Source organism: Rutidosis leptorrhynchoides, chromosome 8, assembly GCF_046630445.1.
Source record: "Rutidosis leptorrhynchoides isolate AG116_Rl617_1_P2 chromosome 8, CSIRO_AGI_Rlap_v1, whole genome shotgun sequence".
Lineage (NCBI taxonomy): Eukaryota > Viridiplantae > Streptophyta > Magnoliopsida > Asterales > Asteraceae > Rutidosis > Rutidosis leptorrhynchoides.
In genome coordinates this window covers 79595755-79667843 of record NC_092340.1, presented here as the reverse complement: position 1 = coordinate 79667843, position 72089 = coordinate 79595755, and the positions used below count along the sequence as shown (strand labels likewise).

The 72089-nt window shown below is 33.6% G+C and overlaps 7 protein-coding genes across 8 annotated transcripts; 5 read left to right on the top strand and 2 right to left on the bottom strand.

Moving 5' to 3' along the window:
• The first annotated feature begins 16872 nt into the window (after window positions 1–16872).
• LOC139862334 (glycerophosphodiester phosphodiesterase GDPD1, chloroplastic-like) lies at window positions 16873–19457 on the top strand. Its single transcript, XM_071850928.1, has 7 exons — window positions 16873–17058; window positions 17411–17592; window positions 18077–18136; window positions 18281–18559; window positions 18700–18795; window positions 18874–19070; window positions 19148–19457. Exons 1-7 carry the CDS (start codon window positions 16959–16961, stop codon window positions 19311–19313), a joined length of 1080 nt encoding a protein of 359 aa, XP_071707029.1. The 5' UTR covers window positions 16873–16958; the 3' UTR covers window positions 19314–19457.
• Window positions 19458–24007: 4550 nt separating this feature from the next.
• LOC139861644 (uncharacterized protein At2g33490-like) lies at window positions 24008–30201 on the top strand. The gene is made up of 11 exons (XM_071850103.1): window positions 24008–24347; window positions 24517–24589; window positions 25270–25344; window positions 25524–25585; window positions 25696–25764; window positions 25868–25896; window positions 25974–26172; window positions 26572–26805; window positions 28383–28436; window positions 28512–29307; window positions 30042–30201. The coding sequence occupies exons 1-10, from the start codon at window positions 24234–24236 to the stop codon at window positions 29304–29306; spliced, it is 1704 nt and encodes a 567-aa protein (XP_071706204.1). The 5' UTR covers window positions 24008–24233; the 3' UTR covers window position 29307; window positions 30042–30201.
• A 5926-nt stretch (window positions 30202–36127) lies between these two features.
• LOC139862329 (probable inactive shikimate kinase like 1, chloroplastic) lies at window positions 36128–40359 on the top strand. Of its 2 annotated transcripts, XM_071850922.1 has the most exons (10): window positions 36128–36370; window positions 36725–36771; window positions 36955–37009; window positions 37093–37165; window positions 37238–37325; window positions 37801–37883; window positions 37978–38104; window positions 39215–39293; window positions 39886–39950; window positions 40049–40353. In XM_071850922.1, exons 1-10 carry the CDS (start codon window positions 36184–36186, stop codon window positions 40115–40117), a joined length of 873 nt encoding a protein of 290 aa, XP_071707023.1. In that variant the 5' UTR covers window positions 36128–36183; the 3' UTR covers window positions 40118–40353. The 2 variants fall into 2 exon arrangements, with proteins under 2 accessions (XP_071707023.1, XP_071707022.1); XM_071850921.1 differs by having other exon boundaries at window positions 37093–37325; window positions 40049–40359.
• A 2174-nt stretch (window positions 40360–42533) lies between these two features.
• On the top strand, window positions 42534–45036 carry LOC139863549 (uncharacterized). The gene is made up of 5 exons (XM_071852171.1): window positions 42534–43601; window positions 43681–43911; window positions 44027–44107; window positions 44257–44643; window positions 44751–45036. The coding sequence occupies exons 1-5, from the start codon at window positions 42534–42536 to the stop codon at window positions 44805–44807; spliced, it is 1824 nt and encodes a 607-aa protein (XP_071708272.1). The 3' UTR covers window positions 44808–45036.
• A 125-nt stretch (window positions 45037–45161) lies between these two features.
• On the bottom strand, window positions 45162–46277 carry LOC139863548 (uncharacterized). Its single transcript, XM_071852170.1, has 3 exons — window positions 46058–46277; window positions 45698–45913; window positions 45162–45541 (listed from the first exon to the last, which is right to left on the bottom strand). The coding sequence occupies exons 1-3, from the start codon at window positions 46275–46277 to the stop codon at window positions 45162–45164; spliced, it is 816 nt and encodes a 271-aa protein (XP_071708271.1).
• A 967-nt stretch (window positions 46278–47244) lies between these two features.
• Window positions 47245–47968, bottom strand: LOC139862822 (uncharacterized). The gene has a single exon (XM_071851456.1). The coding sequence runs from the start codon at window positions 47918–47920 to the stop codon at window positions 47354–47356; it is 567 nt and encodes a 188-aa protein (XP_071707557.1). The 5' UTR covers window positions 47921–47968; the 3' UTR covers window positions 47245–47353.
• Window positions 47969–50114: 2146 nt separating this feature from the next.
• On the top strand, window positions 50115–50507 carry LOC139863547 (uncharacterized). The gene has a single exon (XM_071852168.1). The coding sequence runs from the start codon at window positions 50115–50117 to the stop codon at window positions 50505–50507; it is 393 nt and encodes a 130-aa protein (XP_071708269.1).
• The last annotated feature ends 21582 nt before the right edge of the window (window positions 50508–72089 follow it).

Below are 72089 nucleotides of genomic sequence, written 5' to 3'. Positions count from 1 at the left end.
AGCTTCAAATGGATGAAACCTCAAGAGATTATACCCCAAACTTGTAACCAACACCTTGTACTTTGGTTAGAATTTAATTAACACTTGAATTAAACTTACAAAACCAAATTATGAACCCCTTCTTGCTCCCTAAACCCCACGGCCTGCAGCAGCAGAATGGGAGTCTTTTGTGCAGTTTTTTTGATGTATTTTGCAAGTATGTTCATCCACCAAGGAGTCAAAGTGCATGTATATGGAAGTGGGAAAGTATGGACAAGTGTTGGAGTCATTAGCATGCTTACTTGCAACTCCAAGGCCACTCCATCTTTTGTTTAAATTAATTAGTTTTAAACAAGTTATATGTTTATATAAAACTTCCATATATTTATAATGCACATTTTATAAACTTGCAATTTAATTTATGTACATTTTATTTATATAAAACCAATTTATATAAATGTAACATAAATTAATTAATTATTTAACCCATAAATAATTAATTCCATATTACATAAATTATTCCATAATTTATATATATATATATATATATACACCAAGTAATATTTAAGAAAACCATTTTTCTCAAAGTTCAAGTGTCGCGTATTTAATCAACGATTCAATCGTTAAGATCAAAGACGAATAAGGTGTCGGTAAGTTTGTTATTGGGTATGACCCGACTTGGATCATAACACGTCAGCCACGTTAATTTAATATGTCTCTCGGGCATACGAAATACCATCAGTCATATGTATTTTTACTACGAAACACAGTATTGTGAGTTTCATTACTCCCTTTTTAAATGCTTTTGCAATATATATTTTTGAAACTGAGAATACATGCGCTTTTATAAATGTTTTACGAAATAGACACAAGTAATCGAAACTACATTATATGGTTGAATGATCGAAGCCGAATATGCCCCTTTTGCTTGGTAGCCTAAGAATTAGTAAACCAGTCTACTAATTAACGCGAATCCTAAAGATAGATCTATTGGGCCTAACAAACCCCATCCGTTGTAGCAGATGCTTTAGTACTTCGATGTTGTTTTATCATGTCCGATGGATGTCCCAGAATGATAGGGGATATTCTTATATGTATCTTGTTAATGTCGGTTACCAGGTGTTCAATCCATATGAATGATATTTTTGTCTCTATGCATGGGACGTATATTTATGAGAAATGGAAATGAAAATCTTGTGGTCTATTAAAATGATGAAAATGATCGATTATGATAAACTAATGAACTCACCAACCTTTTGATTGACACTTTAAAGCATGTTTATTCTCGGGTATGAAAGAAATCTTCCGCTGTGCATTTGCTCATTTTAAAGATATTACTTGGAGTCATTCATGGCATATTTCAAAAAACGTTGCATTCGAGTCATTGAGTTCATCAAGATTATTATTAAGTTAATTATAGTTGGATATATTATGAAATGGTATGCATGCTGTCAACTTTCGTTGTAAAGAAATATTGTCTTTTAAAAACGAATGCAATGTTTGTAAAATGTTTCATTTAGAGGTCAAGTACCTCGCGATGTAATCAACTATTGTGAATCGTTTATAATGTATATGAACGGGTCCTTTCAAAAGGCCCAACATATGATTGTCCATTTACTTAGCCTATTTACGATTGTGAATCCTTATAATCGAGTTCCACCAAAAAAAAAAAAACCTTTTCATTATACTATTATTGCAGCTACGTTTCCAATTCCTATTTCTGATAGATCACCGAAACCCAACCCTACTCTTTTTAATCATCTACTCGATTCACGATTGCTGCGTTTGCTTTTTCTTCGTGCTTGTGATGCTATGAGCTCGTGCTTCTTTTACAGCGATATATGGTGATGAGCATATTGACGACTGTGATGCTGTGATAAATAGGATGGTTATGATAATAATTAAATTGATAATGATTATGATTATGATAAATGATTAATGGTGATCGAAATGGAAAGGTTAATGATACATAAAAATCACGTTTAGACGGTAACGATGATGAAGATGATTGTTATAATAATGATGATGGTGATGATAATGATAAAAAGATTTATACATAATAAATAAATAATTTATAAAATTAAGAACCAAACGCTCTAACAGTTCAGTGGTTAGGGGAGTAGTTGTGGAACAAGAGGTCGCGAGTTCGAGCCTGAGTTGTAGCATTTTTTATGGAAAAAGAAGAAGAAGAAGAAGAAGGAACAATTAATAGGTTAAACAAAATCAAATATGGTCATTATCAGAAAATAAGGAATAGAGGAGTTGTTTGTAGTGTTATCGGGTTAGCGGAATGTCGCGGGTTCAAACCCGGACTTGGGCATTTTTTTAAGGACTACTTCTAAGAGGTAGTATTACTATTACCATTATTATTATATATTTTTTTTAACATTAATATTATTAACATTATTATCATTACTATCATTTTTACTATTACTAGTAACATTATTATTATTATAAGAACTATATTATTATTTTTACAATATTACCATTATTATTATTATTATTATTATTATTATTATTTAAACAAACAAATGATATTTATATATTACAAGTATACTAATATTACATAATAATATGTTTTAATATATTAACTAATATATTATTATTTATATTAATATAAAATTAATTAAATTATATATATTGATGCACATTATATGTATTAATATATTAACGAGATGTTCTGTTTTGGGGATATTATTGATGCGCATTATATGTTAAGGTCGGTTACCAAGCCAAGCAATGAATGCAAAGTGAATGTTATGTATCGAGAGAATGATTTTATACACAGGTTATGTGTATGTTATTTTTGTGCACGAGATATGTGTACGGTTACTAAAAAATCGCGAGGCAACCTACGGGGGAGAAAAGGATACAAACCTACTCTGCTAAGCATTATGAAAAATGGTTTCGTACACGAGATAGGTGTACTGTATTTAAATCTTGTGGTCTATCAAAATGATGAATTTTATTGTTTATGATAAACCTATGAACTCACCAACCTTTTGGTTGACACTTTAAAGCATGTTTATTCTCAGGTATGAAAGAAATCTTCCGCTGTGCATTTGCTCATTTTAAAAGATATTACATGGAGTCGTTCATGGCATATAGAGGTATGTACCTCGCAATGAGACCAGCTGTTGAAGACTTCGTCCATGTGGATTAGGACGGGTTAGTACACAAGGCGGCAAGGGGGTACGAGCCCCATGAACCCCGCAAGGGGGCGTGAGCCCCTTGACCCCGCAATTTCAAAACAGTGTCTAGCCAGCTCTTATAAGTGTGCACTCTACACTTTTCGAACCCGTTGTGAAATATAACTAGCTACCTCTTGATTGCAAGTAAATCATAATTAAATAAATGATTTTTTTATTTTTCTAGAACAACAATCAATTAAAATTAAAATAATTGTTAAAGATAATAAACTCACCAACAAAATATTTATTTTAAGTTATGTTAGGATTGCTTTGAATTACAATATTGTCTTCAAAATCATGTATTTTAGTACAATTTGAAAATAGACCTGATTGGTTCATCGTGAATCACTTAGAGAGGTCCCAACAGTGTATACTTGACCTCCACCCAGCACTTAGTCCTCGAGGACACTGATGGCAGCACCTAGTCCACACTATAGTCCAGGTTTAGCCCAGCTTGTACGTCCAGCTCTCAGCCCTTTTAAATCATAATTGAGGATGAAAATGAGGTGTATATATGTAGTACTTTGTGCTTTCAAACTTGTACATTTAATTAATTAATGGAAAGAAAAAGTGTCATTGTTGAGAGTGTTTAGTCCTGAGGTTAGTCCTGAGAAGGAAGTGCTGATATGGCACTGATGTGGCACCCCAGGACATGGATGGAGTAGTAACAGTAGTTACTCCATTGGGACCTCTCTTATAGTTGTGTTCAAAATACCAAAAAGGAATAAATTATCCTTTGAAATGAAAGGAACCTGACTAAATGCTTTGTACAAAGTGATTTGTAACACATTACTTAACCTGTATATACGCATCGATACTTATATTTGCCGTTTCTTAAATAGGCCAACACTGGGGCCCAAAATTTTCACAATCATCACAATCTCATGAAGCCTGATGGGCTCTAATTTCCCTTCACTTTAGTTGGACTGCGTGATTCATGAACGATCGTTTATAAATATTTGAAATAATTAAGCAGATAGTTTAATTAGCGCATATTGTCTTCATGCATAGTTTTTTCATTGGTAGTCCTTCTATTCTACAAATTTTAGCATCATTAGACCCTCTTTATGATGTTTGTTAAAAAATTCCGTTAAATCAATGGAAGGGTAAACCGATCTTTTACATTTTCTTTCTATTTATCATTTTTCTTTGATCTTTATTCCTCCTACAAACCTCTTACTCAAAATTTATAACATCTTAAAACTTTCAATCACTACGACACAACCCCACCTACCCACAACATGAAATTCACAATTAAATATATATTTAACAAACAATAATATCACTAACAAAAAATCAAAAACACCGTGAAAACAAACAGTTTCACGAGAATGAAAAAGGTCAAGATACTTGTTTATTACACAGGCGAAATCAAGTGAAACACGGGAATTTAGAGTCTCTCGGTTTAATTTGATTTGTGTTGGATTGTCTGTAAAATTATTAAAGGAAGTAAGAATATTAGAGAATGAGAAAGAGTCAAGGGAAACAGACAAATATACTCTCATTTGCCTGACATATGACTAAATATAACGGAAAAATTATGACAAGTTTCCAATAAAGGGACTATCCACGCAAAAAATTGTAAATAAAAAGACTACTAGTGAAAAAAAATAGGTACTATGTCCAGAAACTTAAGGTAAACCTTATAGACAATTCACGTAATTGTGTCTAACTATTTTGCATGATAGTTAAATTAATATATTTACCTTTTTTATTAAAAAAAGATGTAAATTAACAAAAATACATATAATGTGACATAATTAAAATCTATTCACAAGAACGTGTAATCTTTGCCAAAGATGTAACACAATTTGTTAAATTCGCGATTAAACATAAAGTATACCAAATTAAATGTGTATTTTGTATGTCTATTTGATTAAATATATGTATTTTATTGTAATTTATCAAAGGTAATTCATTATATGGTGAAAGCAAAATGTATGTGTAACGGTTGATGCATTTGTATATTCATAGATGAAACTTTTTGTGACGATCGCTCCAAATCCATATGGACGAACACGTCATTCATCGATTTCATTGCGAGGTATTTGACCTCTATATGATACGTTTTGTAAACATTGCATTCTTTTGAAAAGGCACACCATAAATGAATATTTAAATCAAAGGTTTTCGACATCTGATGATTTCTACATATAGACAATCACCGTAAATAATAGTTTACAATAGTAATTCCGTTGACAATGCAGTCAAAATAAGATACATGGTGATGATTTGGTGAATGCAACGTTTCCTTGAAAAATATGCCATGTATGACTCCATGCACATAGCTTGTCTAACATATAAGCAAACAGCGGAAGACTTCTAGGGAACCTGAGAATAAACATGCTAACAAGTGTCAACACAAAGGTTGGTGAGTTCATAGTTTGTATGTTTCGCATAATCTGTATATAAAGATGGATCACAAGATTTCAGTTGTTCAATCCAGAAACGTTTATCAAAATATTCTACGAAATTGAGCACCCTGGTAACTAAACTTAACGTATATATAATTTGTACCCTTTGTATAATCATCTTACTGATACACGCAAACCAACGTGTACGCTTCTCAAATAGCATACGTCCGTTAAAAGGCTAGTGCTCTAGCTCGGACGGGGATATCAAGCCCTATGGATCCACATACTACTACTCGCGCCCACCAGTTCTTATAACTGGCAGTTACTAGTTGCCAAAGCTAAGGGATTTTCGGTTCAAACTCAGTGTAGAATTAAGTATGTACTTGTGTCCATTGTTTTTAAAATAAAGTGCATGTATTCTCAGCCCAAAAATATATATTGTAAAAGCATTTAAAAAGGGAGCAATGAAACTCACCTTAGCCGAATATAAAGTCGTTCACCAAAATGTGATCGAAACTCGGATTACCAAATAACCGTAGATCTCAACCTAGAGAACATATGTTGGTCAATAATTGTTTATCAAGCTAGGTCAGGTCATAGTGTATCACAATCCTAATGCTCGAAATTGACATACAAAAGTTATTCAAAGTTGTTTCAAAAAGTCAATTTTGACAATAGTTCAACAAACGAGACGTACCTTATATAAGGATTCATTTACTCGGTTGGTAATATTCAAAAATCCATTTTATCAATCTCGTAAACAAGTTGTTTAAGTATTAATTCCAGATTCAAAAAGCAATTCCAATTAATGTCAATTATAATTCAGTTGACCATATCTTTTGATCCGTTCATCAAAACTATTCGATATCTAAATGAAAAGTTATTGATTTTTCGCCAGCTTTCCAAAAACATGTATATCATATACCTTTTACCAGTAATATATGTATTTAATTCGTGATCTATTATAAACTGTTTAACGACGAAAATTAGCATACACGTATATATAAATATATATACTCGAGCACTAGACATGGATACACAATTAATATATAAAAGATAAAATATGAGTGCTTACGTATCAATATTGAGATTAAATATTGTAGGAAAGTACGTAGATGCAACAGAGATGATAAACACTAGATTTGATTCACAAATATACCCTCGAACATTACCCATAACCTCCTTGGCAATAACCCATAATTTTCTTAGCTCTATCCCGCTCAAAAACCCATTTTGAAGGTGACACGCTCATAACCTCGTCGTAGTATTTTATGTATATATACTACTAATAATAATATTATAATAAGATTAATAATAATAATATTAATAATAATAATAATAATAATAATAATAATAATAATAATAATAATAATATAATAATAAATAATAATAATATGTGGAGAGTGGAGACCAGATCGAGCTTTTATAGTATGTGGCCTGCTACAATACCTCATGCGATCACATGAGTTTTCAGTGTTTTTGCCATGCGATCGCATGGCCGCCTTATCCTATTTTTGTTTGCTTGTTCGTCGACATCAAATAGTGTTTTACTGTAGCAAATAGTGTTTACTGTAGCAAAGTCATTTTACTGTAGCAAATAGTGTTTTACGGTAGGAAAGTCGTTTTTACTTGTACATATATATATACATACATATAATTGTTCATGAATCGTCGAGAGCAGTCAAATGTAATTTAATACATGAAACAGTTCTAAAATTTTGAAATTCAACTTCATAGACTTTGCTTATCGTGTTAGAAACATTAAATCATTTAAAGATAAAGTTTAAATTTGGTCAGGAATTTTCGGGTCATCACACTTTTAATCTTCATATCCATTTAGGTTCATCCATATCTATACATATTTAGATTATCCATATTCATTATGAATCTGGTAGATCTGGTGAATATTCACCAGATCGGGAGGCCTTTGCGATCCCTAGTATCAGCTAGTTGACAAGGATGAATTTTGGATGTTATTAACACGTTAATAAAAAAAAACGTTACCTTCATTTGATTTTTTTCTCATTCTTGAACTACAACCGTGAATCATCTTCAACCACTCCCCAACCAACATCACTCACTTTTTCTGATAGGTTCTTTAACTTTTAATTCTTCATCAAATTTGCCTTCAACTACCCTTTTCCTTTCCTTAAATGTTCCCTTCATATGATAATCATAACCCTCACATTTCTCTCCCTAGCACCAACCCTTCCCTCTTTTTCGGAAACGATGTCGGAACCTCAGCGCAACTGGATTCAGACCCAAGCAACCCTCATTTATTCTCTGAGCTTCTTCGATATGTTGAAGATGCTAACCTTTCCCACTCTCGTCCAACGTATAGTCCTGCTCCGGTCGTTATTCGGCTGTCAAAAATTCCATTTTGCTCCAGTCAGAACAATGAGGGTGATAATATCTTCATAGATAGCTTAGATATGACGATTATAAGATAGATGATAGAATCAGAGTGTGGAAAACGTGGCTCGTTATCGAATATTAAATTTTGGCTGACGAGAAGGTATTTTTTTCGTGACTCGTTATGGAAAAACGTGGCTCGTTATTGAATATTAAATTATAAGATAGCTTAGGTATTTTTTTCGAATCAGACACGTAATTCATGAGTCCATAAACAAGTCATGCATTCTAGTTTCACTAAGACAACTTCTCATCCTTGGTCTTGTGGAAAGTAACCGTTATGACCATTGGCTAGGCAGCATGTTGTAATGTCGTCAAAAGGACGAGGGTTTTGTAATGTCCAACAGCCCCGTAATAATCTAAAAATCTTGTTTCTCACCCCAACTACCGAATCCGTCACTTGTGGGAAAGTTTTATTTAAAAGTTGTAATCCGATGTTCTTTTTCTCATTTTGGTAAGAAGCGAACATCACTAACCCGTAAGTATAACATGCTTCTTTATGTTGCATGTTAGAAGCTCTTTCTAACTCACGAAATCCTATGTTGGGATATGTTGAGTCAAAATAGGTTCTTAACCCATAGCAAAAATTGCATTTGGGTTCCCCGCATTTAACGCTTTAAAGAAAACACGGCGTAACTTACGGTCTCCCCAATGTGATATACCCCACCTATCAAAAGAAAGCCTTTTATAAACTAAGACATTTCTGGAAAGTCTTTCAAATGTTTGACAAGTTAATTTCGCCATAACTAAATGTGCGGATGAATTCTGACCGACTCTAGACAAGGTTTCCTCAATCATATCCTCTGGTAGGTCTTCTAAATATTCGGTGTCTACCCTTAACGTCCATTTTATTTTTATACTGTAAAATAAACAAGGATTAGATTCGTAAAAGATAATTAACAAACAATACAAGCAATTTTTACATAGAACATAAAAGTACAAGCACACTACAATACGTATAATATACAACATGATTACAACCCTCTAATCTGAATCACTGGTTTCTTCTTCTTCGGACTTTGTTCGTTTTCCTAATTTTCTAGGGACATATGGTGTTCCTCTAATATGAGCCGTCATTTTCCACAATGGTTTAGAAAAACCTGGTGGTTTAGAGGTTCCCGGGTTATTGTTACAATTTAGGAAATACGGACGTTGCCGATACATATAAAGTTCATCGGGGTTGGAATCAGGTTTCTCTATTTTTATACCTTTTCCCTTATTATTTTCCTCTGCTTTATTAAATTGGGTCGAGGTAATTTCTATAACATCATCGGAATCCTCATCGAGATCCAATTCATCGAAAAATTGGTAATCTTCCCAATATTTTGCTTCCTCTGCGGAAACACCATTGACCATTTTTAACTTTAGTCCTTTGGTTGAGGATTTTCTTTTATTTAATCGATTTACTGTAGGTATCAATATTTCTTCCTTCGGAACCTCTTCTTCTTCCGGTTCCTCCTCTTCCGGTTCCTCCTCTTCTGGTTCCTCTTCTTCCGGTTCCTCCTCTTCTGGTTCCTCTTCTTCCGGTTTCTCCTCTTCCGGTTTCTCTTCGGGAATTTGTGAATCTTCCCAAAGTATATTCGACTCTTCATTATTATTAGGTGAGTAGATGGGATTTGTACTAGTGGTAGACATCTATCACACAATATCAAACACATTAAGAGGTTAATATATCACATAATAATTACATGTTAATAATATATGGTTTCCAACAAAAGTGTTAAGCAATCGTTTTTAAAGAAAACACGGTCGAAGTCCAGACTCACTAATGTATCCTAACAAACTCGATAAGACACACTAATGCAAATTTCTGGTTCTCTAAGACCAACGCTCGGATACCAACTGAAATGTCCCGTTCATATTGATTATAAACGTTCCATATTAATTGATTTCGTTGCGAGGTTTTGACCTCTATATGAGACGTTTTTCAAAGACTGCATTCGTTTTTAAAAACAAACCGTAACCTTTATTTTATCGACAAGGTTAAAAGGACACCACCTAGATTATCCAGAAATGATAATCTAAAAATATCACACATACACACTACCAATACATATTGGTTTACAATATTAATATGTTACAACAAAGTAAATCTCGAATGCAGTTTTAAATAATATTATACAAACATGCTGACACCAAATCTTGTCCATATTTTAGCATGCAACAGCGGAAGCTCTTAATTATCACCTGAGAATAAACATGCTTTAAACGTCAACAAAAATGTTGGTGAGTTATAGGTTTAACCTATATATTTATCAAATCGTAATAATAGACCACAAGATTTCATATTTCAATATACATCCCATACATAGAGATAAAAATCATTCATATGGTAAACACTTGGTAACCGACATTAACAAGATGCATATAGAATATCCCCATCATTCCGGGACACCCATCGGACATGATAACTTCGAAGTACTAAAGCATTTCAAATTCCATAATGGGGCTTGTTGGGCCCGATAGATCTATCTTTAGGATTCGCGTCAATTAGTAGATCGGTTTACTAATTCTTATGCTACTAAGCTAAAAGGAGCATATTCAGCTTCGATCATTCACCCATATAATGTAGTTTCATTTACTTGTGTCTATTTCGTAAAACATTTATAAAATTGCATGTATTCTCATCCCAAAATATTAGATTTTAAAAGTGGGACTATAACCCACTTTCACAGATTTTTACTTCGTCGGGAAGTAAAACTTGGCCACTGGTTGATTCACGAACCTATAACAAATATGTACATACATATCAAAGTATGTTCAAAATATATTTACAACATTTTTAATACGTTTTAATGTTTTTAAGTTTATTAAGTCAGCTGTCCTCGTTAGTAACCTACAACTAGTTGTCCACAGTTAGATGTACAGAAATAAATCGATATATATTATCTTGAATCAATCCACGACCCAGTGTATACACGTCTCAGGCTAGATCACAACTCAAAGTATATATATTTTTGGAATCAACCTCAACCCTGTATAGCTGACTCCAACATTACTGCATATAGAGTGTCTATGGTTGTTCCAAATAATATATATACATGGGTCGATATGATATGTCAAAACATTTGCATACGTGTCTATGGTATCTCAAGATTACATAATATATTAGAATACATGTATAATACAATATGAGTTAGCTAGAATATGATTAATATAGATTTGTTACCAATTTTCACGTAGTTACAACAAGCAAAAATATCCAATTTTGTTTTACCCATAACTTATTCGTTTTAAATCCGTTTTGAGTGATTCAAGTTGCTATGGTTTCATATTGAACTTAAGTTTATGAATCTAAACAGAAAAATTATAACTTTATAGTCGAAAATACAGGTTACAAGTCATTTTTGTAAAGGTAGTCATTTCAGTCGAAAGAACGACGTCTAGATGACCATTTTGGAAAACATACTTCCACTTTGAGTTTAACCATTATTTTTGGATATAGTTTCATGTTCATAAGAAAAATAATTTTCCCAGAAAAACAACTTTTAAATTAAAGTTTATCATAGTTTTTAATTAACTAACCCAAAACAGCCCGCGGTGTTACTACGACGGCGTATATTCAGTTTTACGGTGTTTTTCGTGTTTTCAGGTTTTAAATCATTAAGTTAGAATATCATATAGATATAGAACATGTGTTTAGTTGATTTTAAAAGTCATGTTAGAAGGATTAACTTTTGTTTGTGAACAAGTTTAGAATTAACTAAACTATGTTCTAGTGATTACAAGTTTAAACCTTCGAATAAGGTAGTTTTATATATATGAATCGAATGATGTTATGAATATCATTACTACCTCAAGTTTTGTGGATAAACCTACTGGAAATGAGAAAAATAGATCTAGCTTCAAAGGATCCTTGGATGGCTTGAAAGTTCTTGAAGTAAAATCATGACACGAAAACAAGTTCAAGTAAGATTTCTACTCGAAATAAGATTGTTAAAGTTATAGAAATTGAATCAAAGTTTGAATATGAGTATTACCTTATATTAAAAAGATATCTTACTGTAAATAAGAAATATTTCTTGAGGTTGGATGATCACTCAAAGTGGATTTGCAAGATTGGAAGTAAGCTAGCAAACTTGGAAGTGTTGTTGGTGTGTTCTTGAGTAGTTGTTTTATAACTTGGTTTATGTATGGATTTATGAACTAGATTGAGCTAGATTTTGATGAAGATGATGAAGAACACTTAGAACAATGGAATAACACTTGAGAGAGAGTAGTTTGATGCATGTAAGTTGCAAAATGAAAGTGTATATGTGTGTGTTCTTTCACGTGAATTATGGTGTCACCATATAGGCTCCATTAGTTTGTTATTTTGTGAGATATTTCATGCAAGTTGTTAAATGATGGTTCCCATATGGTTAGGTAACTCACATGGGCTGCTAAGAGTTGATCATTGGAGTGTATATACCAATAGTAAATACATTTAGAAGCTGTGTATTGTACGAGTACAAATACGAGTGCATACGAGTAGAATTGTTGATGAAAATGAATGAGGATGTAATTGTAAGCATTTTTATTAAGTAGAAGTACTTTGATAAGTGTCTTGAAGTCTTTCAAAAGTGTATGAATACATATTAAAACACTACATGTATATACATTTTAACTGAGTCGTTAAGTCATCGTTAGTCGTTACATGTAAATGTTGTTTTGAAACCTTTAAGTTAACGATCTTGTTAAATGTTGTTAACCCATTGTTTATTATATCTAAAGAGATGTTAAATTATTACATTATCATGATATTATGATGTATTAATATATCTTAATATGATATATGTACATTTAAATGTCGTTACAACGATAATCGTTACATATATGCCTCGTTTCGAAATCCTTAAGTTAGTAGTCTTGTTTTTACATATGTAGTTCATTGTTAATATACTTAATGATATCTTTACTTATCATAATATCATGTTAACTATATATATATATATATATATATATATATATATATATATATATCCATATATATGACATCATATAGTTTTTACAAGTTTTAACGTTCGTGAATCACCGGTCAACTTTGGTGGTTAATTGTCTATATGAAACCTATTTCAATTAATCAAGTCTTAACAAGTTTGATTACTTAACATGTTGGAAACACTTAATCATGTAAATATCAATTTCATTTAATATATATAAACATGGAAAAGTTCGGGTCACTACAGTACCTACCCGTTAAATAAATTTCGTCCCGAAATTTTAAGCAGTTGGAGGTATTGACGTATCTTCTGGAAATAAGTGCGGGTACTTCTTCTTCATCTGATCTTCTCGTTCCCAGGTGAACTCGGGTCCTCTACGAGCATTCCATCGAACCTTAACAATTGGTATCTTGTTTTTCTTAAGTCTTTTAACCTCACGATCCATTATTTCGACGGGTTCTTCGATGAATTGAAGTTTTTCGTTGATTTGGATTTCGTCTAACGGAATAGTGAGATCTTCTTTAGTAAAATATTTCTTCAAATTCGAGACGTGGAAAGTGTTATGTACAGCCGCGAGTTGTTGAGGTAATTCAAGTCGGTAAGCTACTGGTCCGACACGATCAATAATCTTGAATGGTCCAATATACCTTGGATTTAATTTCCCTCGTTTACCAAATCGAACAACGCCTTTCCAAGGTGCAACTTTAAGCATGACCATCTCTCCAATTTCAAATTCTATATCTGTTCTTTTAATGTCAGCGTAGCTCTTTTGTCGACTTTGGGCGGTTTTCAACCGTTGTTGAATTTGAATGATCTTCTCGGTAGTTTCTTGTATTATCTCCGGGCCCGTAATCTGTCTATCCCCCACTTCACTCCAACAAATTGGATACCTACACTTTCTACCATAAAGTACTTCAAACGGCGCCATCTCAATGCTTGAATGGTAGCTGTTGTTGTAGAAAAATTCTGCTAATGGAAGGTGTCGATCCCAACTGTTTCCAAAATCAATAACACATGCTCGTAGCATGTCTTCAAGCGTTTGTATTGTCCTTTCGCTCTGACCATCAGTTTGTGGATGATAAGCAGTACTCATGTCTAGACGAGTTCCTAATGCCTGCTGTAATGTCTACCAAAATCTTGAAATAAATCTGCCATCCCTATCAGAGATAATAGAGATTGGTATTCCATGTCTGGAGACGACTTCCTTCAAATACAGTCGTGCTAACTTCTCTATCTTGTCATCTTCTCTTATTGGCAGGAAGTGTGCTGATTTGGTGAGACGATCAACTATTACCCAAATAGTATCAAAACCACTTGCAGTCCTTGGCAATTTAGTGATGAAATCCATGGTAATGTTTTTCCATTTCCATTCCAGGATTTCGGGTTGTTGAAGTAGACCTGATGGTTTCTGATGCTCAGCTTTGACCTTAGAACACGTCAAACATTCTCCTACGTATTTAGCAACATCGGCTTTCATACCCGGCCACCAAAAATGTTTCTTGAGATCCTTGTACATCTTTTCCGTTCCAGGATGTATTGAGTATCTGGTTTTATGAGCTTCTCTAAGTACCATTTCTCTCATATCTCCAAATTTTGGTACCCAAATTCTTTCAGCCCTATACCGGGTTTCGTTCCTGAATATTAAGATGCTTCTCCGATCCTTTGGATATTTCATCCTTTAAGTTTCCCTCTTTTAAAACTCCTTGTTGCGCCTCCTTTATTTGAGTAGTAAGGTTACTGTGAATCATTATATTCATAGCTTTTACTCGAATGGGTTCTCTGTCCTTTCTGCTCAAAGCGTCGGCTACCATATTTGCCTTCCCCGGGTGGTAACGAATCTCAAAGTCGTAATCATTCAACAATTCAATCCACCTGCGCTGCCTCATGTTCAGTTGTTTCTGATTAAATATGTGTTGAAGACTTTTGTGGTCGGTATATATAATACTTTTGACCCCATATAAGTAGTGCCTCAAAGTCTTTAATGCAAAAACAACCGCGCCTAATTCCAAATCATGCGTCGTATAATTCTGTTCGTGAATCTTCAATTGTCTAGACACATAAGCAATTACTTTCATTCGTTGCATTAATACACAACCGAGACCTTGCTTTGAGGCGTCACAATATATCACAAAATCATCATTCCCTTCAGGTAATGACAATATTGGTGCCGTAGTTAACTTTTTCTTCAACAATTGAAACTCTTTCTCTTGTTCATCCTTCCATTCAAATTTCTTCCCTTTATGCGTTAATGCAGTCAAGGGTTTTGCTATTTTGGAAAAATCTTGGATGAATCTTCTGTAGTAACCAGCTAGTCCTAAAAATTAGCGTATATGTTTTGGAGTTTTCGGGGTTTCCCACTTTTCAACGGTTTCAATTTTTGCTGGATCCACTTGAATACCTCCTAAAACACGTGTATATATTTGCAATATTACGAAGGTGGCCATTCTTTTTGGTAATGTAGTGTCTTTGGCTAAGTTTACATCGGGTTTTGGTAATGTCAGTTCATCATTTGCATTTATTTAGACCCGTTGTGCTAAACATGTACGCGACTCCGTTGAAGTTCATTTTGAAGATGGGTGGTATTTGAATGTCAATATATGGGTAAATGAGGTGAATCCATCACTTTGCGAATGATAATTGATGTAATGATGTTTTCCCTATCGATCTTATAGCTATCTCGAATCTGATAGTTATGGCGGGACATCCTTTTTATGAAAAAATGAGTTGACTATGTGCAAGATGCATTAGAAGAACAAGTTGACAATGTGCAAGATGCTTTATAGGTTGGGGGTTCAGTTGTTGATCATGAAATTGCTTAAGAAAATGGTATTGTAGTCGACGAGTTATATGTCGTAGATGTTGCTGTGGGAGGACAACAGACAAGAGATTTTGACGGGGCGGGCTTGAAGTTTGGAAGTTTTGATAAAGATGCTTTTGCTAATTCGACGGTTCGAGTTCAAGATGATCGGGGCTTGTTTAATAACTGTGTGAATGTCCTAATCGTCGAAGCTCCTGTTTCAGTTTTCCAACTTAATGTTGTTGCCCTTACTGCTGCTATAACTACGATTCTTTCTTATCTTAAAGAGCATACCGAGACCAATCGACCATTGGATCCCTGTGTAACGAAAATCAAGAAAAAGACGAAGACGAATAAGAAGAATAAGGATAAGGATTCTTACGTGCGTGAGGATGAAGAGGAAGTGGACAAGTTGAGTGATGATGGTAAAGGTTTCTTTGAAGGTTTCGCGCAATCTTGGATTAATTCCTCCGTTTGTATGAGTTCCGTCATTGTCGGTGGTTCGTTTGACATTAGTTCGTTTAACTTTAAATCGAGAAAAGGTGAAGGTGTTCATATTAAGAAGGTTTGACAGAGTGACTTCGAGGACGGACGAAAGAAACAACAAAAAACGTAGTCCAAACCCGCTTTATTTTGTTTGTATTGTTGTTAATTTGCTTTTAGTTCGTTAGGTTGTGTTTTGTTTTAATGTTCTTTTTTTGGTGCGGTTAGATGTTTGGTGTTCTTAAGAAATTGGATTCATGTTGTTTGTTTGGCTCGCAAGGCTCGGTTCGAGTTAGCATTTTAGTTATGTTGGTCTAGGTTGGTTTACTTTCTTCAAACCTTTCGTCATGTGTTGTATCTTTGATTGCATCGGTTTGGGAGTTTCACTTATTGATGAGATTCTTTTAACTTTAAATAGTAATCGTTGTTTTAGTGAAAAAGAAGAAAAGGAAAATAAAAAATACGCGGATAGATTAAAGGGATAGATATTAATTACTCCCTATTAATTATTAATATTTTAATATCATAAATAAAATAAATAAAAACGTGAAGTAGGTTGGAACTTGGAAATTGGAATATCCAAAGCACAAAGCATAAACTCACTTATCATCTTAAAAAAAAATATGGCAAGGTTGAATTTAAAAAGAATATTCGCATGGTAGATCCATCCTCTTTGTATTTATTATTCCTTTAATTTGGTAAGTTGCAATGATCCGATTAGCATTGCATAAATACCATCACAAAGCCCTTATTTTCCCACTTGTATTCAAACTCCCATTTCTATTACCTTCACCCCTTAATTTTTCCTGTTCCTGTTTCTATGGCTACCAAGGCCGTTCATGTTTCCGACGTACCAAATCTCGATCATCTTTCAGAAATTGCGGCCCCGTTTAACATTTACGCTACACGTCTCCCTTCTGGTATGTTCGTATTGTATTATTAAACGGCAAGATTTTTTTTTCACAAGGTGGATTTATGAATTATTTTTTTTTTTTTTTGAAAATTTAAGACGTTAAAAAATTGAAAAAATAATACAATAACATAAGTCGTCGAATTTTAACATGTACAAACACTAAAAGAATTTCGGTCGTCAGGTCAGCTGACCTAGTTGCTTTAGACTAGATCAACCTGTACTTGAACCCATAATTTATGGTTAAAGCGTTACATTGATACCGCTAAAGTCAATGGTGTTTAACGCGATGGTTTTGCGTTTTTTTTTTTTTTTATTTTTTTTTTTATTTTTTTAACGTGTTTTGGTTATTTGTGAAACAGGGGTGGATGTGAGTAAAGGTGGCGATAAATCACGAAATTTTTTGGTGATCGGTCATAGAGGTCATGGGATGAATATATTACACTCGACTGATCGGAGAATGAAGGCTTATAAGGAAAACTCAATTCTTTCGTTCAATAGCGCTGCAAAACATCCTATTGATTATATCGAGTTTGACGTTCAGGTATATTACAGTATATCATCGTATTTATATACTTAGTACAAAGTACTATTTAAATTGTATAGAATTTCACTTTTAAAAATAATGTTTTTTACGAAGTAAACAATATATTTATATTTTTTAATTAATGTATTAATTTTTTTTATATGACCACTTGTACGATACTCCGTATGATTTATCAACTTTTTTTAGTAAAGGAAATCAGATTCTATGTTTCCATATTTCTGGAAATCGTAAATAAAATTATACATTCATACAGCTTCATTTAGACGCGTTTGTGACGACTTACAAAACGAATACATCGTGTCTAAAGTTTTTTTTATTCATTTTTAACTTAATATTTCTTATAAAATTAAGAGGTGTTTATGTATTATAGTTGCCTCTAGATAAAAATCATAAAACTATGTGTATATATAACTTACTCCCTATATATATGGTAACCGATTTCTTAGTGTTATAGTGCTAATATAGAGTGATTTAAATAAAGGTAACGAAAGATGACGTGGCAATCATTTTCCATGACAACTTCATCCTCTCTCAAGAACATGTAAGTTGTTGCTTAATTGTGCCTTCGTTTTACAACTTATTATTATTATTATATTATTATTATTATTATTATTATTATCATTATTAAATTATTAATTTATTATGTGTTTCTTTTGTACTGGTTGTTACTCAAATCTATTTTCAGGGAACTGTAATTGAAAAAAGAGTTACGGATTTGACGCTTAACGAGTTCTTTAGCTATGGGCCTCAAAAGGAAGCCGGAAAGCAGGGGAAATCATTAGTTAGAAAAGTGAATGGCAATGTTTTCGGATGGCATGTCGAATCTGATGATCGTTCGTGTACTTTACAAGAAGCGTTCGAGTATGTAAACTCGCGTCTTGGATTTAATGTAGAGCTGAAATTTGATGATGATGTGGATTATGCACAAGATCAACTTATTCATACTCTTCAAGTCATCTTAAAGGTATATACACATACATAATCATTGATTATTTGAACTAAAACGTTCATCCAAGGAAATTTTTTTCTTTTAGTTAGGTAGCATGATACAGAGTATTATGGTTTGTTTTTCGGTTTGTGGTAATAACAAACTTTTTTTTACAGGTGGTTCATGAGCATGCTAATGATAGACCTATAATATTTTCAAGTTTTAATCCTGATGCGGCCTTACTTATGAAGAAGCTTCAACAAAAATACCCTGTGAGTATATATCTTCAAGATTAATGAATACGTTTTGTTTGTTGACACGATTAACTGAATTAAAACGACGAAAATTAGGTTTATTTCTTGACGAATGGAGGGACTGAGATATATAATGATCCAAGAAGAAACTCGTTAGAAGAGGCTAAAAAAATGGCGTTAGAAGGCGGATTAGATGGAATAGTATCAGAAGTAAAGGCTATTTTTATGAACCCATTGGCCGTTAGAGAGATTAAAGAGTCGAATCTTGCGCTTCTTACATATGGCAAATTGAAGTAAGCAATTTCTTATCATCGTGCCTTGTTAATTCAAATGGATACATTGTGCTAAAATTGTGTGTTTTTGTGTGCAGTAACTTTCCAGAAACGGTGCATGTTCAACAACTTATGGGCATAGATGGAGTGATTGTTGACTTGGTAGAAGAGATTACGAGGGCGGTTGAGGAGAAAGGGGAAAGTGGTGGTGGAATCGAGTTGTCGTTTTTACTAAACTTGCTTTCGCAAGTGATACAACATTAATAGGAATGGTTTATATCGCTTAGGTTCAACCCATATATACTAGTTTTGTACATAAGATGATGAGGAATTGAGTTTGTGAATTGGGGTCGTCCATTTGTAGTGCTATGAAAACTATGTTTTGGATTAACGTGATCAATAACATAATGAAATAGACTTTACTGCTATATCTGTAAAAACACATGAATTAATCCTTTAATTACAGAAGACAAACTCTCCAATTACAGAAGATCAAGTCAATAAACCACAAACTATAATCTGAGTTCAAACAACAATACAGTTTATTATCACTCACTGTATGAAATCCCTCACAAGTTCATGAAATTATGAACGTAATCACTCAAGATCAGATCGCCAAAATCACAAAGCCTAAAACGAACGAGAGAGAAATATATACAGATGAATAAATGAATAAATTAAAAATAAAATTAAAATAAATAAATAATAACTTAATTTGCAACTCTGGTCCCTCAAGAATCTTTCACGATTTCAGCAACAAAGTTCCTCTTTTTGTACTTTGAGCATAAAACTGAACTTTCAACAATTGACTCCAAGGACCCTGCAGTTTACTTAACCCAAAAATGAATAACAAAACAAGACAATAAGCATTTTCATGTTTAGATTATATATGATATATGTAAAATCAACATCCCCCTAATCTAAACATGAAATAAGTCACAATAGGGTTAATTTGTTACAAAGTATTTCATGTTGAGTCTTTGTAAGAGCTTTAGTAAAAATATCAAGTGTATTATTATTTGAAAAACTTTGAATAGTTTCAACTAGTCCGGACCGGCCCGCGCATTGCGGCGGGGGCTTTCGGGCTGCGTATTCATATTTAACGTAGCGTTGTGTATTTACAGAGGGGAACACGGCTCATGTGTTAAGCGCCGTTTTAGATGTCGTTGTGTTAAGCGTTTTTTAAAAAGTATCCGTTTCGAACGTAGTTAGTTTTGATTTGTTCAATAAATTTTTTCGAGTGTAACGGTGCTGTCGGAAAAATTTAACTCGCGGCGAGCAGAAAGATACGGGTTGTCGTTGTGTTTAGCGTTTTTTTAAAAAGTATCCGTTTCGAACGTGGTTAGTTTCGTTTTGTTGATAAAATTATTTCGAGTCTGACGCTGCCGTCGAAAAAATTTAACTCGTGGCAAGCGGGAAGATACGGGTTGTCGTTGTGTTTAGTGTTTTTTTAAAAATTGTCCGTTTCGCGTATAGTTAGTCCCGTTGGGTTCGTAAGATATTTCCGAATTGAACGGTGGTCTCGAAAAAATTTAACTCGCACCGAGCGAGAAGATATGGCCCGTTATAAATTCGGGTGGAATTAGTTTCTTTTATTTTAATAAAATAATACATTTACACTTTTAACCCCTGAAAAAGTGCAAACTTAAGGGGTCGTCATGTAAATATAGCCAAAGTTGAGGGACCAGTTGTAATGTGAACGCAAACTCAAAACTACATTCCGATATAATTAAAACTACACTTTCCTACCCCTTTTAGTATATAAGGGTTAATAACACATGAATTAATTTTTTCCCTAACAAAATGTAAATCAACTTCAAAATATTTTGTTCTTTCATGAAAAACAAGATTCTTAGCAAATTGCAAAGTAGATTTATTATCACAAAAGACTTTAATACGAATACCAGTCTTAACTTCTAAATCCTTTAAAATTTTAAGAATCTAAATAAGCTCACATGTAACAGAAGCTAAAGCTCTATATTCAGCTTCGGCAGATAATCTAGATATAGTGGACTGTTTCTTACTCTTTCAAGAAATTAAAGAGTTGCCTAAATAAACACAAAGGTCAGTAACAGACCTTCTTGAAGTGGCGCACTTAGCATAATCATATCTACAAATGTAGAAAGCACAAAATTGTCACTTTTGCTTATATGAATTCCTTACCTGGAGATCCTTTTAAGTGTCTGAGCACTCTAAAAGCAGCCTTTAAGTTTGAATTTAAGAGTGCATACATATGGTGAGTTAAACAATGAACAACATAAGCAATATTATGTCTGGTCAGTGTAATATAGATAAGTTTTCCAGCAAGTTTTTTATACTCACTAATGTTGGTCAAAGGAAAATCATACTCACTATGATTATCAATGTTAGACAAATCCATCCCAAATCTCATAGGAGCAATTGCAGACTTACTAGCCAATAATTCAAATTCATCAATAACTTTCAAAGTATATTTTCTTTAAGTCATATTTAAACCATCATGTTTGTTTAACAATTCAATACCAAGAAAATATTTTATTTAACCTAAGTCTTCAATTTAAGTCCTTTATTAGAACAATATCTCAATATTTAGTGAAGTGATAATGCATTATATGTACAAAAATAACAACTTAATGAAGTAATGACGCAATATACATATACACTTATGTGATTGATGAAATTGACATTAAAAGTACTTGTAGAAATATAAAATGATGATGAAGTGAATACTGTGAAGATGAAAAATACAGTAAAACCTCTATAAATTAATAATGTTGGGATTGAAAATTTTTATTAAATTAGCGAGATATTATTATATCGATAAATTAATAAATTATTAATTTAAAAAACTGGCTTATATTTGTGAGCAACTTTCAAATTGATGCATCGACATTTGAAATTACTATGTCCATTCACTTTACCTATTTAAATAAAACATAAACAAGGACCTTCAAAATTCTCGTACATTCACACATTAATGAACTCGTTAAATTCAATGTACATAGATCTAGATTGATCACTCTAAAATGTCTAATGATAAATCTTAAAATAACATAAACTATTGCTTCTAATCTAGAAACAAGTGACCATAGATTCATTTTTTTACTAGAAAATCCTAGAATTTTGAAATATTTTAATAATTATTAATTTATAATTTTGCTGGGACCAATATAATTATATTGGGATTTCAAAAAAAATATTATCTTATTATTTTATCGATTGGGGTCCAATTTTGTACTGATCCCAAGTTGGAACCGGACAAATTATTAATTTTATCGAGGTTATTAATTTATCGAGTATTAAATTATAGAGGTTTTACTGTAGTACTTATAGAAATATAACAACTCAAGAAAATGAAAGAAATAGAGAAATTGAGGTGTTAAATTTTATTTTAAATGAAAGAATTCTAACTATTGCAATTATCTATGACATAGCTTTATTAGGTTTAACTTTCATTTACCTTAGGCTCACTTTTAGATAAGTTTTTTAACCATTAATTACTATTTTACTACTCCGTATTATTTATTGTTTGATTAAAAATTCATAAGAGTAAATTACACTAATGATCCATGTGGTTTGTTGTAAATTACGTCGCTCGTTCCTATCTCTTAAAAATTACATGGTTCATCCCTGTGATTTTAAATATCAACGACGCTGGTACCTATGGTTTATTGTAAATTATGTCGCTCGTTCATATCTCTTTAAAATTTTATGGTTCGTCCTTATGGTTTTAAATATCAACGGCGTTGGTCCCTGTGAATTATTATTATTATTATTATTGTTGTTGTTGTTGTTGTTGTTGTTGTTGTTGTTGTTGTTGTTGTTATTATTATTATTATTATTTATGATTATTATTATTATTATTATTATTATTATTATTATTATTATTGTTATTATCACATAATTCTAGTTGCAATCACTACCCCATAATTTAACTATCCATTTAAAATATTTAGACTAATAGTGCAATAATCAACTTTAGGAGTATTGTAAAATGTAGATCGTACATAGTCATTCCATAAATTCACATATATAAGTATTTAATATTTAAGAAAATTATTAAGTTCAGTATTTTAAAAATTATAAATTCAATAAAAAATTCTAACGACCATCCTAAGGGCCGTGGTTGATGTACTTAAAAAGCTTGTACATTTAAATGATTTCCATTTTAAAGTCAAACGTAACTGTCATGTTCAAACCTTTTATGAACTTTACCGAGCCATAACCATTGTCGTTCTTTTGACGACCAAGTTACAATGGAAATAATGTATGAGGATGCGAATAACATATGAAAGGGTAAAGAGAGCCACCCGGTCATCATGAATAAAACTATCACTCTTTCAATTTGACATCTAAGCATATTCTTCTCATTAGGGTCGGAGTTGATCGTTCTAATCAAACAAAAAAATTAATCGAAAGATTAATTGAAGCTTAATTCAAGGACACTCAGTTTCAAGCTCAATTTCAGGCTTTTAGTGAAACCCGGTTCTACTTGACCATGCTCGTTCTCGTCCAAGAAGGGCTGGAAGTTAAAGCAGGCGTCCAAAGGTGATATTCTTGATGGAATGAAAGAAACGGTGACCATGGTCATGAAGTGGAAAAAGAAAGAAGTAGCATCCATTATTGAAGAGACATCGACACTGAATCATCCGATACTTCTTGCAAACCCGACAACTTGTAGAGGAATAGCTTTTGAGGTGCGAAGCGCAAACCGCTCTTCGATCTTTTGATGAGTTGATGGTGCGAGCCGTAAGGAGTTTTGCTCTCGATTAAGGTGTGGCGTCATATGTATATATATTTTTTTTAAAGTTAACTTATTTCCTAAAAGAGAAAAGAAAAAACTATGCTTATAATCTCAATAAAAAGCAAGAAAGCAACTAAGGGTTTATGTATGAAACCTACAAAATTAGTCAAGGTTCAACGCCGTTTGTACCGAGTCAGATAGTAACTTCTATACCATTTTAGTCGATTTTACGGAAATTTCCATCACCTTCCCCCCTTTGATTCCTAACGTTGGAATTTATTGACTATGAACATCCATCCCCCAAATTACTAATTCAATCCATCATTTCATTTCTTATTTAATAATTCCATGATTTCACGCACACGCCATCAATCTCCGCTAATCACTTACAGTTCTCGCACAAATCTCAATTTCTTTACATACAAGTTACTGAATCTAATCTAGTTTCGTAAGTTTTTTGTATGAAAATGAAGTCGTCAATAGAGAAATTAGGGCGGAAGTTAACGATGCACAGAACTGAGAGAAGAGATCATCAAACTTCAAATCAGTTAGATGAGCTTGTTCAGGCTTCCAAGGTAATTTTGTAATTTTTATTGCGTTTTATGTGTTCCATCTGGATGTAGGTGCTCGAATTATATGATTAGATCGAGTGATAGTAGTGTTAGGGTTTGGTATAGGTGTTTATGTGTTTATTAGACTGTTTATTGGACTAGTCAGTTGCTTGACCAGATGATTATTTTGCAGGATATGCAAGATATTAGGAACTGTTATGATGGATTAATTTCTGCTGCTGCTGCAATGACAAACAGTATATTTGGTAGGTGAATTCTTTGTACCATGATGTGCATTTGATGACTTGTTAGACATTAGTTAACTTATAGGTTTGAATTTTGGTAAAATGCTTCGTGTGACAGCATTTTATAGTAGCTGATTAATGTTCAGAACCTTCTGATTGTTAACAAATTTACGAGCAAATTTAAAATTTAAAGCATGGTAAAAGAACCTGTAAAATTTAAACCTGCAATCTCTCTTTGGAATGAGTATGCTAAGCTAATTTAATCTTGATAATAAACCGTTCTACACATAAAGTTATGGTTAAAAGCCAAGTGTAACCGGTCTTTACATTTGAGTCTGTTAGAATAGCCAAAGTTGGATGAAATGGATGCAGATTCTAGGCCATGTTTAGAAATGGAAGGTTGGAGAAATGTGTATGTAATTAAAAGTACCCCTAGGTATTAGATGTAATGCCGTACTGTATATTTGCATTTGCATATGTAAATTTTAAATAAAATAGTTATGATTTAATTATATCCTGAACTCAGGCTTCATGCAGTATCATACATTTTTTAAATCCCTTTGAGTTGACTATTAATTTCATTCTTGCAGTTGTTTATACCATATTGTGTAATCATCTACATTGAATATTGACAATAATTAACTTGCCACTTTTATCCCCTTTAGGTGAATAAAGAAGTATTATTTCTTTCTGTATTTCAGAATTTTCAGAATCACTACATGAAGTGGGGATGTGTTTGCAAGACAAAACTATATTCGATGCTGATGGTGAAAGTGGTAATAAGAACTGTTTTGGCTGTTTGATACATGACAATGTGGCTTAGAAACTTATGAGCAGATGACAACTGCATCCATAAAATCATGTCTGCATCAGTTTTAATGATCACTATGTAATTTATAACATTTGCATTTATTTTGATGTATTTGCTTTATCTTCAGACATTTTCTCTGTGCAGGAAGAGTGTTATCAACTTTAGGAAATACACAATCTGAACTCCAAAAAATAGCTGATATTTATGTAAGTATATTCATCAAGTACTCAAGTTTGTGGCTTTTTTAGTTTCTCGTGGTATCAGTGACTTACTTTTTTTAATTTTTTTTTTTCTAAAAAAATTTAATTTTTTTTAGCGCTCTTACGTGATCGTTACAATCACGAATCCATCAGAGTCTCTGCTCGCTGAGTTGCGCAAAGTGGAGGTTTGTCTTTATGGATCCTTATATGATTAATCATTATAAATTATAAATTATAACGCATTAAATATTCGTTACCAGTTACTTTATTTCTGTATTGCCAATGCAGGAGATGAAACTTCAATGTGATGGAAAACGGTAAATTTTATTTTTTATTATTATACTAAAATATATGTGATTCAAGTGAATGTTTGTTGATTGTCTTTATTGTTTAGAGAGGCGTATGAATACATGGTGTCACAACACAAAGAAAAGGGAAAGTTGAAAAGTGGCAAGGCTGAAATTTCAGAGGTGCAAGAAGCTCAAGATGAGTACAAGGAAATGGCTAGAATGTGTGTGTTTCGTGTAAAATCGCTTAAAGAGGGACAATGTCGTAGTCTTTTGACACAGGCTACTCGTCATCACGCTGCACAGGTTGTCTTTTGGTTGACTTTTGGCTGACTTTAGAGGTGGCAATATGGGCATGACTTGTAATAGGTCAAATGGTTGACTTTTGGTTTTGACTGACCCTAAACATATATTTCCTTTTTTTTTTTTTTTTTTTTTACTAAATGATGAGTTATGATTAAAAATTTATGTCATTTCAGTGTTATTACATTTTTTAAACTAAAACGATTAAAAAGCTTCTAGCTTTCTGCACTTGAAATACATATGGGAACCTTATTGAGTCGATAGAGACAAAACATAACCCAAGTTGGCTCATTCATTTATCTGATGGGTCGAAATAGCACCTTGATATAGTATGCCCATCTTCTTACATTTCTTATAGGACATGAAGTTTAATTTGATTTTCCTGTTTACTTCCTGGAGCAGTTGGATTTTTTTCGCAAGGGATTAAAGGCTCTTGAAGCTGTTGATCCTATTATAAGAATTGTAGCTGAGAAGCATCGAATTGATTACCAACTCATTGGACTTACAAATGGGAATAATGTTGAGGGTGAATTGATGAACAGCTATGAGAATAATGATGAGGGTGAATTAAGTTTTGACTATAGACGAACGAAGCAAGGGATTGATAATGTTGCCGCATCATTGTATACATTGGAGGTAATATTCTTTTAACAGAAAATAACCATGCTACTTTTGCCTATCTTTAACCACAAACCTCTGTCTGTTGTACATACTGATGTACAGTTGGGTAATTTGACCATGTATTTATAAACGGGTAGAACGATCTCTAACGGGTAACAGGATTAAGTTGAGAAGGAAAAAACTCAACGGTTTGAAAGTTGCACGAATCTATCTTGATGTATAAAACAGTTTATATCAGTTTACTCAAATATAGTGATCTCTGTAATAATACACAGACACTAATTATTACCCCTATATACTAATAGGCACCAAGAATCTTGTAGTTCCAACACAAATGTGTTGCACTTTTTAATTTGCGTTCACATTACCCCTATATACTAATAGGCACCAAGAATCTTGTAGTTTCAACACAAATGTGTTGCAGTTTTAAATTGTAGTAATAGGCACCAAGAATCTTGTAGTTTCAACACAAATGTGTTGCAGTTTTAAATTTGCAGTTTTAAATTGTACTAATAGGCACCAAGAATCTTGTAGTTTCAACACAAATGTGTTGCAGTTTTAAATTGTAGTAATAGGCACCAAGAATCTTGTAGTTTCAACACAAATGTGTTGCAGTTTTAAATTTGCAGTTTTAAATTGTAGTAATAGGCACCAAGAATCTTGTAGTTTCAACACAAATGTGTTGCAGTTTTAAATTTGCGTTCACACTACAATCGCCCCCTCACCTTTGCCTCAATTTACACAACGCCCCCTCAACTTTACCTCTTTCCAGGGGTAATAAATGTAAATATACAATTTTATTAAAATAAAGAAAAACTACTTCCACCCGAATTTTAAACGGGTCCTATCTTTTCACTCGGCGCGAGTTAAATTTTTCCGAGCCCACCGTTCAACTCAAAAAAATCTCACGAACACAACGGGACTAAGTATGCGCGAAACGGACACTTAAAAAAAAACGCTCAATACCTCGGACTATATTCAATACATATACACACCTACAATACGCTCCGTTAACTATGAATATGCAACTCAAAGGCCCCGCGGCATCGTGCGGGCTCATTTTTCTAGTTTTTTACTATCGGGCAAGAAGTGATTAATATGCAGTACAGAATCTACTGGATTTTGACCCAAGCCCGTCTGACCTGCCCATTTTGCCACCTCTATTTGTATTGTATGATATCCAAATTAGTGACAGATCTTTAGTTTAGGTATGAGCTGTCAAGATTTTTATTGAATATTGCTATATATGCAAACCTAACTTTGGTCCAGTCTACATCTCTAGCTCCATCGTCATATTTCATTTTTGAAGCCCAATTAAGCATTGTAGTCTATAGTCTATCACATGGCACAAGTTTCTTTTTCATGTCAAAACCTTTTCATAGAAGGTGATACAAATGCAAATGTTTGTCTTTTTCCCTGTAAAAAAGTCAAATAATAAACTATAAACTATTTGTATTAAAGTGTAGTAAGCCTGTGGGATATATAAACGTTTTTAGTTTACTTTAACGAGCTGTATATTGCATTTACTGTTTCGTTAATCTAGAAGAAATGGAAATTTTGAAACGTTTACTTTAACTAGCTGTATATTGCAGGTAGACCGACCCGATATACCACATCTTCAAGTTCCAACGTTAGAAGAAAGGGAGGTATGCAACAGTAAGCATTTATTATCACTGTTTTACATAATTCTCTTATCTCTTACACATTTTGTATTTATGCAGATAAATTATTATAAACATCAAGGAGATTTCGGTAAGCATAATCGCGTGAGCAGTTATTCAGCGCCATTATACCCAGACAAAGTAATAGATTCATCCGAAAGACCAAAAGAAGCACAAGCTCAACGCAAATTCCATTCTTACGTGTTACCGTCTCCCGTTGACGCCAAAAGTCCAATTTCGAAAACACCTACATCTCTTCCTCAAACCAATCCTTTCACAAAATTACAAAACCCGTTATCTACAGACCACGAGAAACACATAACAGATTCCACCAACGATAATAATAATAATAGTAGTAGTAATAATAATAATAATAATAATAGTAATAATAATAATAATAATAATAATAATAATAATACAATAAAAAGACAAGCTTATTCTGGTCCATTACTACAAACTAAAGCATATTCCGGGAAAATCGCATCTACAACCGAAATTCCACATACGCGTCGTAGCGTTTCGCCACCGCCGTTATTATCACCGAGAATAAGTGAGTTACATGAGCTACCGAGGCCGCCGCCTAAACCTGCAGTGGCTTCTGGTGGTGGTAGTGGAGGACATTCTGGGCCGTTGCTTAGAAAGAATTCAGAGTTATTGCCAACGAATAGAGGGACATCTGGGTCTATTCTTCCGCCACCTCCTCTAGTTGTTTCTAGAAGTTACTCTGTTCACTCAAGCAACCCAAGTGCGATGTTTCCAAAACGGGTCCCGTCTTCACAAATTACAGGAGAAGTGATATCTCCTCCGCTCACACCCATTTTGCTTTCAAATATGAAGTCAACAAGCCGCAGCTAAGGTATTTTGGCACTACTTTTCTACTTGGTGATTTATGAACTTGTGTTTGTAGGCCACCTATTTTTGAAAGCGATTTTATAGGCATATTAGCATAAACATTCATTCGGAAAAATGTAAATAAACACCAATTTCTTAATTAACACAGTTTCTATTATTTAAGTTGTTTTCATATATAAGAATATATATAAGAGTATTTACAAAAAAAATAAAAAAAATAATAATAATAATAAAATAAAAATAGTATTTACATTATTTTACATTTTTACGATGATATTTTAGCTACATTTGGTATTTATGGAACAAATACAAATATGGGTGGCCTGCGAAATCTTTTTCAAATACGAGTTACCTACAAACACAAAATGATATATTTGAGTGGCCTCTTACTATATAATCCCTTATTTAAAGCAATAAAATAATCACTGAAGAACTTTAACCGTAGCCCTGCCCATAGGCTTATGGTTAAACTATATCTGAAATTTATTTGAGATTTCAAATATTCTATTTTATAAATACGAGATCAAGTTAAATACGTTAACATGATTAGCATTCTTCATAATATCTAACACCGAAAGTTGAAGGGATGTGCGAAATGGGATTTAACCGACTGTTCAAATTCATTATTTGACTGATTACTACATATCTGAAGCAGATTATGTTCACCCAAACAGTAAAAACTGTTATTGGTTTTTATTTTGTTAACGAATTAATGTTTTGATCGAATGGTTCTTGCAGGGGGGAGCTGATTATGGTAGAATTGAATATAGGTTTTATTTTGATTCCATGGTCATTTTTTATGGTTTCTTGAGTGTCTTGGTGTTTTAGAGATGTTTCTGTAAATATAATGACATCTTGATTGCCTTGGTTAATACACAGCTCGAATATCTAAGTTAAACTTATGTTTTGTTTGTCTAATTACTTTTTTATTTTGTCATATAAATGAAATATTGTTTACAAATAAACCAGAACTTCTACTTTCGTGTTGTAACATCTAAGCTAATGTTTTCAACCAAGTGAATAAAATGGAGGCAGATGGTTCAAATTTGATGAGGATGTCATTAAATTTGATCGTTCTATCCATATTATGATATGATTTATATAAATGATATTATAGTATAATAAATAATAAATGTATGGTAAAGATGATTGTCATCCCCCGTGAAGGATGAGTTTTTATTACTTAGATGTAATGGCTTAATTGAGTTGTTTCCGACCTTTCTTGACACCCTAACGGTCTTTTTAGAAGTCTGTTTTAGAGTTTTGTTTTAGAAAGAAGTGAATAGAAATGAGAAAAAATTTAAAACAAATGATGTTTCCTAATTTTGACACGAAAGAAAGGGGAGGGAATTGGATTTTGACACGAAAGAAAGGGGAGGGAATGGATGTGTGATTTTAGTATAATTCTTAGGTCCCGTTTGGCTTGCGGAATTCCAAAGGAATTTGATGGAATTGGAATTGAATTCCTTATACCGCTCCGTTTGGTTGACATAATTTGGAAGAAATTATATTCCTTGGAATCTTGAGATTCATTCATCTATGGAATGTTCATTCCTTCAAGATGTTGATGGATTGGAATTCCTTTCAACATTGAATTTTTCGGGTCGCGACTCTAGAGCGCCTTTTTGGCGCTCATTTTAGAAGCACGTTTTCAGGGAGCTATTCGGTGCGCGGTTTCGGGGCGCGTTTTCAGGGAGCGTTTTCGACCCGCATTTTTGGGTCACGTTTTCAGTCCGCGTTTTCGGGTCGCGTTTTCGGTCCGCATTTCCGGGTCGCGTTTTTATGCCGCGTTATCGTGGCGCGTTTCGAGTCGCGTTTTTGAGACGTTTTTTAGCGGATCGGGTCACTTTTTTGGTGTGTGTTTTCGTGTCGCGTTTTCAAAGCGTGTTTACGGGGCGCGTTTTCGGCTCAAGTTTTCGTGAAGTGTTTTCGCAGGGCGCCTGGAAAAGCGCGTTTTAGCGGGCGCCCGGAAACGCGCGTTTTCGCGGGCGCCCGGAAACGCGCGTTTTCGCAGGGCGCCCGGTAACGCGTTTTCGCAGGGCGCCCGGTAACGCTTTTTCGCGGGCGTCCGGAAACGCGCGTTTTCGCGGGCGCCCGAAAACGCGCGTTTTCGCGGGCGCCCGGAATCGCGCGTTTTCGCGGGCGCCCGGAAACGCGCGTTTTCCCGGGCGGCCGGAAACGCGGGTTTTCGCGGGCGCCCGGAAACGCGCGTTTTCGCGGGCCCCCGGAAACGCGCGTTTTCGCGCGCGCCCGGAATCGCGCGTTTTCGCGCGCGCCCGGAATCGCGCGTTTTCGCAGCGCGCCCGGAAACGCGCGTTTCTGGATCCCCTGCTGAAACGCGCGTTTTCGCAGGGCGTCCAGAAATGCGGATTTTCGGATCCCCTGCAAAAACGCGCGTTTTCGCACCGCGTCCGGAATAACGCATTTTCGCAGCGCTACCGAAAACGCGCGATCTCGTAGCGCGCCCGAAAACGCGCGATCTTGCAACGCGCCCGAAAACGCTCTTTTTGCCCGAAAACGCTCTTTTTCACAGCAGAAAACGCGCGTTTTCGACACGCGTTCTCAAATCGCGATTTTTTTTTTTTTTTTTTGAAAAAGTAAGTCTGGAAATAAACACAAAATTTAGAAACGTAATTCTTTTTATAACTTTTTAATTATTTTATAAAATGAAATTCAATTCCATTCCATGTAAAATAGAACACATTTTTTTATATTCTATGGAATTTATCAATTCCAATTCCTTCGGATTCCAATTCCTTTGACACATTCCATTCCATCCAAAAATATTCCACGAGCCAAACGGGGCCTTACTTTCAAATTGAAAGAATTCAAGTAGCTCTAAGGCGCCCGGTCCGGACGGTTTTAATTTTGGCTTCTATAAAATTTTTTGGTATGTTATAAAAGACGATCTTATGGAAGCCATTCATTCATTTTGGAAAACCGGGAGATTTCTAAGGGCTGCAATGCATCGTTCATAACTTTAATCCCGAAAAAAGGTGATCCGCTGTGGTTAAATGATTTCCGCCCTATTAGCTTAATTGGTAGCTATTACAAGATTGTTGCAAAATTACTCGCTAATCGATTGAAGAAGGTAATTCCTAATCTTGTAGGATATGAACAAAGCGCGTTTATAAAGGGGAGAAATATCTTGGATGGGGCGTTGATTGCTAATGAAACGCTTGGGTTTTTAAAACATAAGAAAGTTAAAAGTCTTGTTTTCAAAGTGAACTTCGAAAATGCGTTTGATAGCTTAAGTTGGGAATTTCTAATTGAGATAATGAGCATAATGGGATTTGGTGCAAAGTGGAGGAATTGGATTCATGTGTGTCTTAAGTCAGCATCTATTTCGATTCTTGTCAACGGCTCACCAACCAACGAATTCATGTTAGAAAGAGGTGTGAGGCAGGGCGATCCACTCTCCCCGTTTCTCTTCATTCTAGCGGCGGAAGGTTTGAATGTGTTAACTAAACTAGCCGTGAGAAATAACTTGTTTCTAGGAGTTGAAATTGGTCACGATAAGATTCCGGTCTCTCACCTCCAATATGCGGACGATACACTTTTCTTTGGGTCGTGGAGTGAGGGCAACTTAAGAAACCTCATGAAACTTCTCAAATGTTTCGAACTCACTTCGGGACTCAAAATTAACTATCATAAGAGTAACTTGTTCGGGGTGGGTGTTGAAAAGATTGAAATTGAACGTATGGCTAAGTTATTTCATTGTAATGTGGGTTCCTTTCCTTTTACCTACCTTGGCCTCCCGGTTGGCGGTAATATGCGCAAGTTTGAAAGTTGGAAACCGGTCATTGAAAAATTCGAGAAACGTCTTTCGGATTGGAAGGCACGATCGATGTCTTTTGGTGGACGCTTGACCCTTGTTAAGTCGGTGCTAAATAGCCTTCCGTTGTACTATTTCTCGCTCTTTCGTGCCCCGCCATGTGTGATTAAAAAACTTGAGTGTGTAAGACGTTCCTTTTTTTGGGGCGGGTCGGGAAACAATTCTAAAATTTCTTGAGTTAAATGGGAGGAAACTATTCTTCCATTCCGGGAGGGTGGGTTAAACTTGGGTACACTTAAAAGCAAAAACATGGCGTTAATCGGCAAGTGGTGGTGGAGGTTCAAAACCGAAACCGACTCCTTGTGGGTTAAAGTCATCTCGAGTATTTATGGCTCATCGGGCGGTTTAGTGTGTGGTGATAATCTACCTTGCTATGCTTATAAGTCAGTGTGGTCTAACATCATTGCAACAGGTCGCTCGATTGACTGTCTTGGACTTTCTTTCAGAAGCTCTTTTACTAAAGTAATCGGTGATGGAGCTGCTACAGCATTCTGGGATGACACGTGGCTAGGTGAAGTTGCGTTAAAAGATAGATTTAAAAGGCTTGCTCGTCTTGAGGTAAACTGTCATGCTACGGTCAAAGACAGATTGTTGTGCGTGGGAGCAGGCTGTACAGGGAACTGGAATTGGGTCCGAAGACCTTCTGGACGTGCGAATGGTGAGCTGAATGAACTAAATGGGCTGCTGAATTCGGTATGTATTAATCCACAAAGAGGCGATACGTGGAGGTGGTCGTTGAATAATACCGGTAAATTTACTACTAATAGCCTTACAAAATTAATAAACTCAAAATTACAGTGTGTTGGGTCTAATGTTTTGGGAACTTTACGCAATAATCTAGTTCCTAAAAAGGTTGAGATCTTCGTTTGGAGGGCTAGAAGGAAACGTTTACCGGTATTATTGGAACTTGATAAACGAGGTATAGATCTTCACTTGGTGCGAGTCCTATATGTGATGATGAAGTTGAATCAGTGGAACATTATATTCTATATTGTAAAAAAGCTCTCGATGTATGGATCAAAATATTCGAGTGGTGGGACATTACTGGGATTTCGAGTATTAGCTTCAATGAACTATTCCAAGGAAATTCGAATCAAATTACTTCGGATGGGAGCAAGAGTATTTGGCAAGCGGTCATATGGTCTAGTGCATATCTAATATGGAAGAACCGAAACCAAAAAATATTCAAGAATAAGTGTTGGAACGTCCCGGTGGCATTGAGCGAAATTCAAACATGGACCTTCGAGTGGATCGCGAAAAGATGCAATACAAAGAACATCGTTTGACATGATTGGTTTCATAATCCGGGTAGTTACATTATGTAATAATTCTATCGTGTAAAGGGCTAGGTTGCCTCCTTGGCACCCAAGCTCTCTTTTCTGATGATTGTGACAATCTGGTGTTGCTGTGTGTATGCTCCTGGAGCTTAACTTTGTATAAGTTGATAATTAATGAAATGTTGATCTGCTTTTCAAAAAAAAATTGAAAGAATTCAAGCTCCAATTTTATCCGTGGAGTTTGCCAATAAAATTTTATCCTTTGAAGTCCACTAATGATGACGAGACTTAGTTGTGGGTGTGAGCTACAAATAGCTATATCAATCTATATCTATACAATAATTATAATAATTTTTGATTTTATGAAGACAAGCTAAATTAAACAAAAGAGTACTTCCTCTGTCACTCTTTTATTATTCACTCATTTTTTAATGTTTCAAATTAATTGTTTACCTTTATAAATAAATAAGAATAAAAGAATTAAATTCTTAATCCTAAATTATGAATGTAAGATAAAAAGATAGATAAAAAGTAAAGTATAAAATTGAAAAATAAATAAAAGGTAAACTGAAAAATAAATAAAAAGTAAATTGTAATGATAATATTTTTTAAACTGTGTTGTCTGGTGAAAATAAACTGAAGTATTTAAAAATATCTAGTTGTTTCAAAAGAGAAACTCATAAACGACACAAATTTTCCAATTAATATATACACATCAACTCTGAACTTAAGTCGCGATTCACAACTCTTATTTGAAGTATCACCTACAGTATTAAAAATCACTAATAATTAATCAAATTTAGATAGATCGTCATGAGTATGATTATTTTTTTTTTTTTTTACTTTTTTAAACATAAAAATCTTAATATATACAATATGAATTATTGTGATTTTGTTAACGATAGTTTTTAATGTTATTGTTAACACGCTTTAATATACTAATACTTAAATTATCGTTAGCAAAACCCTTATTTACTTATCACTTTGGGAAAAAGCAAAATTCTTATTTTTTTTTTCTTTTTTCGGTGAAAATGAGTATTATATCAAATGAAAAGAGGGACTTTCATCAAAACAATCAAAATGACCCGTCACAAATAAGGACCAAAAACAAACGTTCGAAAGTCAATCATACAAAAGATTCCTATCGCACTAGGAATTAAACCGAATTACATAATAAACGGGGATAAAATCCTAAACATAAGATTGATGCCCGTAGCACAATTTGAAAGTAAAAGCACAAAGGAACACTTTGAGCTTGATATGCCGAACAATGGAGGCTCAACACGTATAATGACTTGTCGTTAAAGACGAAATCGTTTATCGCTAACCAAATAGCCCAAATAGTAGCCTGGCTAATCATCTCCAAGTTTTTTGTCACCAATGCCCATTCCATTATGCCAATCGGTCGAGAAATTCAAAATAGAATTCGGGACGACCTATCTAATATTCCACCATTGAAAGAAGGCAGACCAAACTTTGAACGTCCACGGGTAATGAAGAAGTAAATGCTCGATTGTTCCGATCTCGTCTCGCACCAAATACACATAGACGAATGATTTTGAGGTAATATATGCCTCCGGATAAGAACATCTCTAACCCGAAATGCTACGTTTGCAAGCTAGCCCGTAAATCATTATTAATCCAATCCAGTGAACAATATATGTTTGTAGCTTTAAAAAATTAATTACGGAGTAAATCGGATTGGACCAGAGCCAAAGTAGTGAAATCGATATCCTTTTGGATCGAAGGTAGCAAAACAACAACAATAATGGCGATAATTCAAGCACCTGCTTGTTGCTACTGCAACCTTCATTTCCCCAATTCTTCTTCTTCTATTCCAATTCGCAATAGAATTTCAACTTCCCCATCACACTCTTTTCTAACCTCTTCCATTAACACTACCACTCGCAAATACTTCACAACTTCATGCTCCCTTCTAGACGATGGTATCTCAGGTGACCCCACACTTCTTATACACTAGTCAACGGCATCTGTTATAATATTGATAATTTCTACTTTGCACACCAAGTGTTTGATAAAAGTCCTTCACATGTTTATGTTTGAAAACAAAGTTTTATCACTTTGTACATACAACCTTACTAATTGGAATTGCATAATTTAATACTAATGACCTAATTATGTGACTCAAATAAGATAAACGCACTTGTATCCTGATACTTAAGAAGTGCCTATATGTGAATCGTCATCAAGTTTTAACATGTATTTGCTCTGTAAATTGATAGCTTTTTGGATAATTGTGAACATTATTCATGTGTTATATTTACATTTACGTCTTTTTTTTAATGAAGGTTCTGCAGTTCAGGCTATTGAGATTGATCCCATGTTGGCTGTCAAGGTGAATTTACCTCTCCGAAGACATCAATCTAATACTGTAGATAAGAAAAATTATTAATAACCAAATGCCTAAGATAAAGTCCATGCCTTTTAATCATCTTTATGGAAAATATAATATGTGACATCATTCAGTGTGTTGTTGTTGTGTAAGATATTATTGTAACGGTTCAGTTTCTGTATTTAGAAGAAGGCAATGGAAGTATCACCTGGATTGAAAGGAACGTCTTTATATCTTGTTGGTAAGTTCTCGTGTATCCTACTGTTTTGATGAAAATATTCGCACATGTTGAATAATCTTTCCTGTTTTTGAGAATTTTGATAGGCATAAACAGCACTATGAAAACAAGAGTGGGGAAGCTTCTGGCAGATGTACTTCGGTATTATTATTTTGACAGGTATTTTTTTTTTTTTTTCAAGTTTGATCAAGTAAGAGTGATTATTGTAAAGACATGTCAGCTTGAATGCAGTGATAATTTGGTTGTGGAAGCTGCTGGTGGTGAAGATGGGGTAAAACAACTTCTTGATATGGATAAAGCTGGATTCCGTGCATCAGAGGTGATTTTTATGATTCCAGTTTATTTTATATTTTCTTTTCATTAGCAGTTTTATTAGACTAATTGACTTACCTAGCTTTTCCAGTCAAATGCGTCAATTTATACCCATTTATGGTTAAACATGTCATACTGGGTCATAATTTACGTGTAATGGGTCGAATGAGTAAAATTAAGATAATTAGCTACTTGAAAAGTGACCCATTCATGTCACCCAGAAGACCAAAGAGTATCTAAAGTGCAATTCTAAATCATTTTATATCTGATATTAGATATTAGATATTAGATTCTCATATTACCCAAAGGGCCTATGGCCTAGTGTTATCGAGGTAACCAACAACTGGTTTAACTGTTACTCGAGACAGTGTGTAATAAAGAGTGTGATGTGTGTCTTTGCAATAGAAAAATTAAAAAAAAATTAGATTATCACTGTAAATGATCATATTGGACTATTTGGGTAACTGACAAACTTTTTACAGACTGAAGTGTTGAGACAATTATCATCAATGGGGCGAATGGTTGTATCGGCTGGTGACGGTGCTGTTCAGAGTTCAACCAATTTGTATGTGTTTAGACCTTTTAATCATTTTGTAAGGTAGTTGAAATTTTTACTTATTTTTCTTCCATGATTCAACTAAAATTATAGCATATTGTAGGTCACTTTTGAGACACGGTATCTCAATTTGGATAGACGTTCCTTTGGATATAGTAGCCAAGGAAATATTAGAAGATGGAGTTCGACTTATTGGAACAGAAATTTCACTTTCCGCATCTCATTCTGAGGTAATAAATTTAAGACACCCCAAACAGACACATATAAGTATTAAAACTTCAAATACAGTAATCCAAGTTTCTTGTAATTGTCTGTTTACCAAATCCGGTTTATGATAACAGTAATAACTTTCAACCTAATTTAAGGTTAAAAATTAGATTCAAAGTTTTAAAGAGGAATATATGTGGAGGAAAATAATACTCCGTAGTAAAAGCATGGTTGCAAACGACCCCGTCTCGTGCCGTTGCGGCAGTTTGGTGACAAGCCCGTCCCGACTCCGTCTTGACAGTCTCGGTCAAAAGTACAAAAGTACAAACTGGTGACTATCGGTCAAAAGTTGGGTTAAAGTTGGTCAAAAGTCAGAATCCTATTTTTATTACATAGCTTTTTATTTCATTTTATTTTATAGTTAAAACTCACTATTGCTCTTATCCAAATTCTCTTGTTTTCATCTCAATCTTACCGAGGATTCTCTCCTCAAAATTGTTGTATTTAGTTCGATTATCTTGTAATAAATTAACAGCGATAGCCATTATATGTAGACATTAGTCAATGAAAGTTTTTGGTATTAAATTATGTATATAAATATATATATATATATATATATATATATATATATATATATATATATATATATATATATATATATATATATCTATTTATTGATATATTTAAAAGTCAATTTTGGTCAACGGATGTCTCCAACCCAGTTTTGACCGTTTCGACCGGTCCGACCGTCACGACCCCGTCTAAGGCCTTTTTCAACCTTTTGAATATAAGTAAAATTAGTGCAACAAGACCTTTAGGTCTGATAACAAAAAAATATGTAAACAGGTTACTTTTGTTTTTGTTTTTTTTCATTATGTCAAAAAAAAGACGTTACTTGAAATTTGGGTGATCATCTTTGACTAATATTTATAATTTTTGGCCTTCTTTGATAATGATTTGTAGTTGAGTACCCTCTTTTAAGACTTGTCAAACTTGGGTGGTCTCCTTGTGTAAACTACAGTAAATGACCAAGTTCTACCTCAAATAAGATAGTAGCTACGCAACTCTATCAATAACATGAAAAATGTATCAATTCCGTTTTTAACCTTTGTATTAATGATAAAAAAAAATAGGTGGTAAGCCAGTTAGCTGTGATATCTGAAGAATTACGAAAAGGATATGCCATTGCTGATACAACCATTTCACTCGAGAGTACGTCTTAACTAGGGGTGTAAATGAGCCGAGCAGAGCTGAGCTCGGCTCGTTTAAATATCATAGAGATAGAGCTCGAACTCGGCTCGGTTCGAGCCTAATATTTTAAGCTTGATCTCGGCTCGTTCGATATTTTACAAGCTCGAGCTCGGCTCTTTAATTACATAATCTTATTTTTCTTTATATTATTCATATTTTATTAAATTTCATATTATTTGTTTTTGTATATTTAATCCACATATAATTAGATTTAATGTTGTTCTTTTAACTATCATTGATATTGATATTGATATAATAGTAATTCTTATATATAATTATATATTATTATATTCTTAAAAAATAATATTTGGTGTATATAAATGAAAAGCTCGTTTAGGCTCGCGAGCTTGTTCGAGCTCGAGATATGAAGTTGGAGCTTTTTACTAAACGAATCGAGTTTTCGACGAGTCGAGCTCGAGTAGCTCGGCTCATTTACACCCCTAGTCCTAACAGTAGTTACTATTGTATATACCTTTGGCCTGTTACTATTATACTTTTTTTTTTTTTTTTTTTTTTTTTTTTTTTTTTTTTTTTTTTTTTTTAAATATATCAGAAGTTGCGGGTTTGTTGGGTTATGATGATCTAGAAGCTGTTAGTCCCGAAGACATGGGCTTGGAGGTGAAACCACACATCGTTAACATTACTATTTAAAATGAAAAAAGATACGGAGATAGGCTTATTAACATAATTTTGTCTCGTTGTTGGTTTTTTCGTAGGTGCTGACGGAGTTAGAAAAACTTATCAGAGTAAAGAAGATGATGGAAGACGCTGCCAGGCCATTTTAAGGCATTTTATGATGCAACAAACAAAACAATGCTTCTTGTAAGCTTGTGAGTTGTGGTGAATTAATACAATGTATTTTATCACGTGCCATGTCTGATTGTAATATCTTAAAATAACTAATTGTAATATCTTAAAATAACTATAACAATTTGGAATTTTTGGCCAATCTTTTAAATGTGAAATAGGAGTAGTAAATTTGTAACTGAGCCAAAAACTAAGTGAACTTAAAATCATGTTGGAATTTGTATCTTGAAGAAACATATTAGTTCTAAAAACTTTATGCTATAATTTTATATCCACGTTAAAGACGGTTGAACCTAACGTTTATAACCAGTCCTCCATGAAATTTTTGCTAAAACTATTTTACATATATATGGATTTCATGATGTAGTATATAATGCAAAAATAAATAAATTAAAAGAATAGTTTTGTTTTGATGAAGACGTGCATTGTCATAAAGTTCTCAAACAATCCACAAAATGTGGGTGTCATCCTTAGCTGTCACCTCGTGTCATTTGCAGAAAGCCTTGCACCGAACTCTAGTCCATTAAAACTTTTTCTTCTTCATATTTAATTATGAATTAAGATAAGATTTTTTGTAACTTATGAACTGTATATTGTGTTCTCTTTACCAAATTAGTTAATGAGTAGATACATGTTAGTTCTAGGAGGGTGACACAAAAATGAAAGAGTAAATTGTACTACAGTGCTATAACAACCTAATTTCTTCAAATTTCATTTTGGACTTTTCGGATAAAATGATAACCTACATCAATGTATCGCAAACGTTAATAAGTGATAACACTGGCTGGCTCGCACAACACACGTCTCGCTATTAAGGATTACGTGAAATGCAAGGTCGAACGTGTTGAAAACATTAAATTTTTTGCAAATTAATCTCCTTCAAAACCAACTAGACTGCATAGCCACACTAGCTTGAAGTTGCATCGAATAACAACGAACTTATATATCATCTACCCTCATTAATCAAAAAAAAAAAAAAAAAAAAAAAAAAAAAAAAAAAATTCTAACAATGTTTTTAAGATCATCGTTAAAGTGCATATTTATACAATTATAATATATAATTGTTGTGTACAATACTTTTATATACACATTACAACAGCAATATTGTAAACAAATCCATAAAAACTATTTCTCTTAAATAAAAAATAAATATTTATTCTAGGCATGTTACCGCTCTCGCTAAAGAAAACAATAAACGTGTCCGTGTATCGTATCGTAGCCGGTCCACATGGAAATAAAAACGAGAACAATTTTTACTTTATAGTTTATATATCTAATTTAATTAATCACCCTCAAACTTTTATAATATTACACTTAAACCACAATCCAATCTTCACGTACAAAATATAATACCCCTACCCAATTCTTTCATTTCTTTTCTACACCTTCCCTTTCCTTTCTTCATCGACATCTGCTGCTCCAAAATCCCCCAATTTAGGAGCAGCCGGAACCGGAGCTGGAGAATATTATATATTATTTATATCTCTATATCTATCTATACATATACAATAAATTTGAAGAAATAAAGTGTCTGCTTATGGATTTTAATGGAGAAACAAAAGTATAAACATAAAACATTATCAATCAATTAGAATGCAAAAACCTACTGGTCATTCATCTTCTAATTTCTCTTTTTTTCTTCTTATTATTCGAATCTACATTCTGTTTTCACATTTTGATCGCTACATCTACACACATTATTGCATTGTACGACAGTATATGATTACCTATTGATAACGCTACCGCTTAAATTATAATCGAACGTACTTGTATTCCTGATCGGCGCTGATATTTTGCATCAACTAATCACCTCGGATTATTATTTTCTGTAATTGACCGGATTTCGATCAACAATTGAAGTAGGATTAGCTTCGTAATGAACTCCGATCTGATTTTGTGTACTGTAATCATCTGTTTGTGTGTAGTAATTACTGGTTCGTGTTATCCGATTGCTGTCACGTGTGTTTAGATTCATCCTGCTTTTGTGCTGTTCTGTTAGGCGTTATCGGTCTGATATTAAACCTGCATGATCTGCTGATTTTGATTTTCTAATATTGTTTATATATGAATATGATGAAATATATGAATATGAATATGAATGAACTGAAAATGTGTAAGCTGAGTTGTTGTTGTTTGATTTCAGACATGGACATTGCTTTGGCTGCACGGCTTGAGTCGATTATATATCGATTTGTACGTCAAAGGTCTTGATATTCATTAATCACCACTGTCAGCTTCTACAGAATCATCACGAGTTCTTCCTTGATTAATTTGCAGTTTCTAGTTTGTGATTTTAGTTTAATGTTTTGATTGAACATAGTAGTTTATCAAAAATGCGTTTGGTAGTTTGATTCTTCAGATTCATAAGAACGTTTTTCGTAAGATTTTTGTATAATGGGATTGCCACAAGATCCCTACATTGTGACTTCTGAAGTGTTAGGTACATCGAGCACCTTAGAGGACGGTTTTCCTATAAGTGATCAAGGTATTCGTAGTATGCAGGATGTGAAATCGGAAAATGTACAAGAAAGCTCTGTGAACAACTTTGAACTTTCAGATGTTTTAATTAAAGAGTGCGGTTATGGTTTAAGAATTGGTTTGAACAATAAGTTTGATTTGTCAACACCTAAACCTGCAGAAACTGTTAAGACTTCATTTTCTAGAATTGTGGGATTTGAATCTGATATGAAAGATATGTCCTCAGAATCATTTGATGAAGCTTCGACCCGGAGGGGTAATTTCAACCCAAATGAGGATAAGATCAGTGTGTCTGTGGCCAGAAAGAGAATGTTGTCACCATTGAACAACATATTTTCTTCTCAAGACATTTGCAATGGCTGTACCAAAACTGATGATCAAAAGGCGAAAAACTATAAGAAACCAAATATTGGAACAAGTAGTCATTCCTCAAATTTTGTGTGGCCTGTATATGATCATTTGGAGCAGAATTTATTGCTTAATTACAATTGTACACCTTCTGGAGTATCTACAGATGGGCCAGTTCTTGATAAAAGTGATGTGAAAGCTCCGTATTTTCTACCAGGGTTTAAGGATTTAAGAGCCTCGAGTAAGCGAAAATTACAGACCAGGCCTATATCAATACCTGCAGACAATGTGGTCTCAAAGCGTTCATCATCTCCTTTAGGTCGAAAACTTTCAAACGATGTGGAGAAACCAGATAGAAATATGATCCCGGGTGCTATATTTGCATCAAGTGAAGTGGATTATAGAATGCCAAGCAAGTCACTTGATGAAATCGGTTATTTATGCGATGAGATTGGGACCTGTTCTCCTAGCAGTTACACTGGAAAAAGCTGGCCTTTTCACAAAGATTCGGGATTTAGTCCTCGTGTTCAGAAATCGAAGGGCAGATCGAGGTGTTTTTCCGTTAGGAGATCGTTGGTTGGTTCGTTTGAAGAATCTTTATTATCTGGCCGGCTTTCATCAGGAGACGTTAGCAAGGTTGGCACTATGTTTTTGTGTTGTGTTGTGTTGCATATGATTAAAGGTTATCTCTAATACACTGAACAACTGTGTGCAGAAAATTGATGGTTTTTTGGCCGTACTAAGTGTAAGTGGGGGGAGCTTCTCACCAAAAGCAAGGAAGCTTCCGTTTGCAGTTACGAGTGTTGATGGTGATAGTTACTTACTGTATCATGCTTCAATAGATCTTGCAGGTAATTCGTCATCAACCCAAAATCGGATAAGCAGCCTTCAGAATGATGGTTCCCAAACCCGTTTGCGTATTCCGATGAAAGGGCGTATTCAACTGGTACATGAGATGTTAATTAAGTTTCTTTTGCTAATCGATTTTATGGATTACAGTTTGATCTTTAATGTAATGTTATGTTATCTTAACTTTTGGATCATGTTTGATTCTTTCGCAGGTTTTAAGCAATCCAGAGAAGACACCACTTCATACATTCTTCTGTAATTATGACTTGAGTGACATGCCATCTGGCACAAAGGCAAGTTATATCAAGTCAACCTAATGTTAAGATTGTTAACATGCCATATAACATTACCATTCTCTTATGATTATCCTCTATAGACTTACAAGAATCGACACAACAAAAAGAATGTATATTTGAATTAATTTTATCGTTTGATGATGTAGACTTTTCTACGGCATAAGGTCACCCTTGATTCATCCAGTCCACCTCAAAGTTCAGAAAGTTGCAATAATTTTGCTTGCCAGGTGGATGGACACCTGGCATCCAGCTTTGATGAGACGAGCCATCATAGAACTTCAAATGCGTGTAAAAATGTATGTTCAAGGGTGAATGGGAATACTACTTCTGTTGGTGCACTTCGCTATGCTTTACATCTTCGTTTTCTATGTCCCCATAGGAAATGCTCAAAATTGGTTCAGAAATCGAAATTTGATTGTTCATCTACACCTCAACAAAATAGTTTAGATAGCAATGGGGATCGAAAGTTTTTCTTATGTAGTGATTTGAAGGTGGTGTTCCCACAACGTCATTCAGATGATGATGAAGGGAAGGTAAGTTCATACTTTGCTTACATCATTTCATATTTAGATGTATGCTATATAATTTTGACTTTAACGTATTTCATGTTTGGTAAGTAATTCATTTGTGCTTATGACAGTTAAATGTGGAATACCATTTCCCTGAAGATCCAAAGTACTTTGATATCGGCTGCTGACTTATATCTACTCGATGTTAAAGAGGAACATAGTTTATGGTAATGAAGAATCAGGTCTTGAAGTACAGGTATTTGTCAATTTTGATTTCATATGTTGCGGGTAACTTTATTTGTGAAGAATCAACCAAATGCAAATAGGACTTGGGAAATAAATGTAAAGCTCTTCCTTTTTTTGCATGTTACGTGTATATGAAATATGATTTACATTTCTTTTTAGGTTAGAAATATGATTTGGTAATTATGTTTTCATTTGCTTTGCCGTTCACATACAATGTGCATATTTTTTTTTTATTTTATTATTAATTTTTTTTTTTGGGAACGGATGATTTTTATGAATATAGGGCTAGCTAAAAGCTAGACAATAAAAACAATTACAAAGGGCATGAAAGCTGGAGCAAATTTACTTCTAGCTTTAAACCAGGAAAAAGAAATTATAAACGAATACGATCTAAAATAGTCTCTCTTGATTGTATTGGAACCAAAGAGAGTGTCGTTACGAAGTCTCCATATCCACCATAAGGTCGACACAACGATGCAATACGTGCGAGATTTCTTCGAAGTCGATCCAGGTTGCGAGTCAAGCCAATCAAATACCTCCTTCACCGAATCAAAAGGTTGCCATCTGATATCCGCCCAAATACCAATCCCACGCCAAATTTCTTTCGCCACATTACAAAACAAGATGTGGTCACGTGATTCGCATCCAATACGACAACTCGGGCAAATAATAGTATCTATAGGAATAACACGCGAGGAGCTATTTAGCCGGTTAGATAAGCTATCCAGGGGGAAACGCCACACAAAAATAATTACTTTTCGCGGGACGTGTTGGCCAACGAGTAGCAATCCAAGTCAAGGGCAAGTAATAGTCATCCAAAAAACTCGCGTACCTCTTACCGAAAATATACCGTCCGGTTCTAAAATCCAACGCCATGAATCATCACTATCTCGCATCCGAACAAATTCAAGCTCTTTAATAAGCCGATTAAGAGGACAAGAAGCAGGAGGATTACGAAGCCACTCCCATGTAGCCGAAGAACCATTAAATCTGTTTGCCACCACACAATTCGGGTTAGAATCTAGACTGTAAAGCCAATTATAACGAGCTGCAAGTGTCTCATTCCCCAGTCATACGTCATGTCAGAATCGAGTAGATAAACCATTGCCCACACAACACGGTAAGGTGTTTAAAGTAATCGCCTATTGAGAATGAGGAGATGAGATAGCCGAGACAATATCATGGCAAATACCATTCGTGTAGCAACTGCGACCCGAAAAACCTGAAGAGTCACCATGAATAGATTTGATCATTTGAACCCATAAGGCATTCGGATTATTAACAAGACGCCACCACCATTTTAGAAGCAACGCTAGATTAAAAGAGTTTAGGCTTCCAATTCCGAGACCACCCTTCTCCCGAGAGGCGAGAATCAGGTCCCATTTCACCCGTGACATCTTTCGAATCCCCATATTGACAACCCAAAAAAATCTAGCACGAAGGGATTCAATAAAACGAATAACTTTCTTCGGCTCCCGGGACAACGAGAACGGATAAACCCCAATACTATCGAGAACGGATTTCATGGTGCAGCCACCAATCGATAAAAGTGAGGCATTCCAATCAGATAGATGTGATTTGTTTTTTTCGATGATTGCACTCCAAGCTCAAAACCCAAGTATTTAAAGGGTAGTAAAGATGTTGTGCAGCCAATTGCACATAACATTGTTGCTGTACGATGTGCATACGCTTTTTTACATTATACATGTATCTTATCTTTGTACATTATTGTTAAACAAAATCAAATGTAGCTTTGTATATTATTGTTAACCAAATAAAATTAGACTTCTTAAGATTCAAACTCCCTTTCAAACTTCTTGAAGGACACCTTCATGACCAACAGTGCATGTTACAGATCAATTAAGATAACATTTTTTAAAAGTTTGAACTAACTAAAGCTTCAAGGATACTAACAAACAGCAAATCTAAAATTAAGCGTACACATCCAGCATCCATCTTTTATGTGCAATTGACTAGCTAAGATTGAAGATTCAATCAACACACAACATAATCAACACTTGACCGAAAATTTTGACATTTCCAGTGACAAGAATGATGATGTGAATAAAAATCTATTAAAAAGGCAAAACTGGGTTGCTTGAAATAATCAAACCACAAATTCATCAATGATTCAAAAATCAATTGCTAAAGATGATTTCTAAGACTAAACAAGATCAGTTTAGTTTCAAAACTTTTCCTTTCGCATGATAATTAGCTACCATTAGTTGATTCCTATTAATCATAAAACCTAACTTACACAATTCCAAAATTCACAGCCAAACTATAAGCATTCAAACACAATATATGTAATCGGATTATAAAATAGACAAAAGAAAGCATCAATATCAGCTGAATCAAATACCATAACATAGCTATAGCATTTTTAAACCAACAAACGATGTTAAACCACCTTACATCACCACCACATAAACCATTCAATCACCAACACTGTTTCCAAAACCCTAACATTGACAAATTACTCAAAATTCTAATTATCCTTACCATTTTTATCATTATTATTTGAAATACGCACTCCAGAAGAAGCAGTACGGCCACGCGTCCTTGAAGGAAGAATGTTATCCAAATCAACCTCAGCCAATGGATCATCAGATAGATCGTCATCATCATCCTCACCGTCAGAATCATTCAAATCATCATCGGAATCAGACTCATCATCTTCATCAGATTCTTCAATCATCTTTCCTTTACCTTTATCATCCTTCATTATTCCTTTCCCCTTTCGATCGATTTCAATTCCGCCATTAGACTGCTCATCTTCCTCCTCGTCATCATCTTCATCTTCATCGTCATCTTCAGAATCGATTTCGTCTTCTGCTTCATAATCTTCTTCTTCGTCTTCGTCGTCACCATTTTCTGTGACGATTTTTTCTTCGACGGCGGCAGCAGCGGCGGCGGCGGCGGAGGTGTTTTTGTTTTCTGGCCGGAGTTTTTTAGTGTCCTCTTCGTCATCGTTGCTATTTTCTAGGGTTTCGACCGGTAGTTTTCGTTTGGAAGGGAGTACATTTGGTTCTTCATTACTATTGAGCTCCGCCATTGCTAATGGCTTCAGAGGAACCCCCAATTTTCTATTCTAGGGCTTTTATTGAGTAACGACTCATACTATACTCGTATTATTCGGATATGAGCTTTTATATTTACCTGGGCCCGCCTATCATATTTTGGACCCGGCCCATATACTTTAGTTTTTATTCTATTTTATTTTATTTCTTTTTTTAATTTCATTATAGTAAGTAAAGTATTTCTTTCTTTGTCAATCATAAACAATGCATAGAACGCATAGAACGCTAGAACGCGTAGAATGTAAATGATGACACAAAGGATAAAATTTTTCCCGATATGGCTATGTTTGGTGCGTGACTTTTTAGAGCTTTTTAGAGCTTTTAGCTTTTAAGAAAAAGCTCCTATCAAATAAATAGCTCCGTTTAGTTAAACAAATTTAGGGGGCGTTTGGTTGAAGGATTTCAAATCCTAGGATTTGAAATCCCTTCGGATTTGAAATCTCAAAGGATTTAAAATCCTAGTATTTAAAATCCTATCCTATGTTTGGTACACGATTTTTGTTCAAAGGATTTCAAAAGAGTGACCAAAAGTCCAAAATATATCATCTTCTTTCTTTTTACCAAACCACAATTAGTTCAACAGTTCATCTTCATCAACATTTATAAAAACACACATTTTCTTTTTCTTTATTTTTTTATAAAAAGCAAATCTACCGAATATAAGGTCAGTACATGAACTATGAAGGGAGTCATCTTTGTGACTATAACCCAATCCAACAGGTTTAAAAACACCTATTGTTGTTGCACGTAGCTCCGTCGTAACAATAATGTTCGCCACCGCCGCTGCAACTAACTTTCCTCTATTTTTGTTTGTTACGACGTTATTGTGGTCGTGAAACAAAATTCTGGTAAAGGAACGAAACTCCGATTAAAAGCTTCAAAGTTTTAGGTTTCCATTCGAAATGATTGACCGAAGATCGGAGACCGTAAAGATGAATCCAGTTGGGGTAAAAATTGACAAAAATAAAGTGGGGTGTTTATATTGATTCATCTGTAAACAGAGATACCAATTATAAACCCAGTTAGGTAGAATAAGAAATTAGCAAATTAGCAAAAAGACAATTTTATAGTGTGATAATTTTTTAGTGAGAGAAAGTGGGGTGAGATGGAACGGGGGATAGAATTTGGGGAAGAAATACTATTTGTGAAGAAAGAAGAAGAGATAAGGGTGAGATTTGAAATCCTCTATCAATTCCAGGGATTTTAAATCCCTTGTACTTGGCATTTGAAATACAAATCCCATTTTTAAAAACTCCAACCAAACACATATTTTCATGGGATTTCAAATACAAATCCAATGAAATCTCATGAAATCCATCCAACCAAACACCCCCTTAGAGCTTTTTGTGGAATTAAAAAGCTCCAAAACAAAACGCTTTAGCAACTAGCGTTTGACATTAACAAGAGCTTTTTGGTGCTTTGCTTACTTAAATACCCCCTGAAAATATTAAAAATTCTCCTTCGTATTAATATATCCAACAGAAATATATATTCAATTCAATATATATTTAAATACAATAGAGATATCCACTTTTTATACTATTAAATAATATTTTCATATGGAACCATCATCTATATCTGTATGTAGTGTTTATGAATGTATGCCATGATTATTTTCATCTCGACCCATCGTCTTACATTTGTGGACAAATGAATGTGCTCTCTCTTAACATCCTAGGTACGAAGATGAGGAACAAAAGAGACTGGGTTAGGGAACCGTGTTTTAAGCACAACATTCTTTTTGTTGGTTTACAAGAAACGAAGATGTCAAAGCTTGATCTTCATCGGTTAAAGTCCATGTGGGGTAATTTCAAGTTTGACTATGCGTGCTCTCTTTCCCAAGGTTTTTCTGGTGGCATTATATCGTTGTGGGACCCTCGTTTCTTCTTTAAGGAGCGTATTTGGTGCCATCATTCTTATGTTATCGTGCAATTTCTTCATGGTTAATATCTATGGTCCGCAACAACCATTGGAAAAAATTAACCTTTGGAATTCTCTGTCAGAGTTTGTCAACGAGCACACGGGCGTTTTCTTGTTTTTTGGTGATTTTAACGCCGTCAGATTCGTGAGGGCTCGGTTTTTTCTTCCTAAGAAGCTAGGCACTTTAATGAGTTTATTACTAATAACAATCTCCTCGATTTGCCTCTTGGAGGAAAATGCTTCACTTATATGAATAAAGCGGGCACCAAATTTAGTAAATTGGACCGTTTTTTACTCTCCTCCAATGGTTCTAATCACATTCCGGATGCAAAAGTAATGGTATTGGATCGTAAGTGGTCGGATCACTCCCCTATTCTTCTTCATCTCCGAAAAGATGACTATGGACCCATCCCTTTTAAGTTTTTTAAATCTTGGTTGCAACGCCCAAACTTTGATGATGTTATTGTCTCTGGTCTGACCGAATTTAATAATGTCAAATTGCATACTAAGCTTAAGCTCCTTAAAAATCACATTAAATCTTGGGCTGCTCATACTCGTGTTACTGAAAAAACACGATTGTCAACTGTTATGGAGCTTATCGCAGAGATCGATTGTAAACTGGATTCAGGCAGCGCAATGTAATCTGATAGGGATTCGAGGATCTCCCTTTTAAAGGAGAGAGATGAAATTGTTGGCTACGATAATTTAGATATCCTTCAAAAAGCTAGATCACAGTTGGTTAAAGACGGTGACGAGAACACGGGTTACTTTCATGGTCTCATTAATAGCAGAAGAAAAACGCAAACTGTAACCGGTATTCAAGTGAATGGTACATGGATTAATTCACCGCCTTTAGTAAAAGAAGCATTTTTGGACTACTTTAAATGTAAATTTCAGGTAGTTATGGATGAGGTTGAGTTTATTCTTCCATCGATTCTTCCTGATTCAGAGAGCGCTCGTATAGAAAGTGTGACGACCCGGAAAATTTCGACTAATTTTAAACCAAACTCTCGATACGATTTAATATTTATGACACGATAAGCAAAGTCTGTAATATTGAGTCTCAAAATTTTGAACTGTTTACATAGATTCATTTGACCTTTAACTATGCCCGACGATTCATGAACATTTGTGTATAAATAAAAAATGTAGATATATATGAATTCTATACATAAGTAGTATTATATATACTGTAATATATAAATATTAAAGATTTATTAAATTGCATAATTGATAGATATGATATAATAAATGGTAATATATAATATGTAATTACAAGCTAAAGTATAATTGTTGTATTATTATCATTACTTTCATTATTAATATTTGTATCATTAATATTACTATATAAAATATATATATATATATATATATATATATATATATATATATATATATATATATATATATATATATATATATATATATATATATATATATATATATATATATATATATATATATATATATATATGTGTGTGTGTGTGTGTGTGTGTGTGTGTGTGTGTATGTGTGTGTGTGTGAAATTTGATATATTATTATTATTATTATTAGTATCATTGTTATTATTAATAACATTAGTATAATTAGTATTATTGTTAATAATAATATTATTGTTATATAGTTCCTAATAATTATTATTATTATCATTAGTAATAATATTATTACTATTACAATTATATTTGTATTACTATTTTTATATATATAATATTAAAGAGTATTATTATTGTAATTACATTTATTAATAAGATTAATTATAATCTATAAATATAAATATTATTGTAAGAATAATTAAAAGTATAACTTAGTTATAATTTAAATATCATTAGTTATTATTATTATTAAAAATTTCATTGTTTACATTGTTATTAATAATTATTATAATCCTTGTTATTAATATTAATTATTCATTATCATTATTTTTAATATTATAAGAATTATCATTTATATTGTTATTACTAATATTATCATTGTTATAATTATGATTTTAGTTATTAATATGATTATTATTATTAGTTCACAGTATTTGATCTATGAACACCAGACTCTCAATTGAACAATAAATAAGAATTATAAGTACAAGAATTGAGAGAACACGATATGAAATATATGTTTGATAATATTGATCGTGCCAAAAGATACATCGAATGAAAAGCACACGTCCTTATTTATACAGATCAAAAACCAAATCTGGAGATTTGGTTTCCAAAACTACTTTGCTACAAATAAGGAAAAGATAAACTTAAAAACAAACCAAATTTGCTAATAACTAGGAAGTAAATTCTGGAGATAAAATCAAATCTTCAAAACAAATCTTCTTAAATAACAAGCATATCTCCAGAATATTCTATGGCTTTTGCTTCAAGAAATCTTCAAACGTTTACTCCAGCAATTCCAGAGTCTGTAACTTCAGACTCTAAAATCTGCAAAATGCTTTTGACTCATCAGATTATTATTTTCATTTTTCCAACAATCTCCCCCTATCTGATGATGTCAAAACAACTTGTACTCCTAAACAAACATCTTTGCATACTCCCTTTCAATTAGCTTGCACTTGCCCTTCATATGAGAAATTTTCTTCAACATGCTCAGCTTGCTATACAAGTGATTCAACAATTGTACCCTAAAAGGAAAAGTTTGCTCTGTCTCACATCTGGATAATAAACTGATCAACATCTCAATGCTAGCTCCTTCAAACTGATCAACCCTAACCAACATTCTTTGATTTCCATTTGTCTTAAACATCAAACCATCCAAATACTCAACATACTTATCATCAACAAACTCTAAATGTTCAGGAACAACATACCTTTCAACATGTTCCTTAGCTCTTCTCTCCTTCATCTCTAAATCAAACATTCCACAAAATACCTCATAATCCTTAAGACTTATAAACCCTTCTTCAAACACCAAATGTACCAGCATATAACCTCTCTTCAACACTTCTTTCACAACAACTTGATCTCCTGTATACTCCTTGATACACATAGCTATGCCTTTCCACTCACAAAAACCCAAACGAACAATTTCATTTATTTTAACTCTTAATCTCCTATCTGGTAAGTGTGTCATTGTTAGCAGTAGAGTTACACCTTCAAATTCAGATTTATCAACCTCAACCTTGACAACATCACCTTCATATCTTCTGAATCTAAATCTCTTGTTCATCTGAGCCCTTAAATCACCATCTGCTCTTTGAGTAGCAGCAACCACAATAGCACTAGAACTCCCCTGAATATCACCAACACCACCAACTATTTGAGTATCACCAACACCTCTATCAGTTATATTCTTCCCTGAATATCACCAACACCACCAACCATTTGAGTATCACCAACACCTCTATCAGTTATATTCTCCCTCTCAACCTGATGCTCCCCCTCAATTTGAGCTCTCTTTGATTGCTCCCCCTCAACACTTGCAATACCTGCAACGTCTGACCTCTTTCTTTTCTCCCCCTTTTTGACATCATCTAAAGGCAGAGATGATATGACCTTCCAAATTTTAGTCTGTTGATTTTTGAGGGAACAAATATCAGAAGCAAACCCAGTAAAGCATTGTCTCAGTTCATCAACACCAACCATTCGTTTTTGCAGCTCAGCCAACCTGTGATTAGTTTCTGTAACAGACCCTGAACCACCTGCACTAGACAACCCCTGCATATCCCCAACCAACCTCCTTACCTCCAACAGATCATCTTTTGATACAAAATTATTATTAAAGTTAAGATTATTAATCTTAGACTGCACACCAGAGAGCTTGTCATCAAACTCCTTAGTCAACTTGGTCAAAGCCTGATGTAGGCCAACCATGGTGACTGGTGCCTCAGTCTGAGAAGTAGTGCCAGAAGATAAGGGTAGGGTTGGTGTAGTGACCCAAACTTTTCCATGTTTATATATATTAATTGAGATTGATATTTACATGATTAAATGTTTCCAACATGTTAAGCAATTAAACTTGTTAAGACTTGATTAATTGAAATAGGTTTCATATAGACAATTGACCACCCAAGTTGACCGGTGATTCACGAACGTTAAAACTTGTAAAAACTATACGATGACATATATATGGTTATATATATAGTTAACATGATTTTATTATAAGTATGTATCTCATTAGGTATTTTAACAATGAGTTATATACATAAAAATGAGACTATTAATTTAAGAAACTCGAAAACGATATATATAACGATTATCGTTATAACAACGTCTTACTAGGTACATATGAATCATATTAAGATATTGATACACTTGGTAAATTATGTTAAATGATAAGTAAATATATTATTAAGTGTATTAACAATGAAATACATATGTAAAAATAAGACTACTAACGTAATGATTTCGAAACGAGACATATATGTAACGATTATCATTGTAACGACATTTAACTGTATATACATCATACTAAGATATATTATATATCATAATATCATGATAATATAACAATTTAACATCTCATTTGTTATAATAAACAATGGGTTAACAACATTCAACAAGATCGTTAACCTAAAGGTTTCAAAACAACATTTACATGTAACGACTAACGATGACTTAACGACTCAGTTAAAATGTATATACATGTAGTGTTTTAATATGTATTTATACACTTTTGAAAGACTTCAAGACACTTATCAAAATACTTCTACTTAACAAAAATGCTTACAATTACATCCTCGTTCAGTTTCATCAACAATTATACTCGTATGCACCCGTATTCGTACTCGTACAATACACAGCTTTTAGATGTATGTACTATTGGTATATACACTCCAATGATCAGCTCTTAGCAGCCCATGTGAGTCACCTAACACATGTGGGAACCATCATTTGGCAACTAGCATGAAATATCTCATAATATTACAAAAATATGAGTAATCATTCATGACTTATTTACATGAAAACAAAATTACATATCCTTTATATCTAATCCATACACCAACGACCAAAAACACCTACAAACACTTTAATTCTTCAATTTTCTTCATCTAATTGATCTCTCTCAAGTTCTATCTTCAAGTTCTAAGTGTTCTTCATAAATTCTACAAGTTCTAGTTACATAAAATCAAGAATACTTTCAAGTTTGCTAGCTCACTTCCAATCTTGTAAGGTGATCATCCAACCTCAAGAAATCTTTGTATCTTACAGTAGGTCATCATTCTAATACAAGGTAATAATCATATTCAAACTTTGGTTCAATTTCCATAACTATAACAATCTTATTTCAAGTGATGATCTTACTTGAACTTGTTTTCGTGTCATGATTCTGCTTCAAGAACTTCGAGCCATCCAAGGATCCGTTGAAGCTAGATCCATTTTTCTCTTTTCCAGTAGGTTTATCCAAGGAACTTAAGATAGTAATGATGTTCATAACATCATTCGATTCATACATATAAAGCTATCTTATTCGAAGGTTTAAACTTGTAATCACTAGAACATAGTTTAGTTAATTCTAAACTTGTTCGCAAACAAAAGTTAATCCTTCTAACTTGACTTTTAAAATCAACTAAACACATGTTCTATATCTATATGATATGCTAACTTAATGATTTAAAACCTGGAAACACGAAAAACACCGTAAAACCGGATTTACGCCGTCGTAGTAACACCGCGGGCTGTTTTGGGTTAGTTAATTAAAAACTATGATAAACTTTGATTTAAAAGTTGTTATTCTGAGAAAATTATTTTTATTATGAACATGAAACTATATCCAAAAATTATGGTTAAACTCAAAGTGGAAGTATGTTTTCTAAAATGGTCATCTAGACGTCGTTCTTTCGACTGAAATGACTACCTTTACAAAAATGACTTGTAACTTATTTTTCTGACTATAAACCTATACTTTTTCTGTTTAGATTCATAAAATAGAGTTCAATATGAAACCATAGCAATTTGATTCACTCAAAACGGATTTAAAATGAAGAAGTTATGGGTAAAACAAGATTGGATAATTTTTCTCATTTTAGCTACGTGAAAATTAGTAACAAATCTATTCCAACCATAACTTAATCAACTTGTATTGTATATTATGTAATCTTGAGATACCATAGACACGTATACAATGTTTCGACCTATCATGTCAACACATCTATATATATTTCGGAACAACCATAGACACTCTATATGTGAATGTTGAAGTTAGCTATACAGGGTTGAGGTTGATTCCAAAATATATATAGTTTGAGTTGTGATCAATACTGAGATACGTATACACTGGGTCGTGGATTGATTCAAGATAATATTTATCGATTTATTTCTGTACATCTAACTGTGGACAACTAGTTGTAGGTTACTAACGAGGACAGCTGACTTAATAAACTTAAAACATCAAAATATATTAAAAGTGTTGTAAATATATTTTGAACATACTTTGATATATATGTATATATTGTTATAGGTTCGTGAATCAACCAGTGGCCAAGTCTTACTTCCCGACGAAGTAAAAATCTGTGAAAGTGAGTTATAGTCCCACTTTTAAAATCTAATATTTTTGGGATGAGAATACATGCAGGTTTTATAAATGATTTACAAAATAGACACAAGTACGTGAAACTACATTCTATGGTTGAATTATCTAAATCGAATATGCCCCTTTTTATTAAGTCTGGTAATCTAAGAATTAGGGAACAGACACCCTAATTGACACGAATCCTAAAGATAGATCTATTGGGCCTAACAAACCCCATCCAAAGTACCGGATGCTTTAGTACTTCGAAATTTATATCATATCCGAAGGGTGTCCCAGAATGATGGGGATATTCTTATATATGCATCTTGTTAATGTTGGTTACCAGGTGTTCACCATATGAATGATTTTTATCTCTATGTATGGGATGTGTATTGAAATATGAAATCTTGTGGTCTATTATTATGATTTGATATATATAGGTTAAACCTATAACTCACCAACATTTTTGTTGACGTTTTAAGCATGTTTATTCTCAGGTGAATATTAAGAGCTTCCGCTGTCGCATACTAAAATAAGGACGAGATTTGGAGTCCATGCTTGTATGATATTGTGTAAAAACTGCATTCAAGAAACTTATTTTGTTGTAACATATTTGTATTGTAAACCATTATGTAATGGTCGTGTGTAAACAGGATATTTTAGATTATCATTATTTGATAATCTACGTAAAGCTTTTTAAACCTTTATTGATGAAATAAAGGTTATGGTTTGTTTTAAAATGAATGCAGTCTTTGAAAAACGTCTCATATAGAGGTCAAAACCTCGCAACGAAATCAATTAATATGGAACGTTTTTAATCAATAAGAACGGGACATTTCAGTTGGTATCCGAGCGTTGGTCTTAGAGAACCAGAATTTTGCATTAGTGTGTCTTATCGAGTTTGTTAGGATGCATTAGTGAGTCTGGACTTCGACCGTGTTTACTTGAAAAATGATTGTTTAACAAATTTTGTTGGAAACTATATATTTTTAACATGTGAATATTATGTGATATATTAATCTCTTAACGCGTTTGATATTATGTGATAGATGTCTACCTCTAGAACAAGTCCCATTGACTCACCTAATAATAATGAAGAGTCAAATGTAAATTGAAATGATTCGTGGACTGATTCACAAGTTCCTGAAGAGGAACCGGAAGAAGAGTCGGAACCGGAAGAAGAATCGGAACCGGAAGAAGAATCGGAACCGGATGAAGAAATAAAACCGGTGGGGGAAATAATAAAACGGTTAAGTAAAAGAAAATCCTCAACCAACCGACCAAGGTTAATTATGGTCAATGGTGTTTCCGCCAAGGAAGCAAAATATTGGGAGGATTACCAATTCTCCGATGAATCGGATTCCGACGAGAATTCCGATGATGTTATAGAAATTACCCCAACTGAATTTAAAAAGGCAAAAGAAAATAATAAGGGAAAGGGCATAAAAATAGAGAAATCTAATTCCAACCCCGATGAACTTTATATGTATCGTCAACCCCCGAAGTCCTTAAGTTGTAACAATGACCCGGGAACCTCTAAACCACCAGGTTTTTCTAAACCAATGTGGAAAACGACGGCTCGTATTAGGGAAACATCATATATCCCTAGAAACTTGGCAAAACGAACCAAAACAGAAGAAGAAGAAACAAGCGAGTCGGAATAAGATAGTTGTATTCGTGTGGTGTAATATATGTAATATAGTGTGCTTATGCTTTATGATATATGTAAAAATTGCTTGTATTAATAAGTATTTTTTTTATGAATCTAACTCTTGTCTATTTTACAGTATAAAAACACAAAATGGATAGACAACCCAATATTTTAAGAGACCTACCCGGAGACATGATTGATGAAATCTTGTCTAGAGTCGGTCAGAATTCTTCGGCACAACTATTTAAGGCGAGATTAGTTTGTAAGACATTCGAAGAACGTTCCAAGAATGCCTTGGTTTATAAAAGGCTTTCGTTCGAAAGATGGGGGATATCACATTGAGAAATCCATAAGTTACGATGTGTTTACTTTGACGCATATATTGCGGGGAACCCAAATGCTATTTTACGCAATGGGTTAAGAAATTATTTTGACTCAAAATATCCGAATATTGGACTTCGTGATTTAGAAAAAGCGGCTAACATGCAACATAAAGAAGCATGTTATGCTTACGGATTAGTAATGTTCGCTTCTCACCAAAGTGAGAACAAGAACATCGGGCTACAACTATTAAACAAAACGTTCCCACAAGTGACGGAGTCGGTAATTGGGGTAAGAAATGAGGTTTTTAGATTGTTACGGGACTGTTGGACATTACGTAACCCTCGTCCCTTTGACGACGTTACAACACGCTGTCTTATTAACGGCCATAACGGTTATGTTCCACAAGACCAAGGATGGGAAGTAATCCTAGTAAAACCAGAATGCATGACTTGTTTCTGGACGTATGAATTACGTGTCTTTATTGCCTTTGCTGAACGACTTGTGTACTAGCTAGAATTATCTTCACAACCATCTTGTATCAAATTTATTGTGTGCTATATTTCATGCTATATGTAAAATAAGCGGTATTGTAAGTTTGTAAAATATTGTGTAAATGTTTGAAAGCGAAATATTATTATAATCAGTTTTTCATATAGAATTGTAGTAGTTGAATTGTATATTAGCTACTAAGTATGAACTTAACGGGTAGGTACTACCCGAATTTAAACTTATAAAACGCTAATATGAAGAAAAAGCTTTTATAAATGAGTTCATATTATGCTACGAAATACTATTAACTACTCTTAATATTCTGTATGATTAACTTGTTCCATTTGACTATTTTGAAGGAAATGGCACCGACTACTCGACACACCGTGAATATGAATGAAGAGGAATTCCGTACTTTTCTAGCTTCAAACATAGCCGCAGTACAGGCTGCGCTACATACCAACAATAACCTTGGAACTAGCAGTACAGGAAATCGTGTAGGATGCACCTATAAAGAATTCACTGCCTGCAAACCTTTGGAATTTGATGGAACCGAAGGACCGATCGGATTGAAACGGTGGACCGAGAAGGTCGAATCGGTGTTTGCCATAAGTAAGTGTACTGAAGAGGACAAAGTGAAGTACGCTACACATACCTTCACAGGTTCTGCGTTAACATGGTGGAATACCTATCTAGAGCAAGTGGGACAAGACGATGCGTACGCACTACCGTGGTCAGCATTCAAGCACTTGATGAACAAGAAGTACCGTCCCAGAACCGAGGTCAATAAGCTCAAGACAGAACTTAGAGGGTTACGAACCCAAGGATTTGATATTACCACGTACGAAAGACGATTCACAGAATTGTGCCTATTGTGTCCGGGAGCATTCGAAGATGAGGAAGAGAAGATCGACGCGTTTGTGAAAGGATTACCGGAAAGAATCCAAGAAGATATAAGTTCACACGAGCCCGCCTCCATACAACAGGCATGTAGAATGGCTCACAAACTAGTGAACCAGATTGAAGAAAGAATTAAAGAACAAACTGCTGAAGAGGCCAATGTGAAGCAAGTCAAAAGAAAGTGGGAGGAAAACGGTGATAAGAATCACCAATACAACAACAACAGCAATTACAACAATAATCGCAACAATTATCCCAACAATCGCAACATCAATCGCAACTACAACAAACGGCCCAACAACAACAATAACAACAACAACAACAACAACAGCAGCAACTACAACAATCATCCCAACAACAATAATAACCGCAACAACAACAATAATCAGAAGCAGCTATGCCAAAGGTGTGAAAAGTATCACTCGGGGTTCTGCACCAAATTTTGCAACAAGTGTAAAAGAAATGGTCATAGCGCGGCGAAGTGTGAGGTCTACGGACCAGGGGTTAATAGAACGAAAGGAACAAATGGTGTCGGAACGAGTAATTGCGGAGCAAGTAGTGTCGGAGCAAGTTATGCCAATGTAGTTTGTTATGAATGTGGAAAACCAGGCCACATTTTTAGAAATTGCCCGAACCAGGAGAACACGAATGGACAAGGCCGCGGAAGAGTTTTCAATATTAATGCGGCAGAGGCACAGGAAGACCTGGAGCTTGTTACGGGTACGTTTCTTATTGACAATAAATCTGCTTACGTTTTATTTGATTCGGGTGCGGATAGAAGCTATATGAGTAGAGATTTTTGTGCTAAATTAAGTTGTCCATTGACGCCTTTGGATAGTAAATTTTTACTCGAATTAGCAAATCGTAAATTAATTTCAGCAGATAAAATATGTCGAAATCGAGAAATTAAACTGGTTAGCGAAACATTTAAGATTGATTTGATACCAGTAGAGTTAGGGAGTTTTGATGTGATAATCGGTATGGACTGGTTGAAAGAAGTGAAAGCAGAGATCGTTTGTTACAAAAATGCAATTCGCATTATAAGAGAAAAAGGAAAACCCTTAATGGTGTACGGAGAAAAGGGCAACACGAAGCTACATCTTATTAGTAATTTGAAGGCACAAAAACTAATAAGAAAAGGTTGTTATGCTGTTCTAGCACACGTCGAGAAAGTACAAACTGAAGAAAAGAGCATCAATGATGTTCCCATTGCAAAAGAATTTCCCGATGTATTTCCGAAAGAATTACCAGGATTACCCCCACATCGATCCGTTGAATTTCAAATAGATCTTGTACCAGGAGCTGCACCAATAGCTCATGCTCCTTACAGACTCGCACCCAGCGAGATGAAAGAACTGCAAAGCCAATTACAAGAACTTTTAGAGCGTGGTTTCATTCGACCAAGCACATCACCGTGGGGAGCTCCTGTTTTGTTTGTCAAGAAGAAAGATGGTACATTCAGGTTGTGTATCGACTACCGAGAGTTGAACAAACTTACCATCAAGAACCGCTACCCACTACCGAGAATCGACGACTTATTTGATCAACTACAAGGCTCGTCTGTTTATTCAAAGATTGACTTACGTTCTGGGTATCATCAAATGCGAGTGAAAGAAGATGATATTCCAAAGACTGCTTTCAGAACACGTTACGGTCATTACGAGTTTATGGTCATGCCGTTTGGTTTAACTAATGCACCAGCTGTGTTCATGGACCTTATGAACCGAGTGTGTGGACCATACCTCGACAAGTTTGTCATTGTTTTCATTGATGACATACTTATTTACTCAAAGAATGACCAAGAACACGGTGAACATTTGAGAAAGGTGTTAGAAGTATTGAGGAAGGAAGAATTGTACGCTAAGTTTTCAAAGTGTGCATTTTGGTTGGAAGAAGTTCAATTCCTCGGTCACATAGTGAACAAAGAAGGTATTAAGGTGGATCCGGCAAAGATAGAAACTGTTGAGAAGTGGGAAACCCCGAAAACTCCGAAACACATACGCCAGTTTTTAGGACTAGCTGGTTACTACAGAAGGTTCATCCAAGACTTTTCAAGAATAGCAAAACCCTTAACTGCATTAACGCATAAAGGGAAGAAATTTGAATGGAATGATGAGCAAGAGAAAGCGTTTCAGTTATTGAAGAAAAAGCTAACTATGGCACCTATATTGTCATTGCCTGAAGGGAATGATGATTTTGTGATTTATTGTGACGCATCAAAGCAAGGTCTCGGTTGTGTATTAATGCAACGAACGAAGGTGATTGCTTATGCGTCTAGACAATTGAAGATTCACGAACAAAATTATACAACGCATGATTTGGAATTAGGCGCGGTTGTTTTTGCATTAAAGACTTGGAGGCACTACTTATATGGGGTCAAAAGTATTATATATACCGACCACAAAAGTCTTCAACACATATTTAATCAGAAACAACTGAATATGAGGCAGCGTAGGTGGATTGAATTGTTGAATGATTACGACTTTGAGATTCGTTACCACCCGGAGAAGACAAATGTGGTAGCCGATGCCTTGAGCAGGAAGGACAGAGAACCCATTCGAGTAAAATCTATGAATATAATGATTCATAATAACCTTACTACTCAAATAAAGGAGGCGCAACAAGGAGTTTTAAAAGAGAGAAATTTAAAGGATGAAATACCCAAAGGATCGGAGAAGCATCTTAATATTCGGGAAGACGGAACCCGGTATAGGGCTGAAAGGATTTGGGTACCAAAATTTGGAGACATGAGAGAAATGGTACTTAGAGAAGCTCATAAAACCAGATACTCAATACATCCTGGAACGGGGAAGATGTACAAGGATCTCAAGAAACATTTTTGGTGGTCGGGTATGAAAACCGATGTTGCTAAATACGTAGGAGAATGTTTGACGTGTTCTAAGGTCAAAGCTGAGCATCAGAAACCATCAGGTCTACTTCAACAACCCGAAATCCCGGAATGGAAATGGAAAAACATTACCATGGATTTCATCACTAAATTGCCAAGGACTGCAAGTGGTTTTGATACTATTTGGGTAATAGTTGATCGTCTCACCAAATCAGCACACTTCCTGCCAATAAGAGAAGATGACAAGATGGAGAAGTTAACACGACTGTATTTGAAGGAAGTCATCTCCAGACATGGAATACCAATCTCTATTATCTCTGATAGGGATGGTAGATTTATTTCAAGATTCTGGCAGACATTACAGCAAGCATTAGGAACTCGTCTAGACATGAGTACTGCCTATCATCCATAAACTGATGGGCAGAGCGAAAGGACGATACAAACGCTTGAAGACATGCTACGAGCATGTGTTATTGATTTCGGAAACAGTTGGGATCGACATCTACCGTTAGCAGAATTTTCCTACAACAACAGCTACCATTCAAGCATTGAGATGGCGCCGTTTGAAGCACTTTATGGTAGAAAGTGCAGGTCTCCGATTTGTTGGAGTGAAGTGGGGGATAGACAGATTACAGGTCAGGAGATTATACAAGAAACTACCGAGAAGATCGTCTGACCTCTTTCTTTTCTCCCCCTTTTTGACATCATCTAAAGGCAGAGATGATATGACCTTCCAAATTTTAGTCTGTTGATTTTTGAGGGAACAAATATCAGAAGTAAATCCAGTAAAGCATTGTCTCAGTTCATCAACATCAACCATTCATTTTTCCAGCTCAGCCAACCTGTGATTAGTTTCTGTAACAGACCCTGAACCACCTGCACTAGACAACCCCTGCATATCCCCAACCAACCTCCTTACCTCCAACAGATCATCTTTTGATACAAAATTATTATTAAAGTTAAGATTATTAATCTTAGACTGCACACCAGAGAGCTTGTCATCAAACTCCTTAGTCAACTTGGTCAAAGCCTGATGTAGGCCAACCATGGTGACTGGTGCCTCAGTCTGAGAAGTAGTGCCAGAAGATAAGGGTAGGGTTGGTGTAGTGACCCGAAATTTTCCATGTTTATATATATTAATTGAGATTGATATTTACATGATTAAATGTTTCCAACATGTTAAGCAATCAAACTTGTTAAGACTTGATTAATTGAAATAGGTTTCATATAGACAATTGACCACCCAAGTTGACCGGTGATTCACGAACGTTAAAACTTGTAAAAACTATACGATGACATATATATGGTTATATATATAGTTAACATGATTTTATTATAAGTATGTATCTCATTAGGTATTTTAACAATGAGTTATATACATAAAAATGAGACTATTAATTTAAGAAACTCGAAAACGATATATATAACGATTATCGTTATAACAACGTCTTACTAGGTACATATTGTCACACCCCCAAATTAGGGCCTAGGGTATTTGTGACTAATTTTATCAAATCACAGTTGTATAAACGAGAACGACTCTATATGAGACGTTTTGAATAAAACATTTATTAATAAAACAGCGGAAGCATTAAAAGTTTTACATCAAATTTAAACTGAAATAATAATAATAGTCTTAATGCAAAGTAAATGTAATGAAATGAAGACTCCATGTAGCAGCATTCAATTCATCAGGTAGCAATCATGGCAATCATCTTATTCGTCACCTGAGACAAAACATGCTTAAAGTGTCAACCAAAAAGGTTGGTGAGTTCATTAGTTTATCAAAATCAATCATTTCCGTTATAATAATAGGCCACAAGATTTCAGTTTCATAAATATCCGTACACTAGCAAGTGTATAAAAGCATTCTATAAGTTGTAGGCACCAGGTAACAAGCCTTAACGTTCATGTTTTACCCTCTGAAGTACACCAGATCAGGTGTGTTTAAAATAACCTCGAAGTACTAAAGCATCCCATAGTCAGGATGGGGTTTGTCAGACCCAATAGATCTATCTTTAGGATTCGCGCCTACCGTACATAGACAAGTAGTTTAATGTTACCAAGCTAAGGGTATATTTCTGGTTTAAACCCACATAGAATTAGTTTTAGTACTTGTGCCTATTTCGTAAAACATTTATAAATCAGCGCATGTATTCTCAGCCCAAAAATATATATAAAAAGGGAGCAAATGAAACTCACCTTAAATAGCAATTGAAGTATTCCACGCAAGAAAGGAAAGTAAAGCAAGTAAGTGACCGAGATATCAACTAGAAGTAGTTCTTTAAGAGAGAAATGAGAGATTAAGGTGTAAGTTTGAAATGAGAAATGTATGTGGTATTTATAGTTGAAAATGTTAGGTAAAAAAAAATTAAAATAAAATAAGTAAATCTTAAAAGTTAAAATAAGAAAAATTATTTTGTATTTTTATTAAAAGTAAATCTTAAAAGTTAAAATAAGAAAAAGTAGTTTGTATTTTTATTAAAAGTAAAATCTTAAAAGTTAAAATAAGAAAAAGTAGTTTGTATTTTTATTAAAAGTAAAATCTTAAAAGTTAAAATAAGGAAAAGTATTTTGTATTTTTATTAAAAGTAAATCTTAAAAGTTAAAATAAGAAAAAGTAGTTTGTATTTTTATTAAAAGTAAAATCTTAAAAGTTAAAATAAGAAAAAGTAGTTTGTATTTTTATTAAAAGTAAAATCTTAAAAGTTAAAATAAGGAAAAGTATTTTGTATTTTTATTAAAAGTAAATCTTAAAAGTTAAAATAAGAAAAAGTAGTTTGTATTTTTATTAAAGGTAAATCTTAAAAGTTAAAATAATAAAAAGTAGTTTGTATTTTTATTAAAAGTAAATCTTAAAAGAAAAAGTAGTTTGTATTTTTGTATTTATTTATTAAAAGTAGATATAGTTTTGATTTTTTTTTTGTATAAAATTCTAAAAAAAAATTTGTTTAATATATTTCTAAGAACATTTAACATTTTATTTCTATATTTGTTTAATTATTAAATACGAATTTTATATAAAAATTATTATTATATTTAGTTTTTATAAAAATTAAAATTTATGATTATTAATTTATAGTTTTTATTAGTTTTATAAATGTTATAATATTATGTATTATTTAGTTAATTATATATTCTATTAACTAAATAACAAAAGTAATATAAATATTATATATATATTCATTGATGTAATTATGTTATATTATATATCATAATCTTATTTATAATATTTATAATTATATTATTTATTTTAAGCGTACGTTTATTCGGTCAACGTTAAATTTATTCGTATATAACAACTCTAGGTATTTTAGTAAAATCGGAAGTCGAAAAGTGAGGGTTGTTATAGTACCTACCCGTTAAAAGAAATTTCGTCCCGAAATTTAGTTTTTGCCATCAATCAGCGTTGTTCGTACCTAAACGAGGATATTTACGTTTTATCTGGTCTTCACGTTCCCAGGTAGGTTCGGGGCCTTTCGTGAATTTCAACGGATAGAATATTGTTCTGTTTCATGCATTTAAATAATACGAACCCTAATTTCTTACAGGTTCTTCTATAAAGTGCATTTTATCATTAATGCGGAGGTTATCTAAAGGATTAATAAGAGTGTCATTTGACTAGGTTATCCTCAAAAGGGATGATGGTGTTATACGAGCATTTTAGTAAACTGAACACATGAAATGTGTTATGAATAGTATTGAGCTTATTTAAAACTTAGAGTGTTTATGTCACAATATTAGGGTAGACAAAACAGAGAGTAGTTCATGAAAATTATAGTCATGAAGTTTGATAGAGATCATCATTGTTTACAACAAGAATATTGTAATGATGAATATAAGTTGAAAAAATAAAGTTTTATCACTACTGAATAATATGGATAAAACGATTTGATTATAGGAAGTGTATAAACGAAGCTATTGTAAAAGAGTGAATGAGAAATTAAATGTTCGCCTTAACTTTTGACGTAGTCACGATTGATTTTTGGAATTCAAGGGATTAAAGGAAATCTTCGTAATCCATAAGATTTGATTCTCCGGTAATTAAGGAATTTGAAATTTTCTTTGATTAAATGAGGTGAATTGCTTCAATTGCTGTGTTTGGAATTTTACTATAAATTAGCTTCTTCCGTTTCATTATCTTCACCACTTCTATACTTTCTTCCTCAATTCATACTTCCAAAGATTGTGAGAATGCTCCATCCAGTTCTTATCCTGGATATTTTTCTGACTATCATTTCAGTCATTCTTCTTTTTCATTTACCACTAGAGGAATTTGTTTTCTTCTACTATTACCTTGGGGTTATAGTGTTTTTAATTCTCCCATGTCTTTATGTTGCAATACGTATTGATATACACGGTTTGTAATTTCGGTATCGTTATCGGGCTACATATTTTCCCTTATATGTCGGAGCTCTTTGCCTTTTTATTCTCCTCTCGACTCTAAGTAAAGCGAGTAATGGTCCAGAATTTGTAGGTATGAAGTTTCGAATGGACCTACTGTTCTAAGCGTAATATCACGATTTGATTTGGTAAATTACCAGAATTACTGAGGATAGAACTATCAAGAATATATTTGCTTGATATGTTCAGAGATTAAGTAGAATGTAAGAGTCGTGTAACATGGCAAATGATGATTATAAAGTCTATGAACCATCATCTTCCATTAAAAATTTAGCATGACTTACTGTAATATAATCATGTTGGCCTGACGTCATTATATTATACTAACTCATGCTTTAATTCTCAACACTACTTCAAATCATTTAAAATTTGAATTTAAATTTTACGAAATATAGAAACTTAAACAGTTTTCCTTTATGATGTAATAAAGATATTGCAAAGAGATAATTAATTGCGGACAAGAATCGTTATGAAGATATCTTTAGAAATATCGAGGAAAGATATGATGATATTTTAGAATTTCTAAAATCAATGGATAATGAAGAAATTCTTCTGTAAGGATTTAGAATGCGTAAAAAGATCTTCTGTGATTTCCTTCAGAAATCGAATCATCTAGATTCTTTGGTTATAGGTTTAGTCCTTGGGATTTGTCCTTGGTCTCCTTCATGTTTTGCTCAATCCGTCTTTCAATACCAGATATTCTTTTGAGCTTTTCCAACACACAATTCTTTATTATCAAGCTTCTGGTCATTAAGGCCATCTACAGCTTTTGCTGCTTCATCAGCATTCTCAAGGTTAACTGATCTGAATCATTGATTATCAATCTGATATGTTTTCAAGGATTTTAAAGAATGTACAATGTAATATATTAATGTGAATGTTAGATATTTCTTGGGTATTACCTACCCGTTAAAATATTTTCACAATTAACAGTTTGTACAAAAGAACTTTTAAATACAATCTTTATGAAAATATACATACATATATATTTTCTTCAGATGTAATTATGGATTTAATAAGTTAATATAATATTAAACTCATTTGATTTACGGTTGAAACGAGAATAAATAATCTCCAAAACTTTAGAGATTACATAATCATCGCAGAATATTTCTTTAATGAAGTTATGAATCAATAATTCATCGTTCATTGTTATTAATATACCTCAGTAAATGATGTTGATGCTCGTGGATTTCTTGTGAAATTCATAAGGCACAAATGATGTTTTCGAGAAATTTTCGAGTACATCGAAAAATAGGAGTGTAAAATCACACATGCATTTGAATAATACACTTAGTTTATTATGAATTGGAGTTTATTGTACTGAAGCAGTGATTAATGATTGTTAAGTCATAAACGAAGGATGTACATCATAGCGTATTAGTGATATGAATTAACCAAGTAGTACATACTAGTTAAGATTCACACGTAATAGTTTAGTACGAAAAGATTTATTATTGTTCCAAACCATATATATATAAAGTATACATATATAATTCTTCAGGAAAAATGAGTCAATACATCTTAACTCATTATTACTAATATTCCTTAGTATCTATGGGCGTATGATGTCGATGTTTGAGGTACCGATTATGATGTTGAGACGTGGGATGCTGATGTTGTTGTTGGTGAAGCTGATGCTGTTGGTGGTGATGCTGATAGTACTGGTGGTGCTGGGGCTGGTGCTGGTGCTGCTGTTGGTGCTGCTTGTGGTACTTGGTTAGTAAGTGTGAGCCTAGCTACCAAATCGCGCACTATTTCCTCCAGGGTTTCTACTTTACGCTCGAGTCTATGGATTTGTTCTACCCATTCCTCTGTAAGGTTTGTCAATTCTTGATATTTAGTTCGAAGTCTTCTAACTTCTTCTAATAACCCTTTCTGGTTAGAATTCGAGAGTAGAGGACGAATATTGTCGTTGGTTACATCGAGTCGACCTTCGAGGCGGAAAATCCTTGCGAAAAGAGTGAAAACGGTATTGCGAACAGGTTCGCCAGTAAGAGGATCGAGTACTCCGATGTTTGGTGGTAAGTTTGGCTCGTGATAAGGAGTACCTTCTTCATTTCTCTATAGGGTGAGTATTTCGCGAACCCATCCCCATTTTCTAAAGAAATCACGGTAATTGATCGGTGGGTGTGCTCCTGTCACGCTATCTTTGGAGCTAGAAGAACTTGAGAAATTAGGTGAGAAATCCATATTATGTGTTTGGAATAGGGTTTGATATGAAATGGGTGTTGAATATTGAATGATATATTCATCTCCTTGAATACGTATATATAGCAGAAAGATTTCCGTAATTTACGGAGGAAATTTAGGAAAAGTGTTAGACAAGGTCTATTGGGAATAGATATGCTAAGATATGATTTGTCTATACTCTAATAATGGCAGTATGACGTGTCGAGATTATAAAATGATAAGTATGTAATCTAATAATCTTTCGATTAAAGACTTTCAATTCGTATACTGTGATAACCCAATGACATTTCCCGGTTCGCAAACCGATGCATAAAGGCATAAGGCATATAGGTTCGTGATATAACAGGGAGTTATATACGTTTGAGTATGAATTATAGGAGTTTCAAAAATCTTGGATAATATTTCATGTAATACATATGTAATACACAAAACCAGGATAGATGACTAGGTGAGTTGTTCTTAATAAGTTCACCACTTATTAAGTGCGTAAGTGACTAAGTGTTGTATGATCACTATAGTCAGGTTTGATATTGTGCACCATACCCAAACATCTATGCCACCGCCGAATCACTTGAATGATCAATTGTTACCGGTTGGCCCAGGAATTCTCGACCAAAATCTAATTTTGGCATTCGAAATCCACAAGCGTCCCATAGTGGTACCAAGGATCACCCTAGGCCTTAAGTAGCGTTGACGTTCGAGTAATTTCACATTATCGTGTATGTTATAATCTTAAGATTTAAGTATAGTTTCTAAGGTATAGTGTAGCATTTATCAATTAAAGGCAACAATTAAAGGCACTATGGTCAAGGAAAGTTGTAGTCCTACATTGCTAAGGTACCTAATTGTATAAGGCACACATAAAATGCAATCCTGGTTCTCTACAACAACCTGCTCTGATACCAATCTGTCACACCCCCAAATTAGGGCCTAGGGTATTTGTGACTAATTTTATCAAATCACAGTTGTATAAACGAGAACGACTCTATATGAGACGTTTTGAATAAAACATTTATTAATAAAACAGCGGAAGCATTAAAAGTTTTACATCAAATTTAAACTGAAATAATAATAATAGTCTTAATGCAAAGTAAATGTAATGAAATGAAGACTCCATGTAGCAGCATTCAATTCATCAGGTAGCAATCATGGCAATCATCTTATTCGTCACCTGAGACAAAACATGCTTAAAGTGTCAACCAAAAAGGTTGGTGAGTTCATTAGTTTATCAAAATCAATCATTTCCGTTATAATAATAGGCCACAAGATTTCAGTTTCATAAATATCCGTACACTAGCAAGTGTATAAAAGCATTCTATAAGTTGTAGGCACCAGGTAACAAGCCTTAACGTTCATGTTTTACCCTCTGAAGTACACCAGATCAGGTGTGTTTAAAATAACCTCGAAGTACTAAAGCATCCCATAGTCAGGATGGGGTTTTCAGACCCAATAGATCTATCTTTAGGATTCGCGCCTACCGTACATAGACAAGTAGTTTAATGTTACCAAGCTAAGGGTATATTTCTGGTTTAAACCCACATAGAATTAGTTTTAGTACTTGTGCCTATTTCGTAAAACATTTATAAATCAGCGCATGTATTCTCAGCCCAAAAATATATATAAAAAGGGAGCAAATGAAACTCACCTTAAATAGCAATTGAAGTATTCCACGCAAGAAAGGAAAGTAAAGCAAGTAAGTGACCGAGATATCAACTAGAAGTAGTTCTTTAAGAGAGAAATGAGAGATTAAGGTGTAAGTTTGAAATGAGAAATGTATGTGGTATTTATAGTTGAAAATGTTAGGTAAAAAAAAATTAAAATAAAATAAGTAAATCTTAAAAGTTAAAATAAGAAAAATTATTTTGTATTTTTATTAAAAGTAAATCTTAAAAGTTAAAATAAGAAAAAGTAGTTTGTATTTTTATTAAAAGTAAAATCTTAAAAGTTAAAATAAGAAAAAGTAGTTTGTATTTTTATTAAAAGTAAAATCTTAAAAGTTAAAATAAGGAAAAGTATTTTGTATTTTTATTAAAAGTAAATCTTAAAAGTTAAAATAAGAAAAAATAGTTTGTATTTTTATTAAAAGTAAAATCTTAAAAGTTAAAATAAGAAAAAGTAGTTTGTATTTTTATTAAAAGTAAAATCTTAAAAGTTAAAATAAGGAAAAGTATTTTGTATTTTTATTAAAAGTAAATCTTAAAAGTTAAAATAAGAAAAAGTAGTTTGTATTTTTATTAAAGGTAAATCTTAAAAGTTAAAATAATAAAAAGTAGTTTGTATTTTTATTAAAAGTAAATCTTAAAAGAAAAAGTAGTTTGTATTTTTGTATTTATTTATTAAAAGTAGATATAGTTTTGATTTTTTTTTTGTATAAAATTCTAAAAAAAAATTTGTTTAATATATTTCTAAGAACATTTAACATTTTATTTCTATATTTGTTTAATTATTAAATACGAATTTTATATAAAAATTATTATTATATTTAGTTTTTATAAAAATTAAAATTTATGATTATTAATTTATAGTTTTTATTAGTTTTATAAATGTTATAATATTATGTATTATTTAGTTAATTATATATTCTATTAACTAAATAACAAAAGTAATATAAATATTATATATATATTCATTGATGTAATTATGTTATATTATATATCATAATCTTATTTATAATATTTATAATTATATTATTTATTTTAAGCGTACGTTTATTCGGTCAACGTTAAATTTATTCGTATATAACAACTCTAGGTATTTTAGTAAAATCGGAAGTCGAAAAGTGAGGGTTGTTATACATATGAATCATATTAAGATATTGATATACTTGGTTAATTATGTTAAATGATAAGTAAATATATTATTAAGTGTATTAACAATGAAATACATATGTAAAAAAATGACTACTAACGTAATGATTTCGAAACGAGACATATATGTAACGATTATCGTTGTAACGACATTTAAC

Coding starts and splice junctions, on each gene's coding strand:
- LOC139862334 (XM_071850928.1), top strand. CDS start 16,959: ATGGCTACCAAGGCCGTTCATGTTTCCGACGTACCAAATCTCGATCAT. Junction 17,593..18,076: donor ATATCGAGTTTGACGTTCAG/GTATATTACAGT, acceptor ATTTAAATAAAG/GTAACGAAAGATGACGTGGC. Junction 18,796..18,873: donor AGCTTCAACAAAAATACCCT/GTGAGTATATAT, acceptor GACGAAAATTAG/GTTTATTTCTTGACGAATGG.
- LOC139861644 (XM_071850103.1), top strand. CDS start 24,234: ATGAAAATGAAGTCGTCAATAGAGAAATTAGGGCGGAAGTTAACGATG. Junction 24,590..25,269: donor AATGACAAACAGTATATTTG/GTAGGTGAATTC, acceptor TCTGTATTTCAG/AATTTTCAGAATCACTACAT. Junction 25,765..25,867: donor CTGAGTTGCGCAAAGTGGAG/GTTTGTCTTTAT, acceptor TTGCCAATGCAG/GAGATGAAACTTCAATGTGA.
- LOC139862329 (XM_071850921.1), top strand. CDS start 36,184: ATGGCGATAATTCAAGCACCTGCTTGTTGCTACTGCAACCTTCATTTC. Junction 36,371..36,724: donor TCTAGACGATGGTATCTCAG/GTGACCCCACAC, acceptor TTTTTAATGAAG/GTTCTGCAGTTCAGGCTATT. Junction 37,326..37,800: donor CTGGATTCCGTGCATCAGAG/GTGATTTTTATG, acceptor AACTTTTTACAG/ACTGAAGTGTTGAGACAATT.
- LOC139863549 (XM_071852171.1), top strand. CDS start 42,534: ATGGGATTGCCACAAGATCCCTACATTGTGACTTCTGAAGTGTTAGGT. Junction 43,602..43,680: donor CATCAGGAGACGTTAGCAAG/GTTGGCACTATG, acceptor AACTGTGTGCAG/AAAATTGATGGTTTTTTGGC. Junction 43,912..44,026: donor TGAAAGGGCGTATTCAACTG/GTACATGAGATG, acceptor ATTCTTTCGCAG/GTTTTAAGCAATCCAGAGAA.
- LOC139863548 (XM_071852170.1), bottom strand. CDS start 46,277: ATGGGGATTCGAAAGATGTCACGGGTGAAATGGGACCTGATTCTCGCC. Junction 45,914..46,057: donor TCGCAGTTGCTACACGAATG/GTATTTGCCATG, acceptor AGACACTTGCAG/CTCGTTATAATTGGCTTTAC. Junction 45,542..45,697: donor CGGTATATTTTCGGTAAGAG/GTACGCGAGTTT, acceptor TTATTCCTATAG/ATACTATTATTTGCCCGAGT.
- LOC139862822 (XM_071851456.1), bottom strand. CDS start 47,920: ATGGCGGAGCTCAATAGTAATGAAGAACCAAATGTACTCCCTTCCAAA.
- LOC139863547 (XM_071852168.1), top strand. CDS start 50,115: ATGAATAAAGCGGGCACCAAATTTAGTAAATTGGACCGTTTTTTACTC.